The 72,089-nt window shown below is 50.1% G+C and overlaps 1 protein-coding gene across 1 annotated transcript; it reads left to right on the top strand.

Annotated features, from left to right (window-relative positions):
• The first annotated feature begins 23,307 nt into the window (after window positions 1–23,307).
• LOC120844257 (protein yop1-like) lies at window positions 23,308–54,556 on the top strand. Its single transcript, XM_040215934.2, has 4 exons — window positions 23,308–23,425; window positions 34,600–34,693; window positions 50,830–50,971; window positions 54,347–54,556. Exons 1-4 carry the CDS (start codon window positions 23,308–23,310, stop codon window positions 54,554–54,556), a joined length of 564 nt encoding a protein of 187 aa, XP_040071868.2.
• Window positions 54,557–72,089: the final 17,533 nt, after the last annotated feature.

The raw sequence follows: 72,089 nt of genomic DNA, 5'->3' as shown, positions 1-72,089 counted from the left end.
GGTCAAAGTTCCCACTCGACCAAACTGAACACCGACGTGCCAGGAGCGTCATCCGACAACAAGGTCCACAGGTACTACGACTGAACGCCTGACACGAGACTGTCGCAGAAAGAACTCGTTATGGAACCATTTACTAAGAATCAATAATTATGTAATCAAGTGGAAATAAACATATTGGATACACTAACCAGATAAACATATTTCCGCTTGCCTTCATGCCTTGAGAGTCTACACACCAAGAATTGTGTCCATTGCACGCTCTGGACCTTAAGAGGACACTCGCTTCTCTGACCCTTCAATATTAATTAAGGGGTCATACCAGACTGGCAGACTTCTTGCAAGGGGCTGCACTCGTTCAATTTTTCCTGAACATGTGGTGCATCCGAAAACCAACTCCAGTGATGTGAAAATGTTATTTATTAATTTATTCCTTCCAGGGGCCTTCGTAGGCATTGCAGAGAGGATACTTAAAACTACACACATGATAATAGCATTAAAGCACACTGCTGTAACTTGTTAATTGGAAAAACAAACACACCTCTGAGCATATAGTTTAATAGTATGTGTTGATGCATTGTTATATAGCATGACACTTCCTATATGTATGACACAATAGACGCTTTGCAGAACCTTATCAAGCAACACAACCGTCACCATTTTTTTCGGCGCAAAGCACACGAATGGGCCCCAGTTCACGTCGAACGCCAATGCAGCATTCGAGGCCAATAGGTGCTGAGCCGAATTCACAGGGATGGCGGACATAACATTCTTGTCGAACAAATACCCAAAGTATGAAAGCCTGGGGTAATTACAGTAGTAGCTACTGTAATTTGTTTCATCAGAATTTGGCAGACGACAAAGGCTACGGTCTCGGTGAGTCAATACACACATTGGAGAGAGGCACATGACAGCATATCACCAGAGTGCTCGTCTGCACAGATTTGTCACACACCTTCGCTCCGTCTCTCTGATTGGCTCGAGGGGGCTGTGGCGGTTGGCCTTTTCCAAGTTACGGTGATGCGAAGTATAGACAGCCCACACTTTTAAAAAGAGTCTATTGAAGAGACCGAAAGGAATGGTAGTCAACATTTTTCAACAAGACTGCTCTCCAGGCAAGGGATGAACACAAATATGAATAATCTTATCCGGGTAATTAGAACAATTAAATAATTGACCGACTAATACAATGCACTCTTGATGGAAAAGAGTATAGCTGCAATAAATCCTACAAAACAGAAAAAATGCGCAGTTAATCTATGCATGCACCAAAACAGTTGTTCTTATAGCAAGTCAAATAGCTTTGAAGCAGGTGCCTGCAACGATTTATTCTTCCCCATACTCAATAAAACGCCAACCTCCTAGCTGAAAATAAGGGTGCACTTCGCACTCACACACACACAAAAAAAAAAGGAAGAAAAGCGATCGAATGTAGAATCGTGGATTAGCACAAAAGGTTAAAATCGCAGGAGCTTCCTCGCTAAAAGTTGCTATGGTTGTTCGGTGACGGAGGGCTGAAACAACTTCCCTTAGGCCCTAACGCGACGTATACATTTCGCGTAGATTCTCAGATATTTCAACGTTCAAACAAAGCTAAGAGAATGCGAAAATTTCATGTTAAAAGCACTCAAAGTTCTATCGATCCTCGGACACATCCCGGAATCCAAGCACCGGTACGGCGATGCAGAGCTGATGCTGTCTCACAGGAGTTAATATCCAGATGATCCAGAGCGATCTTGCGCAAAAACGGTATAAAGTCTCATTCCTTCATATTTTCACATTATACCTGCGTCAGCGAGCACGAAGAAGCCCGAAGTCGTCGGAAAGCAGCTGCACATCACGGCTACCGCGCACCGAACAAACCCGCATCCGCCAGCTCTGGGCGCTGCCATCTTACCTGTGACGTCACGGCTCTTGGGAGGTCACGTGACGAGTGGTCACATTTGCGTAAAATATGGCGGCAACCGGGGGGGTGCCACTTCCGAACTTCCGGTTTATCACTCTAAGCCCCTCTACCTCGTTGTTCGACGCGTAGAACATTCTAAACTCGAATCAGCTAGACGGTTCTCGAATTCACCAGAACATCACATTACAGTGTCAACAAAATGCGTAGCCGCGGCCAGGAATCGAACGCTGGCCCTTCGCGTGGGAGGCAAGCGCGATAACCGTTAGGCTACGGCCGCGCTGCCTACTTGGCGCGCGGCATTACTCCCCCCTTAAAGGAGTGCATCGCCCCGATGCAACACAACACAAAACAAAGCACATAAAAAGAACGGAAAACTAAAGAGTTATTTGAAACACATAAGATCCACAGTCCTATCGAGCGTGGTACGGCTTCAGGCGTACGACGTGAACTACTTCAAGTCGTGGTGGGCGGCGTGATGATGTTCTTGTTCCGTCGGGCATCACCTCGTAGTTCAGCTCGCCGAGGCGACGAAGTACTTTGTATGGTCCAAAGTACCGTTTGAGAAGTTACTCACTGAGGCCGCGGAGACGGATGGGCGTCCACACCGACACCCTGTCTCCGGGCTGGAAGTGAACGTCCCTGCGACGAAGGTTGTAGCGGCCCGCGTCGACGCGTTGCTGGTCTTGAATCATGAGTCGGGCGAGCTGGCGGACTTCTTCGGCGCGTTTAGCAACCACCTGGGCGTCGTCGCTCTGATTGTCAGATGGCTCATGGGGCAGCATTGCGTCCAGCATGGTCGTTACCTTCCGACCATGTATTAGCTGGAAAGGGGTGAATCCAGTGGTCTCCTGAACCGCCGTATTGTAGGCGAACGTGACGTAGGGCAGCACCTCGTCCCACGTCTTGTGGTCAACGTCGACGTACATAGAGATCATGTCGGCGATTGTCTTGTTCAGTCTCTCCGTCAGCCCGTTGGTCTGCGGGTGGTACGCAGTGTTACCAAGGTTGCTGATGTGACTGAGTCGGAGGATTTCTTGGGTCAGCTGTGCCGTGAACGATGATCCGCGATCAGTAATCAAAACTTCTGGAGCGCCGTGCCGGAGGACGATGGACTCGATGAAAAACTTGGCGACTTCAACAGCCGTGCCTGCTGAAAGGGCTTTCGTCTCGGCGTACCGTGTGAGATAATCGGTGGCGACGATAATCTAGCGGTTTCCCGACGTTGACGGCGGGAAAGGGCCAAGTAAATCCATTCCGATCTGCTGGAACGGCATAGACGGGGGAGAATTCGGATGCAGAAGTCCTGACGGCTTCGTCGGCGGTTTCTTGCGTCGCTGACACTCGTGGCATGATCGAATGTATAGGTGAACGGTCTTCGGTAGCCTCGGCCGGTAGTACTTTTCTCGAATCCTGGCGAGCGTCCTGCTGTAGCCAAGGTGTCCAGCCGCTGGGTCGTCATGGCATCCTTGGAATATTTCATCTCGAAGGCTGGCAGGAACAACCAACAGCCATGCTGTGTGGTTGTTGACGAAGTTCTCCTTGTACAGCACCCCTTGCCGCATGGAGAATGTATGCAGGATTCTTAAGAAAGCACGGGGAACCGAACTCGCTTGTCCCTCTAAGTGCTCGATGAGCGCTCACACTTCAGGGTCGTCTCGTTGGAGTGCTGCCACGTCGCTGACGTCCAAAGCGCCGAGAAAACACTCATCGGCGTCTTCTTCGATACAGGCAGGTCCGGCCTCGACAGGAGCTCTTGACAGGCAGTCGGCGTCATTGTGCTTCCGGCCCGACTTGTACGCAACGATCATGTCGAACGCCTGCAGTCGTAGGCTCCACCGGGCGAGGCGTCCGGATGGGTCTTTCAGATTCGCGAGCCAGCAGAGCGAGAGGTGGTCCGTGACCACGCGAAAAGGACTTCCATACAGATATGGGCGAAACTTTGTTATTGCCCAGACGACAGCAAGGCACTCCTTTTCAGTTGTTGAGTAGTTCCTCTCCGACTTAGACAGCATCCGACTCGCGTATGCGATGACTCGCTCTGCCCCGTCCTGCCGTTGAACTAGCACCGCGCCAAGTCCGGTGTTACTGGCGTCCGTGTGGATCTCTGTATCAGCGAACTGGTCGAAATGGCCAAGAATCGGGGGCGTCTGGAGTCTTCGTTTCAGCTCATCGAATGACCTCTGGTGTTCGCCTGTCCATTCCAACTTTACGGCGTCCTTCGTGAGGTGCGTCAGCGGTGCGGACAGCTTGGCGAAGTCCCGAACAAATCGTTAGTAGTAGGCACAAAGACCGAGGAATCTTCTCACGGCCTTCTTGTCAGACGGCGGCGTAAATGCAGCTACGGCGCGGGTCTTCTCGGGGTCCGGGAGAACACCTTTGTTGCTCACGACGTGGCCAAGGAACTTAAGTTCACCATAGGCGAATCGACACTTTGTCGGCTTGAGTGACACGCCGGCGGTCTTGATGGCTTGAAGCACGGCTCGAAGTCGTCTCAGGTGCTCGTCCAAATCTCCTGAAAATACCGCGACGTCGTCGAGGTACACGAGGCAGCTCTGCCATTTCAGACCTGCCAGAACGGTGTCCATGACATGCTGGAAGGTGGCTGGAGCTGTAGAAAGCCCGAACGGCATCACTTTGAATTCGTGCAATCCGTCGGGAGTGACGAAGGCAGTTTTCTACCGGTCGCGTTCGTCGACTTCAATCTGCCAGTAGCCACTCTTCAGATCCATCAACGAAAATTATCGGGAGTGGCGCAGTCGGTCTAACGTATCATCGATGCGGAGGAGCGGATAGACGTCCTTTTTTGTCACAGCGTTCAGTCGACGATAGTCCACGCAGAACCGCAGGGTTCCGTCCTTCTTCTTTACAAGGACGACTGGGGACGCCCACGGACTTCTTGAGGGTTGAATGATGTCGTCGTCGAGCATTTCTTGGACTTGATCTTGAATCACCTTCCTTTCCTTTAAAGGAGCTGTGCAACGATATTCAATTGGAATGTTTTTCTCTCTACACGAGCTTACTGGCACACCTGGGACTCAAGGATACTCACACGCAACGCCATTGGCCAAGAAACTCCTTTGTTGTGGTGTAATTTCAAGGACAAAAGCGATCATCTTCATTCAATCTCTCCTTTGCAAAATTTGATGACGTAACTCGGGGATTGCAGTACACCCAAGTGACGATATTTGAATGCGGTTCATAGATTGGACCCGAGCATTGCGTGGGCACTCGACTTGGGCTCCTGACAATTGCTAGCTCGAGAAGCATTCGGGTAGTGACCCGTGTCCAATCGCTGCAACGACGACAACAGCCGAGCCATAACAATGCCTGGAACTCAGCGCGTGTCCTGCGCTTTGCCAACCCCGGCGCGTGGCTATGATCAACACTGGCGGCATATAATCGGCTCCAGATCACGTGGCCGCTTGTTCTGGCTGCGAGTTGAGGGGGTGAACGCTGCTCGTTTTTCTTTAATTTTTTTCTGGGACTTCTATTGCGTGGGGTGAAAAACGAACGCGTGTTTCATAGGTCATTAACGTTAGGGATCCGTTTTAAGCGGTATTTGTGCACAGTACAAAAATTGTTGCATCGCTCCTTTAAGGAGACTCGATACGGCGACTGATGGACAGGGAGCGCGTGGTCGTCGGTAATAACGCGATGTTTCGCCATTGGTGTTTGGCGAACTTTCGACGACGTGGCAAAACAGTCACTGTATTCGGCGAGGAGATCAACCGGTTGCCGGCGCTTAGGAGCTGGGAGATCGGGGTTGATGTCGATAGCCGGCGGCAGCGGCGTGCTGTTCTGTTGTGACGACGAGGTTTCTTTGGAGACTGCGGTGACCACGGCTGGCACCTGAAACTCCGGAATGTGGCCCACAGTGGTACCCTTCGTTAGGTGCTGCGGCTCCTCTCGTAAGTTTGCCACAAGAACAGTTGTACGTCCTTCTTGGAGATCCGTTACGCCTCGTGCGACGCCAATTCCTTTCTCAAGGAGCAGTTGGACGCTGCCTTCCAGAAGAGCTCCACCGTGCATGGCTGAGTCGGTTATGACGGTGACGAAAACACTCGACCGCGGCGGTAAGTTCACATGGTCGGCGATAACTCGGATCGCGGTTGACGTCGTGTTTGTCTCCACCGGCGGTAAAACAGGCTTTCGCAGCGTCAGCTGGTTTGCCCCGCGGTCGATGACGCCGCCATACTCGCAGAGAAAGTCCATTCCGAGAATAACGTCCCTCGAACAGTCTTGCAAAACGACGAACTTCTCAGGGCACGTCTCACTGTGGATCTCGACGCGAGCAGTGGATCTCCCGACTGGTGTGATGAGGTGCCCTCCGGCGGTTCGTATTTGAGGTCCATCCCACGGCGTCGTGACTTTTCGAAGGCGGCGGGAGAGCCTCCCACTCAAGACTGAGTAGTCTGCTCCGGTGTCCACGAGTGCCGATGCGTCGAGGCCGTCGATAACAACGTTTAGGTTGTTGGACACCGATGCAGGAGCGTCGTTATGATGCGTAGCGTCGGAAGGATGGGAGCGCTCCGTCGTTCTTGGAGGCTCTTTACGTCGGTCGTCCTCGTCAACTCCACCTCCAGGGGTTGCCGCGCCTAGTTTCCCCGGCGAGGAGCGAGGGGCGACAGGCTTTCACGTCGGGGTCGGTGCATTGGCGAAGCTGGACGTCGTGGCGAAGGCGATCGGAACTCTCGGCGGGACGCAGGCTCGGGGGACTGAGGTCGTCGCAGGTACTCGTCGATCTCAGCAGGGAGTTCACCATGACGGGGGCGCGGGTCGTTCGGGTGGAACCCGCGTAGCCCGAGTCGTCGGTATGGGCATCGGCGGTAGGTGTGGTCCGCTTCCCCGCAGTGGAAGCACAGAGGGCGTCGGTCGGGCGTTCGCCACACATCGGTCTTCCGGGGTGCACGGGGCTCCTGACTGGCGTACTGGAGCTGGTCGTCGCGGCGTCGGTCGTGCTGCGGCGCAGGAGAGTGACGTCGGGGCGGCGCAACATAGGCTCGAGGAGGAGGCGGTGGCCGTCGGGCCACTGCGGCGTAAGTCAACGTGGGCTCCTCGGTGGCTGCCACGGCGACGGGAGCCTCTGGTTGGATGGCTCTCTGAACTTCTTCCCGCACAACCTCGGCGATGGAGAGTTTCGCTGGTCGGTTTGCAGCTGGCAGCAACCGGCGGATTTCCTCCCGGACGACCTTCCGGATGATTTCGCGGATGTCCGTACCAGGAGCGTTTTCGCCGCTAAACAGAGCGGTTGCAGTGACGCTTGGATGCCACTGGTAGTGGGAAACGCGCGCGTGGAGGGCGCGCTCATGTTTGTTGCCTCGGTGACGAAGGCGTCGACGGTTGCCGGCGGGTTGCGGACGCGGCCTCCGAAAATGTCGTCTCTCACCCTGCGCATGAGAATTCGTAGTTTCTTCTCTTCGGTAGCCCGAGTGTCGGCGCGGGCACTCAGGCGCAGAACATCCTCTACGAAGCCGGTGACGCTCCCGTTGGGGCCCTGGGTTCTGGTTCGCATGCAGTAGGTCCTCGGATCTCTCTCTCGGCGGTGGTGGTTGCTGAACGTAGCCTTGAGATCGGTCTTGAAGATGTCCCACGACGTCAAAGAGGACTCGTGATTCTCGTGCCAGTGCTTGGCGGTACCCTCAAGCGAAAAATAGACGTTGTGCAGGCGCTGCTCGTCGGTCCAGCAATTGTGGCGGGCAAGGCGTTCATACTGGTCAATCCAGTCTTCGACGTCTTCGTATTGCTCGCCGTGGAATGGAGCAGCCGTGCGCGGTGCGACGGGCAGATAAACGACGGCTGGAGCGGCTGGGGTCTCCGACTGGTTGACCATCGTCGTCCTCCTGGTTTGCCTGGTCCTGGGTGGCAAGGGTCCTGATTCCGGGGGTAGGCCAAGGTTCCGGCGACTTAATCGGATCTCTGTCTGGTCTTCGTTGGGTTCTTGGGGGCTTGTGTTCGGACTTGCACTGCGGGAACTCGGAGGGGAGCGCTGCACGGGCGTGCGGTTACCCCGCACCTCCACCAAAATGTCACGGGTGGTGACCAATAAACAAGAAATGAACAGGAGGAAATAAACGTTTAATGTAGGGAACTTGTGCCAACATAAAAGGGTACAAAAGATAAAAAACAGAGCGTCGCGGGCGTCGAAGTCGGCGTAGCAGCAGAGTCGAACGCTGGGGCGAAACTGACTCCGGCTTGCCACGCGGAGCCTGTTTTGTACATGCGTTAGCTTCTGGAGCATTCGACGTAGAAGGTTCGACGCGTAGAACATTCTAAACTCGAATCAGCTAGACGGTTCTCGAATTCACCAGAACATCACATTACAGTGTCAACAAAATGCGCAGCCGCGGCCAGGAATCGAACCCTGGCCCTTTGCGTGGGAGGCAAGCGCGATAACCGTTAGGCTACGGCCGCGCTGCGTACTTGGCGCGCGGCAATATTATCACAAAAAGAGATTGATCATTTAGCCGCAAGTTTTCCTAATTGTTAAAAGGAATTGTTTTTGCCATTTTATTTTTTTTTATTTTTCTACTTGAAAATCATCTCAAATTAAGGTCGAAGTGAAAACTGAAGTGAATCACGTAATAGAAAGTTGTTAGTGAGCGCTGTGTGAGAGTTTTGTTCCTTGTGTTTGTGTGGAAGCTTGAATGGCAGTTTTTTAGTGCTTCAACTCGTCGACCAACATCGTATCTTTGCTGTGTTCATCTGGCAGTCCTGGTGGGAGAGTACGTCGCGATAATTTGTTTTGTCGCGTGAGTATAGGAGGGCTCTTATTATCACATGTGTTCACCAAGCAAATAGTTTCGCGCTTCATGTCCTGTACAGACTGGGGTGCCTTCATATGCGCTTCTTTAGACATTGAAGCAGCTTAGGGTGCTATGGCGGCATTTTGTTTTCGTCGATTTCTTTGTAATTTCTTCGTGAGCGCGTGCTGTCGGCATCGGGTACTACAAAGGGTGACATCACCTAGAGCCACTGTATATGGCCGGGTAGCTGCCAGAGTAGTGCCACGCTTTTCTCTGTGCGGCCTCTCACCGCGATTGGTCACACGCGGTACCATAGCAACGATATGAGCTGGCTCGGTTTCCATAGCAACCAAGTGACTATTCGTCACGTGACCTTGCAAGAGCCGTGATGTCACCGGTAAGATGACAGCACCCAGAGCTAGGGACCTATGTTGGACTTTCGAGAAACTAGAAACAGAAGTGACGTAGCGGCAGAAAGCGCGCAACCAAGCAACGGCCCACACCGCGAAACCGCCCTCTTTGACGCCGTGACGACATGGCAAGATTGGCGTCCGTCACTCACTTGAGAGGCGTCAAGAGCCAACCCCCGAAGAGTGAAAGTAGCTACGCTGTCCCCCTGCCGTACCTACGCCTTCCCGGCGATACCTATCTGGAACCTAGTCCCTACACAAGCGTCCGTTTCTCCGGCAACCGGGGGGACATTTTCTTCTTTTAGTCAAGCGATGGCAGCCAATCCCTTGCTGCGGCGACCTTCACATCGGCTCTATTTTAAAGAAACCTGTCAAACAAAAAAAATACACGTGTTCTATTGAAATGAAAAACTGATTTTGTAGCGGTTCGAGAAAATATTAGATGGAGTAAACTCGCATAAAAGGTTAGAACAACATGCGGGACACGGATGAGCGCTTCGTTCAAATCACTGGCGCTGATGGCTGCTCAAGAAACGGGAGGATGTGGCCTCTCTGGTACGCGGCGCAACTGAGCTGAGCCCGGCGCTGTCCAGAGACGACAAAGTTCGTCTCTGAACCGAGCTAACCTCCCGGCTCAACTACCTCGGGCCTCCAAGGAAGGAGCCGGAAGGTTGGAAACGCTACTGGGCCATGCGGGTGTCGAAGGCGCGGGCGCGGGCTACGGAGCTGGCGAAACAGGCGAGGTAATTTGCGTCCTCTACTCATAGTGTGGACCAAGCTATTAAATTACTTCCTTTACCCGCAGGCAAACAGGGGGCGGAGGCGCCCGGGTGCGCTCGCTGGCGTTATCATACGCACGTATTTTGACGCTGGTGGGCGAGGACTCGGCCCTGGGCGCTCCCGGGTTTTCTTTACTTGAAACCAAGAGGTCTGCACTCTAGCCACAATTTTCCACCCGCCTGAAACTGGCCACCGGGTTTGCAATTTTTCTTTTATTGCAAATAAAATGGAGATTAGGGCCACTTCGTTCATTGCAAACAGAAAAAGCGCCGAAAAAAACACAGGGACGCGGCCAAAGGGAAACAGGACAGGGTGCACTCTCAACCGAAGTTGAATTTCCAATAAACTTCAGTTGAGAGTGCATCTTGTCCTGTTTCCTTCGTCTGTGTCTCTGTGTTGTTTCTTTGTTTGTTTTCTTATATCATTGTTGATCTCAACATTCCTCTACTATGGAATCTGTCATGCTTCGATGTGTGACAAAACACAAACGAAATGGCAGTGTGCTGAATTAAGTGAAGTGTGCAATAATGTATGTGATATATCCTGGATAATGACAAAGAATTTACACGGTGTTTACTAGTCCATGCTCAATTTCACTTTAAAGAAAGTATTGTAACCTGTGTTTTCAAACATGTTTATTTTTCACGCTACGGCAATGTTATAAAAAAAAAGAAAGTACTTTCAAAGAAAAACTGCTTGTTGTCTTCTTTATGCATTCAAACGGACACAAATTCAATATCCGATTATCGAGTAATTCACCTGGCTCTGTGGTAGCCATAATAGACTGTAAAATGGAGCAGGGCAATGAAAGTGTAGAGAAAATTAATCGATGTCCAAACTGGATACAAACAATATATTGCAGTAAAAGAAGCAAAACGGGTCTCACCAGTAGCCTCATTGAGTTCTCCCTTTCCTGCAAGGGCGAGCCAGATGCCCCGTTGGCTAGCTAAATAACCATACAAAACCTTCTGTTATTGTCCCACGCATTTTATGCACCCTCCTTGCAAATTAGGAAAGGCTCTATCAACATCACCGTGATGCACCGAATAGCTTTTCGGAGGCAGTTCTACATGTCCGTAAAGGTAACACGGTGGTTGTGCAATGAACTGCGCAAAGCGTTGGAGTTGACACTGTGGAGGTTATGGACGGCCATGACTGTGGAGCAACAAGTAAAGCACATACTGCCACGGGGGGGGGGGGGGTCTTTTCTGGTGGCGAGGGCGTCAGTCGAGGTGAGGACGACGAGGGGTTCGCTGTCGCCGGTTGCGTCCCTAGTGTGCGGGAGTGCCACCGTGGCGAGGACGATGTGGGGCTCCCTGTGGCCGATGGTGTCCCTGATGGGCGGGACCTCCGTTGTGGCGGTGGACTCCTTGGCGCTGGTGGTGTCCCTGGTGGGCGCGACTGCCATCGTGGCTTGCGTGGGGCTCCGGGGAGGCACGGCTGTGGCGGGTTCGGAACTGGGCAACAAGGTGCTGCCTCTAAGCCCTGCCCCTGTCCGAGAGGCTGACCCGAGGGTGGGCAGGAGCCAGCCCCTCGTCATCCGCCACTGACTCCTCCGAGCTCGGCCCAGGCTCCAACCCTGGCTGGTCAGGGTCACCGTCTGGCTCCGGTTCTGGCTCCTTCGATGAAAGGTAGATATTCTGGAGCACTGCACACGCCGATATAATGACGGTGGCTACACTGGAATCTGCTTTTCAACAGCCCAATGCAGCGCTCCACAACGGACCTTATCGAAGAACGTGCCTTATTAAACCGGCTGCAAGCGGTGGAGGTAGCGTGGAATCCAGGGACAGGGGTGATTCCTTGTTTCATCACCGCTGTCACCTGCAGAGCCAGAGAAGGAAATGTATGATATTAACGCTGTTCTCTTTAAAAGAATACTTCAACGACAGTTGAAATATACCCGTCGTGTTCAGAAATAGGCTGAATATGATCCACAATAACCGTAAATGACAATTGCAGATTTGTATTTTGAGCCTGATGGCTGTATTTTTCGTTATAAACAGCCCACACTGGCAAGCGCTCGGGGAGCAGCCAGCTGAGAGCAGGTCACATCCGGTGCAATAGCGATGTAGTTTATCTCGGGATGAGCAAAGCTGCGGCGAGGCAGACGTCGTCAGGATGCCCTAGCTGTTCCAGCAACCAAAGTGGTCGAAGCATGCCAGCGATCGGGCCACCGCAACTAACCCCAAAGCTGCTTTTGTGTGAATTTTGAGTGACGGGTTAATCTTCTATCATCTTGGGACACACAAAAGAGAGTCCCATTGAGTGTGGAGTTTCTCCCGCCCCTTTTCTCTTCTGCTGGCCGTAGAGCTGTCGGAATGACGTCAGGTTCAAAGCATGTATAGTTCTTGGCGAATCAGCTATCGTCACTACCTGTCGAGGTTCCTAGACGGGCATTACAAACAGCTTTAGTGACATCTAGAAAATGCTCTTTGCTAATCGCCTAATTTTTTTTAAATACTTTTTTGTGCCTTTTTTAACAAGATATGGATGTGTCCGATGGGATACTGCTCTTTTGAACACGTAACAACCAAACAATAAGCACCGAACTTTCGTTGCAGTATTCCTTTAAAATTGTTGACAACTAAGCAGATAAAACTGCTGTTTGCAACCTTTCCCCCCTGTAGTTGACAGCTACGCCAGTGCGCATGCCAGTTAGTTATTCATGTTCGGAACAGTATATGTGATATTGTAGCTTATAAGTGGTGCAGAGCCATCATGTACACAATCAACAAATGGAGTATGCTTACCGAGCAGGGGCCTGCCATCGTCTATCAGCCGGCCTTGCTCGAAGTTGCTCCGGAGCCACGAGTAGCGCCACGCGAAGGAGTCGTGCACCGACCCAGGATACCGTGGGTCGATGCTCATCACCTGGCAGTCGGCGTCACACACCTGCAATAGTGAGACATGTCGACATTAATTCAACTGAATCCACAAACAGTTGATTGCACTCACTGTCATGGGGCCCTGTCAAACACTATTTACATGCTGACCAACACACCACCATAAATTATGTGGTTTACAAATTTAAAATATTAAAACAGCGCAAAAAAACAACAAAAAACGACGGACTGAATGAAGGAGGACACAGACAGAGTGTTGTCTGTGTTACAAAGATTAAAATTATATAATAAATAGCCACTACCTTTGATTCACGTAATAGTTTAGGCAAATTTGCTTTTTTCTTCAAAGGAGAGTTTACACTTTATCATGCAGGACAGGAACTATTGCTTAAAAGCTTAACACGACATGAAAACAACCCTCCCTCCGTCCGTCGAACAAAAGCTTGTGCGGAGGATGAACGAGCACTAACAACCCATAACTTTAATTTATAAAATGGCATATCCACACCGTATTAGCGTTACACTCCTTTTCAAACCCATTCAGAACGGGCATTGACCTATAGCTAAAAGCGCGAGCTAGCTGCTTTGGATAAAGCCCCGGCGGCTGCACGAGCGCTCGTGCAGCGAGTGCTCCAGTTAAGCCGTTCGCGCTTGCACAGTCTTCTTAGCTCATGCTAAGGTGAGACGTAGTATATATGTGATCGTACATACCCCCATCACGTTCAGAGCGTAGAATTGTTTGCGGCACCAATACGCCGCCTTCGTGACGGTGGGGTCGTTCTGTGACGGGCCGACAATGGCGATCATTGTCTCGTCGACGCAACCGATGACGCCGGGTATCCTGCCGAGTCGTTGGAAGTCCCTCTCGATGTCGTCCCTCTTGCCGGTTGTCTAGGAAAAGTCGATCCAGCCGCACCGGATCCTCAGACGCTGCACAATAGCGAGGGACAGAGCCCACACAACGATGCCGACTGTAGCCTGATTCCTCGCTATGTGCTCGTTGCTCGCCACCATGCCCTGAAAGCTCCCCGCACGGTTTGCTCCCCGTGGCGTAAAAGCGAAGTGCGCACAACACTTGCTGTTCCACAGACGTCACCGTCCACGAACATCGCAGGCTCAACTCTGGCTCCTCGCGCAGTTCGTCGCACAATCAACGGACCACATTCTTGGTGAGACGGTACTGCCTCCGAAAAGCTTCCTCCGGTAGTTCAAAGGCATCGCGGCCTCGCGGTGCTGCAGGTAGAGCCTTTCCGGAGGGAAAAAAAGAGTTTAACAATAGAAAGACTGTCGCTCTGCCTCCGAGACGCCGTGTTTCCAATTTCGCTACCTCGAGGAGACCATCGACAGACTCGTTCCCTTTTCAGACGAAACACCGAGGAAACGATACGTCAAAGTGTTGTCACTTCCGGTGGGGGCGGTTCGCCGTCTCCGCTTACATTTTCATAGGGAACTTTCGTCATTCGAGCCTCAACCAATCAAACGCGATGTCGTCACATCCGTTTCTTTTAGGAGAAAGGAAACATTTGTCCAACATAGGTCCCCTGGTGGATGCAAGTTTGTTCGGTGCGCGGAGTCGTGATGTGCCACAACTTTCCGACGATTTTGGGCTCCTTTGTGCTCTCTGACGTAGGTATAACGTGACGATCTGAAAGAATGATACTTTATACCTTTTCGGTGCAAGATCGCTCTGCATATTAGCACCCGTGCCACAGCATCAGTCATATCGCCGTATAGCAGTGCTCGGATTCCCGGATGTGTTCGAGAATCGATAAGACTTTTAGCATGGAATTTTCGCATAGCCTTAGCTTTTCTTCAATGTTGGAGCGTCTGAGAATCGATGCGAAATCTATGCGTCGCATGTTGGGCCTTGGGGGAGTTGTTTCACCCCCAGGTAACCGCATGATCACAAACTTTTAGCGAGGAAGCTCCTGGAATATCTACGTTTTGTACTAATCAACGATTTTACGATATAGTTTTTAGAATAAAAAATTCGCATTTTTCTAGCTTCCTTTGAAGGTTTGAATTTCTCAGAATCGAAACAAAACGTATGCGTCGCGTGTAGGGCCCAGCGGAAGTTGTTTCAACCCTGGGTCACCGAATAATCGCAGCAACGTTTAGCGAGAAAGCTCTTGCGATCATTAATGTTTTGTATTCATCCCCGATTTTACAAATTGGCAGTTCTGAAGATTTATATAACATGCTTTTGCTGCAATAGCTTGCATTTCACCCTAGTGTTTTTTGGTTCGTGCTTCCAAGTGACAAGCTGGCGTTTGCTCAAAGGACGTATATGAAATGTTCTGCTGTATAACAATGCATCAACACATACTATTAAACTTAGATGCTCAGAGGTGTGTTCGTCTTTATAATTAACAAGTTACGGACATAATTATTACTTACGAGTGTAATATTTATTTTCTGTGACTGGGCCTGATTTGTGCTCCTTAATGTCAGTGTGCTATGATGTTACCATCATGTGTGTATGGTTCTAAATATCCTCTTTGCAATGCCTAAAAAGGCCAAAATGCCGTCCGCCGTTCCCCAACTCACGCATTGAACACGAAAACTGCGTCACTCGGACGTAAGCGCTCGTCAACCAATATTTGAATTCGCGTTCGTGGCCAATGAGTGCCCTGACGGAACTTATCATCACTTTCGAATGCCAAGTACTATGGTGTGCTTAAAAAGCACGCTGCAAGCTTGGGGACATCGCACCGGTGCCCTAGCATGTCATGACCGCATGATTTAACAGTTCGCTTTTGAATTGAGAATTACAGCTAAGAAAGAAGAAGTTAAAACATCATTTCATGGCCCGTTTAACACGCATACATGTGCTACGCCAGATAAAAATATTGACTTTTTGATTGCCGGTACACTTCCGGACGACCACTTACCTATCGCCAAGAACACCTCATATCCGGCGTCCGTCTCTTTTGATGGCGTTAATAATCCTCTGGAGACCACTAAGCTGTCCTACTTGGTTGAACCCCGCCGGCCGTTCATCGCCCGAACGAGGGTGAGACCGTCGTCGACGTCGCTCCTCGCCAATGGGTGTGAAAAGTTTATCTTGAATGGGTGATTTGGTCTAGAAGAAGTAGGATGCTAAGCATACATTCGCTTACTATGGGGTAAGCCGAGCAGCAGTTGTCCTGTCGTGGCCGGCGTAATCGGATTTTGTTTCATCGGAGCGAAGTCCGAAAGTATAAGGACGGTACGTACGTCCCTCGAAGCGGCCACCATCCAGGCAACGCGGAAAACCATTCGCCTTGTCCGTGCACAAACGATACCTACCAGCTCTTGTCGCCGGACAGTCCCAGGCTCCAAATCGTCTCACTTCCCAGAAGAAACAGGCACCGTTCCTCCAGAAGCCCGTGGCGTACCGCCATGCCAATTAAACCTCTTTTATCATTTCTAAATGAACGAACGGAGATATCAACTAGACTAAAAAGTTACCGCCCGGCGTCGCTAGCAGTACGGTTACCATGGAAACCTCGCAGGCCCAAAATGGAGATCATTATCGGCAATTCTGACGTCGTGCATCTAGATAATTTTGCGTCCTGTCGCTACTCCGGCAGCTACGCTGCCATATACAGTGGATCTAGGATCACCCTAAACAAAAGGACATTGAGGCCAACGTCCTTAGATTTCGGTCAGTCGACAAGCTTCGGGAAACGGCTGTCGCCTTTTTGCGGCACGTCCGCTCGGTGGCGCTTGCTACACTATCAGCATAATATGAGCCTAGGGTGCCTCCATCTGACGGCCGCTTCCGCTGAGCGGAAGCGGCCGGCAAATCGACGCACCAATCAGCCCGCCCTATGGACAGACGCGGTGAAACCGGAGGAATGTCGGATACGCAATACCTGAGGTAGAAAGAGATTTTATTGCGGTTTTTAGAGTAAACATGAGGTTTGCGCCATACTTGACGCAAAAAGAGCGACGTTAAAAAGATTTCCTTCACCGTTGCCCGTGCAGGCGTTGACTCTGGTGGCGCTAGGTATGCTATCCGCCCTTATCTGCTCGCCTGCCGGCACAAAAAGGAACCGTTTTGGAACGCCGCTTTTTCGTGGAGCTTGACAACTGATAGATCTAAAGACGTTGATTGAGGCACCCTAGTAGAGACCAAAGTAATCCTTCTCTTCGCGCTATCAGTCAGACAAGACTGCCAGAGCAAATTCCTTCTTTTCTTTTTTCCTTGTATGGTCACCAATAGAGTCACTAAATAAGCGCAGGCACTATAGTCACCAATAAATAAGCGTAGTTTATTTAGTGGCACTAGTCACCATGTAGAATTGGTAGTTTTCTGAGCGAAGTGGTAGACACCTGCAGTTTTTTGTCTGTCCCTTTCTGTATGGAATATTTGCCCACTGTCACGCGCAAGCGTTTATTGCGTGACATTAGAGAGTTTTAGTAGATCGTGTTTTCGGGTCACGCTATTTGTAGCGGGAGCTCGCGGTGCCGCTCTGATGCGTGCTCTGAAGCGCGCGCCCGTAGCGGTAGCGGGCCTTTGAAAACGATCTACTAAAACTCCCTACTATTAAAAGTGTTTTTATGAACCAGTGTTCCATAGAGGCCCATGACAGGACGTTTTGTGCAGGTTTAAAAAGATTGCTATCCAGCCTTTCATAAAAATATTTTCTTTTCAGCTACCCACAAACATGCTTTTCAGTAAAAATTTGTCTTGATCAAAAAAATATTTTTTTACCATGCGGAGTTCACTCCTTTCATGCAAAAATCTTTCAGCCTTTCCACTCTGGTGAAGAAGGAAGACCAGCGAAGCTATACTAAGGTGGGAATAAAGTAATGGCCGGCCGCAAGTCGGCAAGCCAGAGTGGAAAGGCTCAAAAGGTTGCCGCCATTGCTCATAGATGGCGGTAGCTGTCAAAAGTTTCGTGTCATCATTTGTTTGCTGACGGACATGATCCTTGGGAAACTAGCCGTTGACCGCTCCGCTGTAAAATCCTGTAATTCTGGAACATCCCAAGTGAAAATTTTTGCAATGAACCAGTGTTTCATAAACTACTTGCAAGTGGTTTATTGAACAGACACCACTAGCAAGTGGTACCACTTGCTAGTGGTACTACTTGCTGCTGGTACCACTTCCAAATGGTACCTGTTCAATAAACCACTTGCAAGTGGTAGCACTTGTGGAACCACTTGCTAGTGGTACCGCTTGCTAGTAATGCCACTTGCAAACAGTACATTGCCATATAGATGCACAAGAGCAAGGCCAGATGTTAGTCTGTCTTACTTTTATTTTGCAGTTGAGTGCTTGTAAAGCAGAATTGTAGAGCAGTGGACTGAACTCCAGCCTTGAACTGCTCCCTAATGTTTTTGTCCTTTTGAGGACCGAAGTTGGTCGGAACTGCAAAGCCCCGTAGGGCAGTCAAATAATCTGACAATGATTCTTCGGGCTGTTGATAACGCTGGCGGAACTGGTGACGCTCCAGGTAGATGTTGCACCACTTTTTGAAGTGCGCGCTGAGGGTGTCGACAGCCTCTTATATTGATAGACGTCTCTCGTCAGAGTTCTAGAAGCGGCTGCCGCTGACGTCGTTGATGGCGATAGCACAGCGACAGCGCGGAAGGAAGGCAGCGTGTGGAAGACCCGTTGACCCTCCACTCCGAGGCAGTGGCGGAGCAGGTATCGTCGACATTCCGAGAGCAGTGCCTGAGCACCCCATGCCCCCGTGAAATATCCGAAGAGCGAAATCCATCACTCCCAGGGAATTTCAGACTTCCCTGGGTTACTCAAGAAGACTTGAGGAGGTTTGATGCCGAATCCTCCGTCCATCCCGTCGTCAAAAGAATGTGGAGTCCTCGGTGGCCTCGGCAGGTCGGGAAGGAACGTCCAGTCAACAGTTGTGCTCTCATGGGACTTTTAATTAAAATCATGATGATGATGAAGAAGAAGGAAGTGAATGAACACATAGCATAGAAGAAGACAAAGTTATCCGAGTATATGAAAATATAACAATGAAGACACAACACTCCCGACGGGTACACACAGTACGCTTGGCAAATAACGGCTTAAGAACCGCAGGGCGTGACTCGTTATCTTCCTGGTTCGTGATTGGCTCTCCGACGGTCGTGTCGGCTAATATTGCATTCTCATTGACTGTGAAGGGTTGACGAGACTATCAAGACTCGCCCTGCGTTTCTTGAGCGCGAGCTCAAAAAATGCTACTGATTTGTTGTTTCAGATTTGTGGATTTTTCGTAGACCTTTTTGTAGATTGAACTTGGAGCAACAGCTTTAACATATTTTATTAGTAATATATGTGAGTATGCAAACTAGTGCCATTTTCAACCCAAGTGGTACCACTTGAAGCTCATGTGGTACCATTTGCAACCCAAGTGGTACCACTTGAGGTCCAGGTGGCACCACTTGAAGCCCAAGTGGTGCCACTTGGCTTGCAAGTGGCACCAGTTGACTTGCAAGTAGTACCACTTGACTTGCAAGTGGTACCACTTGAAGTTTAAATGCTACCACTTGACTTCCAAGTGGTACCACTTGACTTCCAAGCGGTACCACATGACTTGCAAGTGGTACCACTTCAAAGCAAGTGGTACCACTTTAAATACCACTTCATATTTTCACCTGGAATATATGTACCTTTAGACTGCTGGGATGCCTGTCTTTTTTTAGATGCTCCCCAGCGAACTCGTAAAAAAGATTTCGCTTTATTGCCAGATGGCATTAGGTTCCTCCCTCTAGAAAAACATAATGATATCCCTGTTGATTTGGTCAAGTTCTTGGGCCTGCATACAATATGGCAGAGCAGAATGGCTACGCGGCACGCTGATGTTAACGCACCCCCTGTACGGTCGTATTTTATAGAAAGTGTCCACAGACTAAAATTTATGTACGCCACGATGGTCTGCCCTCCTGTTTGGGCGCACAATCTTAATGTTCTCGAGAATGCGAAGAAATTTTAAAATTTCATGCCCGCGCACCACGCGTCGTGCATGCGATTCTGACATTGTGATTGGTTTTGTATTTTCTTCTGCAAGCGAACAATAAAAAATAAATAAAAGCCTTCGTGGTCGAATGGTAATCGTGCTTGGCTCCTACGCAAAGGGCTCGAGGTTCAGTGCCTGGGAGCGGACGCCCCTTTTTTTTTTTGTTTCTGTAGATGTTGAGTTCTGGTACATTCGACAGCCCGGTTGCTTATTCGAGGTTAGAATGTTGTACGCGGCGAACCTTCTACGCGCATTTTTCCAGAAGCCCACGCATGTACAGGGTGTCACAAAAGAAAATTTACACTGTCTTTTTTACCGCAAAAATAAACTAGCCATCGCCGTACGCTCATTCTCCGGCCAAAGGTAGCGCTAGAGATCACAACCAGATGCCAAAGTTTCAGCCCGATCCGATATCTTAATCAAAAGTTATAAGTGATTTTCTGAAAATTTCAATGGGTTTTGCCAGTTTTGCCCGTTTTCGGTTTCTGGCGCCATAGAGCCCCATGTGTTTGAAAATTCCGTCGGCAGCCATTTTCCCACTGAAATGTTGAGGAAATCACTTATAACTTTTGATTAAGTTATCGGATCGGACTGAAACTTTGGCATCTGGTTGTGACCTCTAGCGCTACCTTTGGGTGGAGAATAAGCGTTCGGCAATGCCTAGTTTATTTTTCCGGTAAAAAAGACCGTGTAAATTGTCTTCTGTGACACGCTGTACATAAGGGGCTCCTCGTGGCGAGCGGGACTCAGTCTCGCCCCAGCGTTATATTCTGCTGTCTCGCTGCCATCGACGCCTGCGACGCTAGCCTTTATCTATTTTGTTTTGGGCACAAGTTCGCCCCATTGAACGTTTAGTTTGCTTCAGGTTTCGTGGCCTCATCAATTGTCATTTGTGACAATATTAACCATTAGCTCAAGGGTCCGGCAGTGAATATAGGTGATAGCGACAAGACTAAAAATGGATATCTCGCTGTAAGATTTGCCCTTGCCCAACGGAGGACAGTGTGGCCTTCTCACTGCGGGATGCCTCAACGGCATGCCGGCTGCCGGAGTCCTGTTACGGCAGGTTTGCCGCAAGTGTTACCGTGCATTTAGATCGCTGATCAACGCTCACCTTGATCTGGATGTACATCATACAGGCCCGTGTTTGTGTAATCCCTACTAAGGGACACTGCACTGAAGAACTGCATGATCGTCAGCAGAGTCATGATGCACCCATTGAGGCAGACTCTCATCCCGCGGCCCAAATATGCCATTAAGGCAAAATAATGTTGCGTGAATGTTTATACAGCCAGAAGTTAGTCAGCCACAGTGGGTGTCTGGCGTCTCAGCTGTAGATGAAATATTGAACCAGTTCAGTACAGCCACTAGCCTGAGGTCATTAACGCGCATCACGCAGTAGTTATACATGGCCGCACGTCGGTACGATGCTCATTCATATCGCAACGGTCAGGGGTGGGGTTTTAACTCAGGATCCATGGGTTATCAAAGGGGTACTTAGAAGGCTCAAAGCAATTTCTTGAATGTGCCCGACGTTTCAAAGCCGGCTCGGCTTATTGTTCACTGGTTTCTGTATGTGGGCCCAAAGTTTGCAATACACATACAGTCACCCGTGATCAAGGAGCCGATCCAGATTTGAAACGTCGGGCACGAAGAAGAAATTGGTTAGAGTCTACTAGGTAACCCTTTGATAGTGCTTACGTAACCAGGTGGCGTTCCGCCGAAAAGTGTACTATACTTCGTTTCAGCTTAAGTTGTACCGCAGCGAAGGCTAGAAGCGCGAGCTCATAGCCTTGGCAGCCGTTCTTAAGTCACGAGAGCTTGTGCCGCCGAGATGTGCCCCAGAGCAAGGAGCTCGCGCTTGCAGCCTGTCCTGCGGTACATCATAAGGTGAAACAGAGTATAGAGTGATTTCATGCGCACGCGTGCTTTTCCTTGAGAGGTGACATCTCAGCCATTTTTCCACTCAATCGTTTTTTTTTTATGCATTTTGAAGTGCGCGCGATCTGGTGGCACTCAGCTCGAGCGCGTAGCTTTGGCTAATGCATAGACGCCATTTTACCGCAAAAGTCACGCACCGAGTGCGCCAGAGCTTCACTCGCTGGCACATTCAGGGCAACAATGGATGACTTCACCCTGAGACAGACAGACATGTAGGCACCCTAATGTTCAGATTTAAGGTCTGTTCACACGATGCATCTTTTAGGCGCGGAACAGTTTCGCGACACTCAAGTTTCGCGAAATGTGCTCGTTCACACGTACCGCTTCACGTGCAACAACGATGACGTTTAGACTCGCGAAAATAGTTTGGGTGTTGACCATAAAGTGGCGCTTCAGTTGAAAGCCAACATCATCATCATCACCATTAGCCATTCAGCGTCGTGTTCTCCATCTCCCGCCACATTCTAAGAGTCAAAACGCAGGCGAGCTGGTGAGCAATCATAATTAATGAATAAAACCTTAAGACAAGGAAACAAAAAGGGACATACACACCACCGTCTTAAAACCAGCTCAGCATACAGCTGTCATTTACTTCCATTTACCTAATTTACTCTTAAATTGTCATTTACTAGTTGTTGAATTGTCATTTACTGCCATTTACTTTATTTACTGTTGAATAGGTATAATTTGGATAGAGGTTGACAAAGAAGAAGACTGTTCTGGAAGTAAATGAGAGCTGTGCGCTGTGCTGGTTTTAAGACGGTACTGTGTACGTCCCTTTTTGTTTCCTTGTCTCAAGGTTTTATTTCTTAATTATGACTAAAAATAGACGCGAATTGTCATCATAACCAATTACGTCTTCGTCCATCGCTGGATTTTTTTCCGATATGCTACTCACTTTTTCTTCAGTGGTGCTTGACGTGCTTGCGGAAGCGCCGGCAGTATCCATCGTTCGTGATTTCGGTTTTTTTCGGATTTGGCTCGGCTACGACACCGGCAATGAAGTGGTCTTCTCAAACAGCTCGCTCCCTTCTCAAAGGCCACGTGAGAGCGTTTCTGAGCGGCCATTGGCGGCGCCCTCAGAATGATTGACAGGACTCGGCAAAGTTTCAGCAAAAGCTCGCTCCAAAAGCGAGGTGTGCGCGCAACTTTTTTTAGATGCGCGCGTCCTTTTCGAACTCGTTCAGACGGCGCAACCATTTCGCGAAACTACGTTTCGCGACACTAGATGCGCGAGAAAAATGCATCGTGTGAACGGGCCTTGACAGGACACGGCAAAGTTTCAGCAAAAGCTCGCTCCAGAAGCGAGGTGTGCGCGCAACTTTTTTTAGATGCGCGCGTCCTTTTCGGACTCGCGCATCATCTAGTGTCGCGCAACTATGTTTCGCGACACTAGATGCGCGAGAAAAATGCATCGTGTGAACGGGCCTTTAGATCCCTGGATGCCTACATTCTGCAGCGCGAGCTTTCGTCCCATGTGCTACGAGCTGATGTGCGCGGGCCCATTAGGCCACCGATCCCCCTTCTTCACTCAAGCATAATTTTCAATAAAGGCATTCTAACCTTAGCAGAAGAAGAAGTAGAACAAAGTGACGCTCGAACTCCCAGCGTGCACCGACCGCCGGTCACGCGCCGCAGCAGTTCCAAAATTTCGGCCACCAGCGTCGGACGTTTCCACCGGCGGCTCCAGCGAAGCTGCCCCCCGCGAGTCCAACCCAGCCCGTCGACATGGCCCAGGAGATTGGCGAGGCGCTGGCCAGGTTGCTGCGGGAGCGGGGTCCCATCGGCAGCGCGCTCGACAAGTTCGAGCGCAGCTCCAGGCTTAGGAGAGAGTACATCGTTTACGGTGAGCTTGCGCCGCCTGCTCGGCACGTTTTCTCTTGGCAGAGAGTTTCCAAATATCCCAAATCTTTAAAGGGGTTGCGCAACAATATTGCGTAGGAACGTTTCTTAATTTACAGAAGCGTACTGCTACTAGGGGGAAACAAGTATAATCGCACGTAATGCCACTGACCGAGGAGCTTCTTTGTTGCCGAGTAAATTTAACGATAAAGGCGGAAGTTCTATTTCAGTCGCTAGTTCAAACTTGATGACGTAGTTGTGGGTATTGCTTTGCTGTCATTGTCCACGATGCAATGTCCCGGATTTTATCGTCAACTTTTGAGATCCCCGCGGTGAAGATACTTAAATGCGCATCATACAATGGACACGAAAACTGCGTCACCATTCGATCTCGGCTGGTTACAATAAATGCCTCGCATTGGGGGTAATGATTCGTGCACAATTGCTGTGATTAGGAGAATAGCCGAGACCCTTCAATCTCTGCAACTCAGGTGAAGCCTTGTGCTTTGCTAATGCGAGCACCTGTCTCTGTTAAATATTGTCGTCATGCAATCGGCTCTAGATCACGTGGCAACTTCTGACTGCGAGATGAGGGGGTGTATCCCGCTTGTTGTCATGGACTTTTTTTTTTTGTGGCTGTCATTCCGCGGAAAAAAAAATCAACGCGCTTTTATTAGGTTTTGAATGTCAAGAATAACTCTAATTGGTATTCACTGAAACACAGGACATGTGGCATGCCAACACCGCGAGACTTGCATTTGAACGGCTAGACGTAGTTGTTTCTAAGCTTACATAATTTGAAGCTGGAATAAAGCTGGCAGTATTTTGGTTGGGCGTGAAGAGGTCATACTTTCAAAGGGGTCTAGTGTCGTTTAATAATTATTTCCACATGCTTGTTCTTTTTGTGTGTGTGTGTGTGTGTGTGTTATAGTCAAGTGCTTTGACATTTGCTACGCATTAAAAAATGAACGTCAGTACAAGTTTGCGGTAATATAGAGTATTACCAAATCGTTTTAATGCCCGATGCTTCTCAAGGTGGATGCTTTGAAGAATGATTCGAAGCGTGCTTCGAAGAGACATCACGACCACCCGATCCATGATCATCCTAAAATAACAATGTTTCTTCAGACCTGAGCACTTGCTGACTTCGAACCCTCATATAGACATTCAGCACAGCGCCATTGAAACGCTATATTTCGAAACATGCGTATTTTATAGAATATGCTTAAGTTACCATAAAAACCTCCCCCCCCCCCCCCCCACACTAAAAAAAAAACTAACATAAACCCGGTTTTGCGTCGGACAACCGAACGCGAGTTGGGGGGGGGGGGGGGGGGGGGGAGAAGGGGATACTGCTTGTGGAGAAGCCTCTATGGGAAATTCCCTAATTGAGCTAATCTAATAACGTTGAGGTTGTTTAAAACCTCTGCGCTGATTGCGTCCAGTGCAACCAAAACAGCAGAAACGACCAGGACACCGGAACAATGAGACACAAGGTTGCTTCACGAATTCAATTCTTGTATTGCTTGCCACATTCTGTACGGGGTAGAGGCCCGATGCCCGTTTCGTTGCTCTCTTTTTGGTGACCTCTCGTGACGTCATTACCTTTGTAAGAACAAGTTCTATGGTATTTGTAATGAGCATAATGGAAGCTTGAAATCACTGAGTTCTCCAAAGCAACACTGCCAACACCGTCAAAAATAAAGTTCTTACATTCCTCTTATTTCCTTCGATGAGAAATCCTTTGCTCACCTCATAACCAGCATTCAGTCAATAGACCCTTTTCAAAAGTCAGAGTCCTCTTGTGGCAGTCCAAAAAGCTCCAATATTGCCGCTCTAATGGTGGTGATAGGAGATCATGCGCGGCTAAATCAAGCACCCTCGATTTCGTGCATCAAAGGTGACGTGAGACGACCAACATCTTTTCCTTTTTCTGCTCTTTGCTTTCGGAGACGCTCGATTTTTCTGGTGTGGAGAAACAGTGTAGTTCCGCCATTAGAGCGTCGGGTCCGGCTCTGCACAAGGTGGGTAGACTGACTTTCGTAAAGGGTCTATTGTGGCAGGCCGACCACAGCGACACTTTCGATTGCGCACGTCGCCAATAGTTAACAATGATGTCAATGCTGCTGCTTGAGCGTGCTTTTATCTCGCATTTCTTCTCAACGCGCTCGCTCGTGCCAGCAGTCTTGAGAGCTTTGTAAACTTTCACTTTAAAGGGGTACGGAAACGAAATGTTTGCAATTCTTTTTCACTTGCGGTCTATGTTATGCCGGCAGCCCAGAAACAGTAGCCTAGACTAGTGCATCTGAGGTGCAGGCACGGTTGTCAAGAAAAATAATCTTAAAACGAATGAACGCATTTCAAAATTGTGTCTGGTGGCAGTCTGAGAAGATCCGCTGGAATGCCACATCGTCATGAGTTCCTAAGCAGCAGCGCCAGTTCTCGGCAGGATGGCTCGCTCGTGGAGTTACTTAGTCCTGAATGTGACTCGGAGGAGAACACTAACCCGTTTACTGTAATCCGTTCACCCATAAGCTGAGACTGCAGCCATAGCTACAAGCGTGAGCTTCCCGCACTCCCGGCTCTGAAACATGCATTTCTAGCGCGAGCGCTCCTTCCATGGAAGGAGGCTTCAAAGCAGCGACCTCGAGCAGCGACCCTCTGCACCGTACATTCCACACCATCGAGTCATTCCTCATGAAGAGCGCAAAAAAGAACGTCTCATCCGCATCCTTGTCTTTATCAAAAAGTACAGTGAAGTTTCTCAGGCCGGAACTGGAAAGAATGTGCAACTGTTCGTAGAAATTTGACAGTCATGGAACACCGTGGAAATCGAACGGTCACAAATCCTCCATCCTTGCCCTCTAGTTCACCCCCTTTTGATTCTCCGGTTTCCTTCCCCCTTTGGCCTCCTCTTTAAAGCCCCCTTATCACGGTGATCCCGGGAAAGAGCGGGATTTTTTGTTTCCATATTTAGACTTCGTTGGTAAAGGAAAAAGTTGGGCTGTCTCGTCCACGTCCTTCTTGTTTTTATTCTTTCAATTTTAAGTATTGACGTTTCAGCACGCTCATCTTAATCAGTTCAAAAAGAGACAACTCTATAGAGCGCACATTATATGGTCTTAAACATAAGTTAACCACATCATCAGACCCAATAAATTCTTCGCTTACCTTGTCCGGTTTTCGTTGTGTTCCCTGTCCTTTTTGCACTATTTTATACGTTTCACTACGGTGAACCAACCACCGCAGCAGCGTACCTTACTAAAGTAATACAACGCTTCAGAGGTTCATTGCCCACTACCACGTGGAACAAGCGAGTACGATCACGGAATGGCGCCACTGCGTAGGGCCCAAAAATTGGTGTTTAGCGGACGAATTTTCAACTTCCTTCAACTTTCTGAATTGATTTTATAACTACAATTCACAAAAAAAAAAAGAAAACATAAGTTAATGAATATGTCTTCAATATTAAATTTTACGCTGCAAGGCTGTAAAACCATTTTGATTTATTTGTTTATTTACTTTCTGCGACAAATTAAGTTAAAAGCTCGAAAAACATTTTTCTTTTCGTTCTGCAAATTAGAATTCCAAAAGAAAAACGAACGCGATGTAAAAAAAAAAAAAGAATTACCTTTCGCCAAACTGTTAAACCTTTTTTTTTCTTTCTTTCGAATACAGCCACCCCGAGGCTACCAGCTCGTCTAGTTAGCAAAAAAAAAAAAAAAAAAACACAATATTTTCTATGGGGACTGCACAAACTGTCGGAGCTGTAATATCCTCTCAGACGGATTCACCCGCTCGTCACTCAATTAGCAAATTTAATTACAAACCCGAGTTTGAAGAATGCACGAGAGTATTGATTTTTGGAGGTTCATTAAAGGAACCTAGGAAAGGTGGTACAGTACTGAAGTTTTCCCTGGAGTGCCCAGGGGACTTGTAACAAAATTCCGAAATATTACATCGTGGAGCGTTTTAAGCGAAATTCAGACAATTTTAATGTATAAATTAAGTAAAAAAACAAAGTGACAAAACATACGGTACTATGTACCAAGGGGTGTTTCCAACTTTCGTTTCAAGGTAATGACTAAAATATTAAATGTTACGGTATTCGTGTCAAAGACAGGACAGTTTTCGCTGGATTTATTTTCAATAAGTTGAAAACGATTGCGACACAAGCATTAAATGTCCCAAGCCAGAGCCTTTTGAAAAGTCCGCGCCAGCGCCTTTCCGCCATTGCTTGCTCATATACTCTGATGCATGGGACACGAGGACTGCGTCAGCGTTTGCAGTCTACTCGGCTCAGCTCTTCTGCGGAGAGCAAGTCGTCTGTTTTTTTTGCAGGGGTTGCGGCTACGTCAGAACAACGCAGAGCTATAAATGGCTCTGATCGAAAGATAGTGGGTAGACCTCAAAGCAATCTTCCTTAAGGTCTACCCACTACCCTTCAAGCAGAGCCATTCAGAGCTCTGCGTCTCTCTGACGTCACAGCAACCCCTGTAAAAGAGGCAGACGAACTTGCGCTCCGGATTGAAAACGAGCGGTGTGTCGGCGTTGGACGAAGACTCGGATTCAAGGAGGCGCTATATGAGCAAGCAATGGCGATCACCAATGTTGCTTGAAAGACTTTTGAAAATGTTATCTAGTTTTGCTGTTGTCTTCTCGAGCTTACAAGTACGAAGGCTTGCGACGCCGCCGAGATCAGTGTTTTCCCGAGAACGGTCTGCTTTCGACTTATGTCTACTGAACCGCACAAAACATAGGACCAATAAGAGGCGACGGATGTAGGACAGAGTGATGCCATGGCATAGTGCACTTTTTCAGCCCGATCCATTCGCGTCTACTTTCTAATGTAGAGTGAGCGCGGCCAATGCCACGACCTATGCCGCCAATCCATCGATATGAACGTGCTGTTTGACCTTGCAAAGCTCGAGTTTCTAAGTCAAAGTAAAATCAATGGATCTTGGAAAAGTGGTGCCATTGCTTTCCCTACCTTCTAGCCGGACAGAAATAGAGACTAGCATACAGACGACCAAACCTAGCTAGGTGATTGGCTAATTGAGCCTAGTTGTCACGAAGATCGCCCATTCCGTTCATTTAAAACTTCCAAGATTAGAAAGGGTCGTTCTGAACCTGTCGCGCGAAGATCGCTATGGAGCGTTGTCGAACTGAAAGCGCTCCTCGCCAATATAGGCGTTTTTGGCGCTTTGCGTGCGATCAACTTATTAATCGTGCTTTTCTCCTCGAATATCTTACACTAGTATTGCTGTTCTTGCGTGCTTTAAAAAATGGAAACTATTTTTTACTGCCCCCATGCACCGACGCCGCTTGTGGTTGTGGTGTGTTTGTTTCTCCGGTCTGTGGATAACAAAATCTCGGCTCCCAAGAAATGTTCTTATGAAGCAAACTAAGACCGGTAAATTGTGTCGGCTCAAAAAAATGGAGAGGTGAAGGAGAAACTGCAGATTCTACGAACCAAAATGGCGAACATACGCGAGCTTTGCGCTACGTCTCAAGGATCTACTGACTTTAGGTCAAACCGAGGAGTCACCATGTTCTCAATAAAACCATTTAATGTTTTTCTTTCCTTTTTTCTTTACAAAAAGCATCAAGTAATTAAGTTTACCAATGCGCGAGTTCTGTGTCTATACTTCGTTTCAGCTTCGGTCCAGACGCAGGCAAAGCTACAAGCGCGAGCTCCTGGCTTTCAGCATCCCTGCCAAGCACGCGCGCTCGTGCAGTGCAAGCACTGTTCTGGGCCACATGCTCGCGCTTGTAGCATCGGCTGCGTCTGGACCGAAGCTGAAACGAAGTATAGTGCGAGTCTTAAAAGAAAATGCGGTGCAGCACTGAAAAGAGCGGCTATGAAGCGGCCCCTGAAAGCAAAGTGCGGTGCGGCACTCGCTCGTGGTTTTGTGGTACGTGTCTCGCGAGTTCGCCAACAGGTTCTGGGTACGTCTGAAATGTGAATGGTGAAATTTATCTAGGGACTTGAGGCTGACAGCGCTGGTTGGCTTCGCTAGCTTTTATTAGCGACGTCCGGGAACACCAGCGTCGATGTAATCGGCTTTACGCAGTTAGCCTAGTTATATAGTTAAGAGCGTTGTCACACGGACAGCTTTGTGGTTAAGGTTTCAGAGCACGATGACTCCTAGTTTCCACCGTGTTTCTAATGCGAAAAAATTAGCTTTCCCCTGGAGTGAACCAACGTCATCAGCTTTGAAACCATGCCAAACGTTGGCCGGACGGCACATAAAATCCCCTTTCCCACTTTCCCAAGTGAAGGCAATTTCTGAGGGATTATCCTCCCACTGGCTGCCGCGCGTCAAGGCACAAGGCTTACATTGGCTCTCGTGCGACGTAATTCCAAGAAAAGTCACCAGAGAAGCCCTCTCCAAGGGGGCGCAGCGCACGCAGCGGCGCGGCCGCCAATAAGAGGAGAATGCGCTGGCGGCAAAGCCAACAGAGACCGTTGTTGCGAAAGGCCCCAGGAGACGACCTTGCCGTTCCATACCGACCGGCACGGGTAAACGCCCTGGAGCATCATCGCCAGGTGGCTACGGTCAGCTGCGCCCGGAGACAGAGCAAGAGGCGCCCTGGAGTCGTCAACGCTAGAGTTCCTGTATATGCTACCTACGGTAGCAGAGTTGCGCATTCAGCCTCGGCGCGTGGCCGTAGCGCCGGCTTTCCCGCACGAGCTGGATGCTTTGCTCCTCACGTGACTAAATTTGGTGAATAGCGGCGCCGCGCGCGCCGCCGCGCATGGAAAACAGGAGAGAAGGAAAAGGAGGCGGAAAGCAGGGAAACATACGCCGGGGCAAGAGAAGCGTCGGCGGAGCGACCGTAAAGGTGGCTTTCTTGCACGCCAACGGATGCTTTGCTCCTCACGTGATGGATCTCGGCGAATAGCGGCGTGGCGGCGCGGGAAAAACAAATGCGCAACTCTGGCTACCGTAGGGAGCCTATACAGGAACTCTAGTCAACGCACCTTGGTTTGCGGGGACGACGTGACCTTCTCCGAAGGATCATCGGGTTGACCCATGCCAGTGTCATCTAGCCGACTTTGCCGTCCGGTCCCTCCCCTTTCTTCTCCTGCCTGACCTCGACGCACGGCGACCCAACAGCCTTGGGACGTCCTCGATAAGGGAGGGGGCTTTACTTTATTTCCCCGGCAGCTTTGATCGCCCATGGGATTATCCCATAGCACACGGAAGCCAGGACGCCTGCAATTATGGACGTCTTCCACCTTCCTCGACTTCGATGGCACCATTGTCCGCCGACACTGACCGGCGACACCGCGGCCAAGGATGTCTGGCCCTTCCGTGTGTGTGCTGCGTGTGGCTGAGTGCGAGGGAGAGGGAAACGGCGTGCCTGGACGTTACGAACAATGAACGATAGGGATTTTCTACTAGGGATGTGGAGAAAAGTGACGTTATAAAAGTAGCAGCCAGCGGCTGCCACTGTGTGTTCTCTTGTGTTCTCAACTGTGTTCTCTGGTGTTCTCAAGTGTTCTTGAGTTGATGTAACCTGTTCATATGTATGTATAAAGAGTTATATTATTTAAGAGACACCCCTCTTGCTCCCTGTTCCTTCGCGATTCCGGCCTCCACATGAGTTCCTGCCCTGGCTCGGTTCCCTGCCGTCCCCAGGGTCCCCGGACAACCACGCGTTCAAACACCGTCCGGGTACACTCCAGAGAGGCCGCACAGCCGAGCTCAGCGGGGCGCGGCCACTTTACGAAAGCACGCGCTCGGCCGTCGGCCGGCGAAACGAGGCCGTCCACGCCACTAGGCCGCAGACGAACTAAGGGAGTGGAAGAACGACATTCATGCTTTCGCGTTCACAACTAGTAAAAAGTGCTTAGATGTCCTCGGTCTTTTTTTTTTTTTTTTTTTTTACAGAAACACTATCAAACTTGGAGCAACAGAAATGTAGCCGAAAATACAGCTCTTGACGCGAGGCACATCCTGGTAGTGAAGTCAAGGATAAAAGTCATAACAGGGCTCCATCGAATTAGCTAGGCGCTAAAAACCCATAAGAGTGGTAATTTGGACAAGTTGGTGATGCATTACAATAAAACAAAAACTCGAAAATTAGACGAAGGACGAGTGAGAGGAATCTAACATGACAAGCGCTGACTTACAACTGAATTTTAATCAGAAACATAAAAGCGTGGAACCACCAAAACACAAAAACACCGCCAATCTTATCAATGTGATTACAAACTTTCTTCGTAACGACAATGCAAGCGATCTCGCTTTCAAACAAGGCAATGGACGGCGAACTGACACACATACACTCCTCGCACCGTGACATGACAAAAGCCACCCTAATCTCTCTTGTTCTTTGGTTAGTGTGCCGCGTCACAATGACAGTGCGAGTAAAAAGTGGGGTACACCCGCACCTGGCACAGTGTACCGCCGAGTGGCCGGAGGGAGAGGGTTTTATGGCCAGATCATGCTTCCCTAATATATCATTAATGCATCTGCCAGAGTGCTCGAGATATACTTTTGCACACGACAACGGAATCTTATATACTATCCCGACTTCAAAGTTCACAAATTATTAATCTTCCCTCGTCTTCCCTCCCCCGCCCCGGTCAGAGCTTTTCCAGTTTAGTAGGGTACGTAGTTGGGCTAGTTGGGTTCATCTTAGTTAAACATAAAAAATAGCGCAAAAACGACAAGGACAAAAAGTTTACGGGACAAGCGCTAGAAGTATACAGGACAAGCACACTAGCACTTGTCCTGTATACTTCTTGTCGTTGTCTTTTTTGCGCTATTTTATATCTTTAACTTTTCCAGCTTCCTAGGAGCGGAAAACAACACTGGAAACTGGTGTTTGCTCGCCCCTTCTTTAATTCCATAACTGACCTTATGAAGACAGGGAAGCACTACCGGTCTAACGCTGGGTCTTAATCTGCCTGGACCTGCAGCACTGATCCGGAGTCTTTTCTAGGAGGGTCTCCACCACTCCCACTTCTTCTGGGAGTGGTGGAGATTTTCCGAAAAAGACTCCGGAATTCTAGAAGCCAGACGCTCCTTTTATTTATTCTTTAAATTTAGCCTTCTCGCAAGTTCGCGACCTTTGTCGTCTGATCTAGGTCCGAATGTTCTACGCGCAGAACATTCTACGCCGAATGCTCCAGAAACCCACGCGGGTACAAATAGTGCTCCGCGTGGCGGTCCGGGGGCAGTCTCGCTCTTGCGCTCAATCGTGACACTCCGCCGACCTTTGACGCCTGCGACGCTAGCCATCTTCTATTTTGCTTTGGGCACAAGTTCGGTCAAATAATTGCTTAGTTTCTGTTCACCCGTGGTCTCCTCATCTGTCATTTGGGAGTATATGGTGCTCACCAAACACGATCGAACGGTTCGAACTGTGGTTCGAACTTCGCAATCAGTCGGAAATTAAAGTCAGCTTTATATCACTGGCTCGTGTCCTACGGTGAATACTAGCCGAGTTCGATTTACTTGCACCTCTTGCACCGGTGGAGAAAAGTGTAGGACAGAGTACTTCCGGAATGTGCATGGAGATATGACCGGAAGTACACCACCCTATATTATTGTGCGCCGGTGCAGGAGGTACAGCTAAATCGAATCTAGCTCAACTAAATCTGCGGCGAACAGTCCCTTGGTAGGAGTCAACCCCGAGTACCCGAGTTGCATACGCAGCTTCGAGAAACTTGTTTACTGACGAAACAGTCAGTGAAGTTGACTGCGAAAAGGCCACAAATACAGGGCGGGTGATTTCCCCTTAACCATTTTAACTGGGCGCCCCTGCCGACTCCCTAGCGTGCTTTTTGCGGCGACTGAGCGGAATGGTTTGCCATAACATCACTCTACACCCGTGAAGCTTTTTAGTATTGAGCCTTATCTAATTCGTATATGCCACTCAAGATATAAAATATTGCAGTTTTCTATAAGCCAAGAAAATTACGACTGGACCATTCTCAATATTTTATGTATTGATGGTAAATGGGTTCGGTAAACGTGCGCTAGTTACACGTGTTGCTTTGCAGTAGTTTTATTGATATTGTTAGAATGGCGAAGAAGACGACGGGGCAGTGGCGCGCACGACCATATCGCTCCAGGCCCCACTGGCCGGCTCGGCCTCCTTAAAATCATCCTGTCTTCTGTCTGTCATCACCCGTCCTATCCTCTATGCTGGCGACAGCATCATTCTAACAAATGGTGAAGTGTGCAGAGTCATTCTCATCCCCGACATTGAACACTTTCCCCACTATCATCCTTCCTCTCGCCTCGCTGAGGCAGTCATCCGCAGCAGCAGGTCCATCCATCCAGAGCCTTACAACATCATCAATAACCTAGATGAGCGAGGCAGAATATTTTCCCGATTGATATAAAAATAAATTTTACGAAATGCTACATGCCTCATGTACCTGTTACAATGTTATATAAGAGTAAAGCTCATGAATATTCCTAGCTCTGTAACCAATAGGGAGTATTCACTGGGCGCCATATTTGTGGATGCTGTTTAGAGCGCATGCTCAGAACGAGCTCACATCAATAGGCTGCTAAGACAGGCACTCTTGATGGTGCGGAATGCACGTGGCAAAAGAACTGTGGAAGCTCGCCATCAGCACGCGCTCAGCAGTCGCGCACACAGCTATGGCCGCCAGTGAATACTTCCTATACTCTATTTCACCTTATGATGTATCCCAGGAAACGCTACAAGCGCGAGTTCCTTGCTCTATGGCCCATCTCGGCGGCACAAGCTCTCGTGCATTAAGAGCAGCTGCCAACGCTATGAGCTCGCGCTTCTAGCCTTCGCTGCGGTACAATATGAGGTGAAACGAAGTATAGCTCAAAGCCTGGTTCAGACAATTGCGTTTGACTGCGTTGCGGCTGCGAGAAACCAGGACATCCCTGCTGCTTATATCGCGTGCCACAGTGATTCCTTGAATTGGATTCCATGCTTCATACGAAGCACAGATGTGCCGGTGACTCGCTTTCGGTTCTCGACGCAACGCAGTCAAACGTACTCAAACGCAAGTGTCTGAACCGGCCTTAAGTTGTATAAGCTTTCTGCGGAGTTTCTTTTTTTATGATACATTTTATTCGACTTGAGATTTGTAGCCCTGCTTGTTTTTAACTTACTGGTTTGATTAGACTGTGCTGGCGCCTTAAACGTTCTTTTGCACTTTTTTTGTTTCTCTAGGCATCGGCGGCATTGTCCTTTTTATGTTCACTATGAACGTGATGGGAGCTTTTCTGACGCAACTAATCACGACAACCTGGGGCATGCTTGGGAGGTAAGAATTCCATGCATAAGCGCGTTTTCCTACGCGCGGAGACTGATAGATATTCTGATGTTAGCCTGAGACTGAGGCAGGAAAAGAGGAAGTTTCAAAGTAGAAGAAAAAAAGGAACAGTCGAGGATACGTATCCTCGAGACGTATCCTCGACTGTTCCTTTTTTTCTTCTACTTTGAAACTTCCTCTTTTCCTACCTCAGTCTCAGGCTAACATCAGAATGGTTAATTTCCACCAGCTCGCCTGCGCACTCACTACAATATCACTGATAGATATGTTTTACACAAGAGCTGTTATCTGTTCCGGCTGTTGTCTTACGAAAACACATCCGCACACAGCGAGCCGCGTCGCCCTGGGTTTTTGCTTTTCGCCGATGCTCGCAGTTTTGTAAGCGTAACAAAATCGGACTCAGTGTAATATTTGGAGAAGGATATCGCGGTGCCGATAATTTTACAAACTGAGACAGTTTTGGGTGAAAAAAATATCCAATGGTCGCCGGAACAGTTGGCGCATCACCAGTGCACGTTCCTGGAAAACGGTCGCTCTAAAGTTCCTTCAACTTGCGCGCACCCTTTTCACGTATAGTTAAAAGGAATGAACTCCAAGCAAACTGTAGAGGGAGCTAATGTGGTGACTGAATTGTATCTAAATTGTGGCGCCCCTTTGGGTGATGATTGTTTTCATGAACGCCGTGCGTAATGAACGAGGGGCTCTTCTTCGACTGGCACAGTTGGCTCAAATACTTTATTAGGGGAAATACATTCCACTCTGCTAATTTGCATTAGACAGAACGCCTAAAGCGCCGAATCCAGCCCTGACGGAGTGGAGGTCCGCGTCAGTACACGCGGAAGTGCACATGGATGTTCGCGGCGGCCGCGGCGGTGTGTCCGTTGGTGTCGTCTCCGATTCCACCTAAAGCCCCTTCATGTTTCAAAAGTAGCGGAAAATGCACGAGGCACGTGCAACGTGCAACCCTTGGGAAGGTCATGGCCAAAGTAACGGTTGTTATGGCGGCACAGCGCAGCAAAGTATTTAGCGCACCACGGAGCTAGACTTTAGACGCCATGTTATTCTTAGAAGTGGCGCGCGGCAGGTGTTTCGCGCATTTCCACAACAATGAATTTGGTATGTAGAACAACCATCATCAATATCATCATTTACCGCCCGATAGCCGAGACCTCCCCGACGATAGATGGCTCTTGCCAAGCCCAGAAAACCTGCCCACGCCGAGGCTATTGTATTTGAGAGGAGTGGAATGCAGAGCCGTATATGTAGAGATTTTGGCCAATCGTAGGGAAGTATAGGAGACAAATGAGGAGGCGCCATTGGCCGAAAAAGGGCTGGGCGTGTTCCAGGGCGACTTCAGAAATTCTAATGCGACCAACCGGAAGCCGGAAATAATACCCTGGCGGTGGTTGCGAGAAACAAACCTGATAACTGCATTAGAGTAACTCTCGATGACTGAAAATATGGTACACGTGATGTTTCAATCACGCTCATCCAAAATGATGGTGGAAGAGTGCGACTAGCGGAACGATCGGCATAATCCGTACGCCAAGCGCCGAGGGCCGGGAGTCTACCGTCCGAGCGGTCACACACTGTCCGCGCAAAACAGAGTTGAGCGGCGCATTTGTTTCTTACATCTTTCTGCATGATCATGATCAAAACAACACGTGCACCCCATTTTCAACCACAAAGAGTTACTGGACTTCACTCTTACGCGCTTATTAAAACCATATACAAACATAGACCTTTGATCAGAACTGTTTGTGGCTACCACCGCTAGGGGATTCTTTTCGGCTTCTGGTTGGTCAAGAAAGCATGCCAAGCCCTCTTTCCGAGTCTGCCGCACGCCCTGGCTTTGCCCGCGCCTCCCATTGACCAAACTCTTTACATATAGAGGATTGCAAGCTGGGCGACTGGCCGCCGCCATGTCTCTGCTCGAGCAGGCACGCCCGTGCGATTACGAGCTTGCCAAAGCTACGTTCACCCGCGCGTTGCACGCGCTTGCACGCATGGGGCACCACTTGTGGCGCCATGCTTGCAATTGTCTATACGGCTCTGATGGAATGTATTCCCCCTAGCAAAGTATATGGTTGGATGGCGGTTCTCCTCACTCTCGGCCGCCCTGCCCTCTCGCGCGTGAGCCTCGCGCTCTCGGGCCTCGCGCCTCGCTTCTAAGCGACCACTTCATGGTGTAAGGAGCACGGACAGCAGGGACTCCCCAATGCCGGATGCCCTGGAAACTCCCGCTGTTTCGCCGCTCTTGCCAGCAGCCGCTGCCTTCTCGCTCCTGGCTCCGCCGCCGTTCACTTTCGACGAAGCTAGCCAGTGGCCTGCTTGGCTCCAGCAATTTCAAGATTACTTCTTTGCATCGGCCTGTCCACCACGCCCAAAGAAACCAAGGTGCGAACCCTCCTATACTGCAAAGGTCTCCAAGCTCGCGTGGTCCATTCGTCCATCATGCCAGACGACGAGGCCTACCGCTCGTACACCGACGCCGCAGCAAAGCTCACGGGCTACTTCGTGCTCTAAGTCAACGATGTGCACGAGCCGAGTCTCTTCCACAAGCACACGCGGTTGACGGTCGAGACCGTCGATGTGTTCTTCACGGCGTTGCATAACCGTGTCAAGAAGTGCAACTATACGGCACCGACGGTGCCGTATAGTTGCACTTTTTTACGATGCCGGCATCGTACGAGACCGGTTCGTCGTTGGGCTGCTAGACTCTCGCGTGTCCCACCAACTTTGCCAAAATCCCAAGCTGACGCTCCATGGCGCTCACGGTGGCTCGACAGCAAGAGGACGCGGAAAACGAGAAAATACGCCAAAGAACGGCTTCGCAGTCAAGTCGCCTCAACGTTAACGCTACCTCAAGCAATCCAACTAAGATGGCGCCCGCCTACAGAGTTCGAGAACCTTATTGAAGTTGGCGACACGGCCGGGACAGCCAGCCTCGTTGGTTTGAAGGCGCCATGCTGCTACTGCGGCAACGAACCGCACTCACGTTCCGATTATCCAGCCAGGAGGGCTACGTGTAAGCATTGCCGAAAAAAAGAGACATTTCGCGTTAATTCGCCTTTCCAAAACGAAGCGTCTCGGCTGGCTGTACTCCGTGGAAGTGTCGTAAGAGCCCGGCCCGTACGTCGTTGCACACGTCATCGGCTGCCCCCTCCAGTTCAAAGTGAACTCCGACGCGGACGTGTCTGTCGTCTTCCGCTCTTTTCCAGGATGCCGTGCCTCGTTGGACAAACCCATGGGCGAGCAACTCGTCGGTCCGGGACGCTGCCGTCTCAAGCGTCTCGGGACGTTCCCGGTTACCCTGGCATGGCGAGGTAAGACAGTATACCAGAATCTGTGCGTCGGTGGCGGTGTAGACACTCCTCCGCTAGGCTACGCTGCGATAGTCGCTCCCGGGGTCATCCACTTTGTCGACTCCGCAACCGATGGCGACCTGCCGAAAACGTCTCCGTCGCCACCCGCTCCTACACGGCCTGCTGCTGCCGCTCCGCTCTTCAAGGGACTCAATACGATGCCGGACGTGTACTACATCCGCATCAAACCAGGGGCTGTGCTCGTCTCATTGAGCGTGCCCAGACGGATTTCTATCTCTCTCCGAGGAGTGATAAAAGAAAAACTTGACAAAATGGAGAGAGGAGGCGTCATCGGGCGTGTTGAGACACCAATAGCCTAGGGCGCCGGCCTCGTCGTGGTTCCCAAGTCTGCGGGTGGCTATCGACTCTGCGTCGATCTAACCAAGTTCAACCAGGTCGTTACTAGAGAGAGGCACCTGATGACGACCATTGATCAGGATCTGGGACTACTAGAAAGCACACCAGCATTTTCGAAAATCGAGGCGACGACCGGATTTCAACAAGTGCTACTTTACGATTGAAGCAAAGAATACACAATAGGTCTGTTCGATTCGACCAGAAAGTTCTGAACCAGTTCTGTCCGAGTTCAGAGGAGTGCAGGAGTCGTGCAGCGGCGGTGCAGAACCAGTGCAGCCGCCGCGCTAGGACTGGCGCTGTGATCGCCTTTCCGAGCGGAAACGCAGGGTGTCGTCTGCATCTGTTGGCTCTTGTTTCTCCACGCCACGTTGTATGCTACATTTAATTAGTTGCGGTTTGATGAGACCGTTCGTGTTGCTTTTAAAGTATTATAACCGAATCTTTTCTGTGAATATTTTTTTCGAGTGTACTAAAAACGTTTTCTGCGCGAAATGTGTTTCTGTCTGCATTTTTAACGGCCGTTCGGTTCCTGTCGTTTCCCTAAGCGTTCGTGTCCTTCACATTCATTTAGCAATAGTAGAGTCACTCCAAGTCTTTCGAGTTTCGCATTTCGACGATAGGTTCGCGGCATCAGGATGATTTTCCGTCGGGAGTCAGTGGTGGCGGTCAGGGCCGTACACAGAAAAAAATTTCGGGGAGGGTTTTCGGGGACAACGGCGGCCATTTTGAAAGTGTCTGTTGTCTTATTTTCGCCTATGAATCATGTGCATCGGTGGCATATAATGGAGAGTTACAGCAAACCGGAGAACCGGTCCCGGTTTCGTACCCGGTAGCCGACCGGCGCCACTGCGCGTGCGCAGAGGTGGAGATTAAAATCGGCTGGCTGCCAGTGCACCGACCAGGGCCGTACCCAGAAAAAACATTTCGGGGGGGGGGGGGGGGGGTCAGAACCCCCTATCCACCCCCTGGTTACGGCCCTGGTGGCGGTCACCTCGAAGACGAAGGCCTGACGATAGCGTTTTGGCCAAAACAGTTATCGACCGTAACTTTGGCGTCAAGCTGAAGCATTTATTCTGATTCTCAAGAAAGACCCGCGTGGAACTACCAAGCCAATTCCGATTCCCGGCGTTTTTCTCATGCCCGTTAGTGGGCGTCCAATACCAGCGGACAAAGCATGCAGTATTATGCTCAGCTACGGGGCATGCGAGGGCCATTGTACTAAATCCCAGACATCTACAATGTATCGGAGTCGTCAGTATGCATCCAAGAGCAACTGAAGTCTGGGACGATCAAGAGTGCAATACCTTTCCCGTGTCTGTAAGGAAGAATATCAACACTTTGGATCCCCACATAGCATCAAAAAGAAACAATTTACGTGAGCCAACATTTCAACACTTACCATCGGGAGCCAAACCTACACGAGCAGGTGCCTAAGACGCTTTCAGAATATCATAATCAATCAAATTCCTGCCCTCGGTTATAATCTCAATTCCGCGTCCACTGCGGGTACGTTACTATCATAAATGAGAGGAAACGCAACCTCCGTATCGGCGTTATTCTTACACATCGCAGACATTTGAGCAAGAGCTGCGAAAAAATGGCACCGCGAGCAGAGACGGACGAGGAATGTCGTCTGCTATCGCCGTCTGCTCTTGTCGTCTGCTTCTGCACGGACGCTGAACTGACTCCGGAGCCGGTGCAAGATTTTGAGGAACTGGGTCTGAACTCGTTCAGAACTGGGATGAATCGAACGCGCCAGTGCAGCGGCCGTACAACTTCCGGTTGAATCGAATGCACCAGTTCCTGCACTGCTGAACTAGTTCAGCCGGTTCAGGCGAATCGAAAAGACCTAGTGTTTATCACGCCCCTTGAGCGTTACTGCTACAGACGCCTTCCCTTCGGCTTCGCCTTAGCCCCAGAGGTGTTCCAACACCAGATGTCACGCATCCTCGAGGACCTCGACGGGTGTGTCAACATGGTGGACGCCATCCTCGTTTTCGGCAGGGACAGATCGCAGCACGATGCTGGACTCGTAGCCATCCTGAAGAGACTACCGGAAGCGGGCGTTTACATTTAAAGCCTCTGTTTGGCGTGTCGTCCGCCAAGTTCCTGGGTGTGGTTTCCAGCGCCAAGGGCATCCTACTGGACCCAGACAAGGTCACCGCCATCAGAAGCATGCGACATCCAACGGATGTGCACCGGGCGCGACGCCTCTTGGGCCTTTTAAACCACTTTGGACGATTCTTGCCGAACTTGTCTGCCACGACTGCGCCGATCAGGCTCCATTTGAATAAGGACATGGTTTGGACTTGGGAACCTTTGAGTCACTGAAGCGGATGGTGGCATCTAGCTCTTGCGTCACCCGCTGCAACCCAGAGTACCCCACAACCGTATCCGCAGACGCCAGCTCATAAGGCCTGACCGCCGTACCCCTACAGGAGCGATTATCAGGGGAACACCGAGCGATCGCTTTCGCGTCGTCTGACTTGACTACTGCCGAAGAGCGATATAGTCAGATTGCAAAGGAAGTGCTAGGAGTCTCGCAGGCAGTTCAGCGCTTTGAAAAGTTTTTGTGCGGCCTCAGCTTCGTTGTGGAGACTGACCACCAGCCCTTGGTCAGTTTGCTGGGCATCGCCGATCTCGACCTCTTGCCTCCCGGCATTTAACGTTTCCGCATCAGACTTCTGCTTTACAAGTTTTCGGTACAGCACGTCCCGGTGAGGTACCTCGTCAGTGCCGACATGCTGTCAAGAAATCCCAAAGGCCTCGCTCGAGCTGCCTCTGCCACTGACAGCGTCGAGCTCTTTGTGTCGGAAGTCGTGACAGCCCTTCATTCGACTCTGGCACTGCGCCTCCATGACTTCAGAGGGCATCAAGCTTCAGATGCTGAGTGCTCCGGCTTGAAGGTCTACTGTACCAGAGGTTGGCCAAAACGACATCAGCTCCCCCTGAACATGACACGCTGCTGGGACCACCGTGGCGACTTCCCTATTTGCGAAGATCTGCTGCTCCTGAGTGGACGTCTCGTCGTTCCTTCACTGCTGCGCACGGACATTGTGGGCCTACTTCACGACGGGCACCAAGGTGTGAACCGGAGTCTGGCTCTAGCCAAAGACTTTGTGTGGTGGCCGGACTTCAAGAGCAAGTTGAAGACTGCCGATGGGAACTGCACGGCGTGTACAAGCATCCGAGTTATGCGCTACGACCCCATGCTCGCCACCAAAACCCCTTTCATGCCGTAGGAGCGGGTTGCCGCTGATTTGTGTTAACTGGAAGGCCAGGACCTTGTTCTCGTTATCGACTACCGTTCTAGGTACCCCGAGGTCATAACGCTCCGCTCAACGTCCGCTGATGCCATCATTTGTGCCATTAAGAGTATCTTCTCCCGGCACACAATTCCACAGACGTTCTTCAACGACAATGGCCCGCAGTTTGCCAGCGAAGCGTTCCGGGACTTGGCAAAATGCAACGGAATCACGCACATCACGAGTAGCTCACGCTACTCCCAGCGAACGGCGGAGCCGAGAGGATGATCGGCACAATCAAAGACCAGGGGGGCCAAGCTCGCCTTCGGCGGGAATCTCTCCGATGCGACATCACGAGGGAGGGGAGGAGCTTCTATTGACTCCGCCCCGGCGAGTTTCCCACTCCTCCTCTTACATTTCCGACCGCCCCGGCGGCGGCGAGTTCCCCAGCGTAGCTCCGATTTGTCCCTACGCTCCGTTCCTGGGTTCAATCCTCACCCCTGCCCCTTTGGATCTTGATGATCATCGCACCGGCGTGCGGTCGTGTATCACTCACTACTGCGTGGTGCACGTCAAAGACCCCAGGCTAGCGGTTGTACTGCACTGGCTAAATTTCTCATCTACAGCTGGGAGACAAGTCGCACATTGAGGCAGACCAAATTTTAGGCTCTAAACACAGACACAGAACCCAATTTTTTTTATTTAAATCGTAAATGACATAAGAATCGGTAACAGCACGGATCCTAATTATACAAATATTGCTTGGATATGGGTAGGGTGTGCATTTTCCGGTTGTAACCGAAAAACACCGATAAACATCCGTCGGTGACGAAAATATGAAATCGGTTAAAATCGAAAAACACCGGTGGTTGGATATTTTCGCCCTGGTTAAAACCGAAAAACACCGGTCGTTGCTAGTTTCCGACCTAGCGAAACCCTTTCCCCGTATAAGTTCGTCAAACGTGTTATCTCGCGGATCCTGCATTCTTCCAGCGTTTATACATGGCTTGCAGGTGCCGTCAGTCCGCCCTCCTTTCTGGGGGTCAAAAGCGTCTAGTGAACTCAGTGGAAGCTAAGCTCTCACACGCCTTTCCCCTATTGTGTCTCCCATTGCCCCCTTTTGTGAAAAAATTAACGCAGTGGAGGGTAGGCTCTCACGCGTGCCTTTTCCTCATTGTGTCTGGCCAAGTGATGTCGGTGCAAGCCATGTATTCAGAGGTTGCTGTGGTTCCTGGAAGACACTGCCAACGTCCGTGTCGTACAGGAGAGTGCGTTTTCATAATTACGGGTTGCGAACCGCAAGGAACGTGCTGCCATGACGGCAGCACGTTCCTTGCGTGTAGATGCAAGCATGAAAGTATGCTTGCATCTACTATAATAACCAAGTGTGAGAAATAGTTGCTTCCTAGAGAAGAAGTGCATGAGCCATGTGAATAAAATTGGAACTCTCTGCCTGTGATCAATCGCTTTTTTTTTTCACCGATATTCACCGATTTTAGCCTCGTCGTGAGATGTTCCACCGAAATACACCGGTGTTTTGAAAATAAATAAACACCGAAAAACATCCGCCGATTTTTCTCACAAATAAACACCGGAAAGTACACACCCTAGATATGGGCTAGATGGTTAGACATTGTGATGGTTTGCTGCGCTGCGTAGGTGCAAGAAAAACGCACTTGATAAAGATTTAAACTAAAGCAGAGAATAGGCGAAAAACAACATACAGGAATGGCGCAGAGTAACAACTGTGTAATTTCTTTCTCATATTTCACCCCCCACGTCGCCACACACCCACATTATGTTTTTTTCAGAAAAGGGTGCACGTGGAGCGAAAGCTCGCGCTGCAGAACCCAGGGTCCTGGGTTCAATCCCCACCCCTGCCCGTTTCGATCTGGATGAGCATCGTACCGGCGTGCGGTTGTGTATCACTACTGCGTGGTGCATGTTAAAGACCCCAGGCTAGCGGTTTTACCGCACTGGCTAAATCGCTTATCTATAGGCAACAATGTCGCCATGTTCTGGCATGTTCTGGCGTATAAACAACTAACGACCGATTTCTTCGTCAAAATACGCTGTGGAGGGAGAAAGATGAGAAATAAATTACACAGTTGTTAGTCTGCGCCTGTAGGTAATGAGAAATTGCGTTCCTGGTTGCAGATTGCCGTAAAAACACATTGTTTGTAGGATTCACTTCGTAGAATTTGTAGGTTTTACGACGGGGACGACGGTTCATTCACGACTCCATCGCCTCAAGCCCAGTTCGCCACGCAGTTCATCGCACAGCCACCTTACCACCTATTTCGAGAGGCGATAGTGTTGTTGAAAATCAACGTCGTCTATGTCAAACACAGTGGCGTGGCTTAAATACCTACACCGACGGCGAAACACGCACAAAAACGCTGCCATTTTGGACGCGCCTCCCTCATCTCGCACCTAACTCGCCCAAACTCGCCTAGGTCGGAGCCGGCAAGCTTTTCCTAGCCGCGGCGGCTTCTGCCACGTCAGAATGACGTCACAGCATCTCGCCGCGAGTTCCGAATATGCCACTCTCCGACCGCCTCAAACCCTCCGTTCTGACGTCGCGATCTAAGGAGTGACGGCGCGTGTCGTCATGCACGGCGCCGACCAATCGCGGCGAGCGGCGAGTTCTTGGAGGGAGAGTCTTGGAGGGGCGAACACTTCGCCCCTCCAAGACCTCCCTACGACGCCGGGACGCCGTTTGTACAGGCTCAGTCCACCGTCGCTGCCCACGCCGACCCTCGCGGTCCCCATACCACCCGACAGCGACTATTCACGGTCACCGACCCCCCTACCCGCAGGGACATCGCGGAGGCTTTCATTTTCGTACAACAAGTTGCAAGACATTCCCAACACATCGGGAGAAGAGAGATCCAGGAGCTTCAGCTCCTGGAGCTCTTCGTCGACATTTGGGACTGCAGGTGTATTGGACTTCCCCCCCCCCCCCCCCCCCCCCGCAGTAAGCTCCGCGTCTTTGACCGGGTGCGGCTCGTCTACCACGTTGCCTTGTCCGGGTGGGGAGCCGCACTCGACGTCTATGCTGATCCCTCAGCCACCTTTTTGTTGGGACCGCCCGCACCACGAAGAGTGGCCACCCACCGTAGTGGTTCCCCTGACCGCTCCGTTAGTCCTCCCCGAGGAACACGTCCCAACACCCGGTCTCAGCCCCAGCCTCCCAAGTCTCCCCGCAAGAACCCTCCCAAGAAAAAGTGAAGGTTCGACGCTACCCCCCGACTTCCAGCCTCCCCAAGAGTGCCTGGATCTCCTCGACGCGGTCGACGCACTCCCGACGGGCCTTCCCCGTCCCCTCGACCTCGTGCTTGGAGAGGCCCAGACGATCGCCGTAGTCGTCGATGGTGTCCCGACTTTGGGACTCCTCCAGGACATCCTCTTACCGGAGGATCTCCTGGCGCAAGCGTTACGTGAAGCCGGCGATCCCGGCTCCGCAACCCCTTCGGACCCTGCTGGTTGGCCTTCCCTCCCAGCCGTGCCCGACACTGCTCCTGCTCCTTTGTCCGGGGCCTTCCCCCGGCCGGCATCGCCCTCAACGACGGCCTCCTCCGCTTCGGAGCTAACCACCGATTCTGAGGTGGCCGAGGACCTCCCCGAGGACGATAGCCTGGCAGATGCGGCCCTTCGAATCCTTCAATGGCTTCAGCGCCATCAGCCGCATCCACCACCCGACCAGGACCAACAAGACGACGACAACGACAGTCGGCGGCCTGCGGCCTTCCCGCTCCTGCCGCCCTACCCGCCTGTGCGACCGAGTGAACCAGTTCCCAAAGTCAGGTGGGACATTGTCGCAGAACCTTTCGGGTATAACCCCCCGTTTGACCCAGCCCAGCTTCAGTTTTTTGCCAGAAAGTCCTCTGTTTTTAACGCTCGCTCCCCCCATCCGGACCAACTTCCTGTGCTCCGGCTGGCTGTAGCGTCCATGCTTTCTGCCGGCATAATTGAGGAGACTACTCGCGGCCCCTTTTTGTCTCCCATCCACTTGTACCACTACGTCCACCGCGTCCAGGTTCGTCCTCGACTGTTCACACTTGACCGCCTCTTTGCCAAGTCCGAAGTTTCGCCTGCCCCCTCTTCCTCAGGCCCTTAAAGCTTGTCCTTTGCCGGCGAGGCCGTTTTTTGTCAAGTTTGATTTGCGAGACGCGTTTTACCATTTCGGTCTGGCACCCGCCACACGCGCCCTTACCACCTTCCGGTTGGACGGCCGCTACTATCGTTACAATGTTTTGCCCTTCGGCATCAGGCCCGCTCCTTTTTTTATCCAATCTTTGGCAACGGCCCTCACTCGTGAGGCACGCGCCCGTGGTTTGTGGGCTTGGTCGCACCTAGACAATTTTTTATTTGCGCACCCCAACCCGGACTTTTTGAAGAAAGAACTTGATCTTTTTCTTGACCAGCTCCTTGAAGCTGGCATTCGTTTATACCCTAGCGACTCAATGTTCTCCCCGTCCACCCAGGGTAAGTTCCTCGGCTTTTTTCTTAATGGAACAACGGGGACCATTGGGCATACGCCTTCGAGGCGTCAAGACCTCCTCCTTGTGCTTCGCGCACTCCACTACCCCCAGACACGCAAAGTTTACCAGCGAGCAGCTGGCTTTTGGGGATTTTATTTTTCACTTTACGCATCTCATTTTCATGCCTTACGGCCCCTCCACGTCGCGGCCGCCACTGGCGCCCCCCCTTCCAGTCCTTGGCTCCATCTTTTTGAGTATGTGGTTCAGTGTTTGCCCGTTGCCGTGCCCTTTAACATTGTGCCCGTCGAACGTGACGTCTCCGCGGACGCCAGCTCTTCAGGCATCGGGATCTGCTTACCCGAGGGCAACATCGCCATCATAGCGTCCCGACCAGCCCCCATCTACCTCCGGGAACTCTGGGCCGTCCTGCTGGCCCTACTTCTAGCGCCGCCACGAACCAGAGTTGTGACGGACAACCGGGCCGTTTATCAAGCCCTCACAAGGGGACACGGACACACCCTCACGCGACCAGAAGCTCTAGCAGCAACTGTACTCATGCTCAATAAAGCGGGATGGGTTGGGTGGGTGCCCACTGACCAGAACCCGGCCGACGGCCCCTCTCGCCTCCACCGCACTCTTACCGTGGGGACGAGCGGGGTCGCCGCCAGGGGGCCGGAGCCTATATATTAGGGTGTCGTGCCCCTATCGGGTCAGTCGCTGGGTTCCCACCTCACCAGGACCCAGCGAAGCAGGGCTCGTCCCCACGGTAAGAGTGCGGTGGAGGCGAGAGGGGCCGTCGGCCGGGTTCTGGTCAGTGGGCACCCACCCAACCCATCCCGCTTTATTGAGCATGAGTACAGTTGCTGCTAGAGCTTCTGGTCGCGTGAGGGTGTGTCCGTGTCCCCTTGTGAGGGCTTGATAAACGGCCCGGTTGTCGGTCACAACTCTGGTTCGTGGCGGCGCTAGAAGTAGGGCCAGCAGGACGGCCCAGAGTTCCCGGAGGTAGATGGGGGCTGGTCGGGACGCTATGATGGCGATGTTGCCCTCGGGTAAGCAGATCCCGATGCCTGAAGAGCTGGCGTCCGCGGAGACGTCACGTTCGACGGGCACAATGTTAAAGGGCACGGCAACGGGCAAACACTGAACCACATACTCAAAAAGATGGAGCCAAGGACTGGAAGGGGGGGCGCCAGTGGCGGCCGCGACGTGGAGGGGCCGTAAGGCATGAAAATGAGATGCGTAAAGTGAAAAATAAAATCCCCAAAAGCCAGCTGCTCGCTGGTAAACTTTGCGTGTCTGGGGGTAGTGGAGTGCGCGAAGCACAAGGAGGAGGTCTTGACGCCTCGAAGGCGTATGCCCAATGGTCCCCGTTGTTCCATTAAGAAAAAAGCCGAGGAACTTACCCTGGGTGGACGGGGAGAACATTGAGTCGCTAGGGTATAAACGAATGCCAGCTTCAAGGAGCTGGTCAAGAAAAATATCAAGTTCTTTCTTCAAAAAGTCCGGGTTGGTGTGCGCAAATAAAAAATTGTCTAGGTGCGACCAAGCCCACAAACCACGGGCGCGTGCCTCACGAGTGAGGGCCGTTGCCAAAGATTGCATAAAAAAAGGAGCGGGCCTGATGCCGAAGGGCAAAACTTTGTAACGATAGTAGCGGCCGTCCAACCGGACGGTGGTAAGGGCCCGTGTGGCGGGTGCCAGACCGAAATGCTAAAACGCGTCTCGCAAATCAAACTTGACAAAAACTTGGCAAAGAGGCGGTCAAGTGTGAACAGTCGAGGACGAACCTCGACGCGGTGGACGTTTTTGGTACAAGCTGGATGGGAGACAAAAAGGGGCCGCGAGTAGTCTCCTCAATTATGCAGGCAGAAAGCATGGACGCTACCACCAGCCGGAGCACAGGAAGTTGGTCCGGATGAGGGGAGCGAGCGTTAAAAACAGAGGACTTTCTGGCAAAAAACTGAAGCTGGGCTGGGTCAAACGGGGGGTTATACCCAAAAGTTTCTGTGGCAATGTCCCACCTGACTTTGGGAACTGGTTCACTCCGGAAAACAGAGAAACCTTTCCTGGCACTGCTAGTACACCAGAAAACTCCCGGCGTGTCGGGCTCCAGCCCGGCCCAGCTCCTTATGGGATACGCTCTACGACGTGTCTACCCGTCACCACCACGAGGCAAGTTCCGGATATCCATCAAGTCCAGGACTTCAACGAACGCGACGCCACCAAGCGCCGTAATCAGCAAAGGGAGTTCAATTCTCGCCACGCTACAAGAGATCTTGGCCCTCTCCAAGTCGGAGAGGAAGTGTGGGTGGAAGACCCAGCCAACCGACAGGTTCTGAGCCCCGCTCAGAGGCCACCTTCCTACGTCGTCCAGACGCCCAGTGATGTTCTCGTGCGAAACCGCAAGCACCTCGTCCCCTGCAGCAGTGCACCGTCGTCATCTTCTGTGACTCCTGAAACGACCGACGGTCCGGCAGCCCTGCAGCAGCAGTCTTCAAGGGACGGAGACAGCAGTAGGCCACCTCCAGTGTTTACAAGTGCCCCTCCAGCGTCTCCTAGGACACTACAGTCGCGCTACTTCTGTTACAGACGGCGTGTGGTTACCCCAAAACGAATGAACTTGTAGTGCATGCTTTTCTCCTCTGCCATGCGTAAGGTGTAAGGCACATTGTGTCTCTTTTTGGGTTATGGTGCATAGCGACTCTACCAAAGTATTCATTTTAAGGCAAAGCTACAGTGCATAGTTTACCCGAGTTTGGCTTCCTTCTAACCTTCTTGATCTTCTGAGCAAAGTTCTCCTGAAGAGGGGGTGTATGGGGGGCTAATGTAGCGACTGAATTGTATCTGGATTGTGGCGCCCCATTTGGGGGATAATTGTATTTATGAACGCCGTGTGTAATAACCGGGATGGTTTTGTTTGTTTTTTTACTGGCACACTTGGCTGGCGGGCCTTATGGCTAAATGTCCCATAATGCATCGCGCGACCCCCCCCCCCCCGAGGTCACGTGACCCACCCGAGGTCACGAAATCCCCCCAGGTCACGTGACCCCTCCCCCCCCCCCCGAGGTCACGTGACCTCACCCCCCAGAAGAGATTGAAGAATGAGAGGAGGAGGACGAGGTGCATACCTTCCCCTCAGTACCCTTCCAACCTCCTCCTCAAGAGCTGCGCTCTAATTCGGCGTTACAGGTAGTTCGAAACGGCTTTCACTTTTTAGAGCGCAGCTCTTAGGGGCCCGTTTCCGGCTTGAGCGGCGTCGGCGTCGCCCTCGCCGTCGGCGTAACCGCGAGGTCACTTGACCCCCCGAGGTCACGTGACCCACCCAGGTCACGTGACACCCCTAGGTCACGTGACCCCCTTAGGTCACGTGACCTCCTGAAGTCACGTGACTTCATGGGGTCACGTGACCTAAGGGGGTCATGTGACCCCCTGAGGTCACGTGACCCCCTGAGGTCACGTGACCCCCTGAGGTCACGTGACCCCCTGAGGTCACGTGACCCCCAAAGGTCACGTGAGCCCCTGAGGTCACGTGACCCCCTGAGGTCACGTGACCCCCTGAGGTCACGTGACCTCAAGGAGTCACCTATCTCTCAGTACGCTTCCAGCTTCCTCCTCAAGAGCTGCGCTCTAACCGGCGTTACAGGGAGTTGTAAACGGCTTTCATTTTAGAGCGCAGCTCTTAGGGGCCCGTTTCCAGCCTGAGTGGCGTCGGCGTCGGCGTCGGCGTAACCTGGGGGGTCACGTGACCCCCGAGGTTACGTGACCCGCCCCCCCGAGGTCACGTGACCCCCCCAAGGTCACGTGACCCCCTGAGGTCACGTGACCTGGGTGGTCACGTGACCGCAGCTCGAGGAGGAAGATGGAAGCGTACTGAGGGATGGGTGACTCCTTGAGGTCACGTGACCTCAAGGGGGTCACGTGACTTCATGGGGTCACGTGACTTCAGGGGGTCACGTGACCTTAGAGGGTCACGTGACTTCTGGGGTCACGTGACCTCAGGGGGTCACGTGGCCCCCCTAAGGTCATGTGACCCCTTCAGGTCACGTGAGCCCCGAGGTTAAGTGACCTCAAGTGCTGCGCTCTAACCGGCGTTACAGGGAATTGTAAACGGCTTTCATTTTTTATTAGATTTCTTTAAGTGCCAGGCATAAACGCGAAGAAACGGCCTACGCGTTGTATGAATTCCACCAGCGGAATTTAGGGGTTGATGGTGTTGTAAAACGTTCATTATATCGCGTGTTGTATCACAGCCTCTTAGCTTTTCTATGGGTCCTCTACGGACCGACAATCTCGGACTCCTGAACGGGCTCTTGATAGCGTCGGACGGTTAGTCGGTCACGAGTATCGTCTTAGCAAGAAAAAAAAGGAGTGACACATGTAATATATTGTACGAGCAAAGAGGCCATATAAAATATTTAGAACCACCCGTCTCATGCAGATGATGATTATTTTCTTCATCATGCTCGGATACGTCTTTGAGTGTTCAAGTATCTAAACAAACAATTTTTCTGGCAAATACTAAGTTGTTTGTCACAAAAGAAAACAAAACACCCGAGTGCGTCCCCTTTCGTATAGTTCCCCCTTTTTGCATTTCTGGGCATGGGTAGTTACTGTCTCCTTTGTTTCGCCTTCTAAATAATAATTGAATCTCAACCTTGATTTCTTGCGGTGTGCAGCATTCGAGCCCTCGAGAAGCGGGAGCCTGCGAGCATGCAAAAGTGGACGTCTTACTGGCTCATCTTCGCTATTCTCAACGTGTTCCTCGGTGGCATCACAAATCTTCTTGGGCAATACTTTCAAAAAATATACTTCCTGAAGGCGAGCATATCTTCCTTTATATTCTCTTTTGATAGAACACAAGGGTTAAATTATCCTTTAGCGTAATGCCGAACATTAAACGACATCGTCCACCCAGCGTAGAAACACGTTTTAAGTAGTTCTTCTTACTTCAAACATTTAAGGTTCATTTTGAGGGGTCATATTTTGATCAGACTAGCTGCGTTATATAGTTATCGCGAGCATGGTCCGAAGCACTTACATGCAAAGCAATGACGATCTCCGAATTGTTCCGTTCATGTTGAAACCATGTTTGAGAAAAATGCAGGGCACCAGTCGTTCTGTTGTGAGACAGTCACCTGAGGGAAAAATGGTCAAAAATGTATATTGCACGTTCGTGTTATGCCCTTGCGACCCTGTGTATTTAAATTTCATTTCCAAAAGCACCAACAGAGGCTTCTTAAAGCTGTCAAAACATTTTCATGGTCTATTTAAGCGACTTAAAATCACGTGATATACAAAAGGAGAAAATACTTTATCGGTTATGCCCAGGGCCGGTTTGCAGGTAGTATCTTAACCGGCCGTTAAAATAGTCGAAAGTTTGATTTTGTGAAGTCACTGGGTTCACGGAAAGTAGCCCCATTGCCTTACTTGACTGCTAGCCGGACCCTAACAGATACTAATATACCGACAACAAAAACCTCGCAAGACGACTGGCAGATCGGCCTCCGTTGCCATGACACTCACAATTGTTTCATTCAAATCTTGCAAGATTCAAGAGCGCCGTTCTAAACCCGTCGCACCAAAATTGCCATGGAGCAGCATCATATTGAACGAGTTCCTCCTCAATATAAGCGTCTATAGTGCCATGCATGCAATCAACTTATCAATCATGCTGATTTTTACAGATTTCTTAAAATGATCCTTACCGAGACGCTGTTTACGTGCCATGTAACAAGCTTCTAGTAGTGCCATGTGAAAAAATAACGCCCACGTTACCTTTATTGACAAAATACATGGGAAATATATTCCCAGCCTGCTTTCGTTACCTTCAATCTCCAGTTCTGGCGAGAAGGTAACGCGGCATCGATCACTTTTACGTCCGCTTGGTCGGCTTCCACAGCAACCTGCCATTTTTCGATGTCTTACCACAAAAAAAAAAAAAAAAGATAAACAAAACAACCGGAAGTTTATATAGAAGGCGCCTACTACATCCGGAGCTGTTTCAAAAGTCACTTTAGTAGTGATTCCGACGGAGCCCCTACTAAAGATTTGAGATCTGTGCTGGCCGGCGCAAGCGCCGTGGTACCGGCGATGAACACACGGCTACGCTTGCACGGCGATTGACACTGACACACAGCGAAGGACAAATGGCGATAGACATACGCTGTAAAATGTACCCCCTGAAATAAACTACTGATAATTGCCGGCGTAAAAAAAAATTCCGCGGAAAAGCACAAATATAAACCAAAGGACAGCCACGTTATGTTCTAACGATCTACGTGTCAAATCAACTATATGACGTCACGCTGAGGCGGTGGCACTGCTGTCGGTACGTCCCGTTAAAGACCCTGTATTACGGAGAGTTTCCAGTCGCTTGATCGGAGTCACGTGGTTTGTGAACCGTGTCTGCAATACGCGCTGCGAGGAAATGCCGAAAGCGCTGAGCGCCTGCTCTCCTTGCCGCACGAAAATGGAGCCCATGCGCAGTTGCAAGCAATTTCTGCAGGAGGAGTCCGTCATTAATTTCCGAACCTCCCCGAGGTTCGAGAGTGACCCTATTCGAAGATCTCCACGGCACATGCGCGAATGTTTCGCCTATGTTTTCCCACACCCGGCCAGGACAAACATAGGCTTGCTCGTATCATTGCGCGATCTCACGTAGAAACACCCAAAAAAGAAAAAAAATGGGCCAATGAACATGATTCTTGAACGACGAAGCAATCTCGTGGACGGTTTTAAAGAGCGCTTTAGTGTATCAATTGACCCCGTAAGTGATGACGTCACAACAGGGCGTCTGGGTCCAAACAAACCGTTCCTAGGGGCGTTGCTATGGACTAATGCACGGAGACTCCACATGAGGCTAGATTTTTGCTTATAAGTAAGTAAATAATTTTTAGTAAGCAACCTAACTTCTTGATATCTAATTATGAAGATGTCCTTGTCATCTCAGCGTCGTATTGCAACGTTGAAAGCCATTTCTGAAGTATTCCACTCCCCTTTGCTTCGGTAGCAGACGACACGATAGATTTGCTGCATGCAAGTGCATCGCCAAGGCCACAGAGGCCTTCGCAATGTGCGTTTTTTTTCTGTGAAGAACCCAGCTTTGTTCAGAGGGGCGAAAATTCCGTAAAATCAACCCGCGTCATGCAGATCATTTATGACGACGATCTGAAGTGCATTACCGGCGGCGTAGTGCAGGCCAGCATGAGAAACAAATCGTACACCGTCGAGGTAATATTGAGGTTGTCAGGTTATTAAAATATTGCATGTCTATCGCAATTGCGCATTCTTTTTTTTTTGTATACATTAAATTTCGTGGATGTGCTCTTTCGGTGAAGATCTCCATCGATGTAGGTAGATGGTTGAGCGTGTTGTTTTTTTAATTTACGATAAGGAAAGAGGAACATTTAATATATGTTTGTCTTAAATGTTCCTCTTTCCTTATCGCAAATCTCCATTGAACCCGCGATGAGAGTACAATCTGTTAAACTCAGCTTATGTTTATCCAATTCTTTCGCGCTTTGGGGTCTTGCGGAAATCTGAAGAAACTGCAAGAATCTTTCTCCACGCGATGGTTACAACCAGGTACGAAACATCCTCCCGTAGCGCGAGTCCGCAAACAAAATTTGGGATCTCAGCCGATCACCTGAAGTGCTCTTCTAACGGGAGCAATGCGATCTTTTAGCAGACGATCATCTCGATCGACGCCCGGACTTTCGATAAACCATATTTTGCATAGCACCCCAGTATGAATTCTTATAAGTGTCTGAAACTTATTGTATTTCAACCAAATGCAATATCAGAATATCGTCTTCATTCACCCGATTCAGACGCCGGCGCCGGCTTGGTCGGCGGGCGTGTGTCAGACGGCATTCTTGCATTCGTCGTCTGCTGCAGGCATCTTGAGGACCGGAAGTTGCAGTCGTAAATATTTCAAAAACAAGCGATTACCGGCACACTTCTGTTGAAACATATATGACATACAAGCTTTCTATATCTGTGATTTTTAGAAGTTTAAACCCTACTCCCGATTTTTGAACGGTCGGGTTTTAGTAGCGAAACCTAGCCACATGCATTTGTCCATAACAACGACCCTAGCAGCGGTTTGTTTGGACCCATGACGTCACACTTACGGAGTCAATGTGAGGGTGCATGTGTGAGTCTGCGCCCTGTGACTGGCTCGTGCGTTCCCAGTTCCTGCTGCTGTGCTGGTGCGCGTGCCCCCTGGAGAGCAACGGCGCCGACTACCTGTACGGCTGGATCCTCGCGCACCGGCTCTTCCGGCCGCTCGTGCACAACATGGGGCCGCCCAAGAAGGCGCACGCGCCCCCCTCGCAGGGTGACGAGAAGTCCGGCGACGTCGGACGCGCCCTGCCCCCGCGCATCGAGAAGGCGCGCAAGTGAGCCACAGCCAGATGTGCCCGAGGATAAAGGTGAAGGTAGAAAAACAGTCAAAAAGCAAATGTGCAAAAAAAGAAATACGCCAAGGTGTGTTTCTGAATTGGTATACAAGTTCACCCTCTCGTGTTTTAAAGTGCATGTTGGACACACGGGGAGGTGCTTAAATGATAGGCTCAGGGAGCACAGCTACTCTCGAGCGGGGCATTCCGTTTCATTTCAAATCGCACAGCTGTAGCAACAAAAATGCATCCTTACGGAGATCGTCCTTTTGCTGCATTTGCTATTCTCGGAGAATAGTGAAGAGAAACTTAGGCAAGCGGCAGCCTTCCTCCCCCTCTCCGCTGGAGGGAAAGAATAAAGTTGAATGAAAGTGGCAAGTAATCTCAAGGTGAATGCCGCATGATCCTGCGTTTTTGTTGCGCGGGAATGGCTTAGCCGGTGATGGGAAGCGCATAGACGCAAGCGCCGTCAGGATGCACTTTGGACGCTCCTTTATTGATTGGGACCCTGAAACAGACGACGCTCTTCTGCGCAAAGCTATCTGCGTCGGGTGCTGCGAAAATGTCACTGGGGTTGGCATTGCCCATTACGCTCACCATAAGTGTTCATTTGGTTTAATATTCGGTGGGTATTTATGATACGTGTGTATTTAGGACAGGTTGTTTTCAACAAACTTTCTCTCGAGAGTTTGGCCTCCGTTGTCTGTCAATGTACGGCAGCCGAGGACTCGTCAAGGTGCGACTTAGCAGCTTTTTCCCTCGCTCCCCACCATCAATGACGGGATATCTTCTTCTTCTTCTTCTTCTTGTTAATATTACTATTATTTATCGACTGAAATCAGAACAGTGTCATGACTGTCAACTTGGACGGAGCTGATTGAAGAATGCAAAGATTCCAATTGTTCATCGTACTCTTTACACACACCTTCAAACTTGTAGCTCGCAACTTCTGATAAGTATCCAGGATTACAACTTGTGATCTCATGGCTAGCTAAATCCTGGTCATGACGTACCAGACAAAAACCCTTAACGACGCATTCACAACAGAAGCTGAACCGCGTTTCCAAAGCGGTTGCGAACGCCGTTGTTTAAAAATCCAATGCGGAGTGCCAATTCGTCGTCTTCCTGTACAAAAAAAAAAAAAAAACTGGACTCAGGGCAATTAGCACTGAGGTCTACCCTCTATCCTTTCAATCAAAGCCAATGAGAACTCGGCGTTGCTCTGACTTCGTCGAAAATCCTGTGCAAGAAGTACACGACTTCCTCTACACATAGAATTTTAGGCGCGTTTAATGACGAACACAAAAGGATCCGTTTCACGTTTGCGATACGAACGCCAGTGTGAGTGCAGCTCCAGAAGGCGCCACTGAAACATCTTGGAGCTACTATGTGGCTTGCATCAACATAAAAACGGCCAATGTGGCGTCAATAGGACGCGTCGGCACGTCGAAGCTCTTGAATGAACCTTAATGGCGTGTTCATACTGCAAAAGGATCTGAATACCCGAAGTGGATTCGCTCGTTCTCAACCACAAAGCGGCTGGGACCGAGCGGTTAGAGTGCGCTTTCGCCAACCGCTTCGGCAAAGATTTGCCCTAACCGCTCTGGCGAACCGCGAAGCGGCGACTAATCGCAACTCGACGCTGACGTGACGTCGGTAGCTCTCGAAACAAGATGGCCTCTGTCGCTGGGGAGGCGTCCAAGGCGCTGTAGTCCTGGCGCTGCAGCAGACAAATCAGCGAGGAAACGTGGAGTTCGCGTCTGTCACTCGAATCCGTAGCGACACCAGTTGACTCGCAATACTAACGCGCTTCGCTCCGGTGATTTGGTTCGGGTTTGTTTATTATTCGTGGTGCCAAAGCCCGTCGCTCGCTGGCTGGTTAGTTTTTGCCCATAGAAAGTTGAAACCCGTTTCTGATTGACCAAAATGGCAGCTTCTGAACCCACTAAAACAGTCACGTGATCTACTGAAAGCTTTCGACACCGTGCATGACCACTACGAAGGCCAACAGAGACGTCGTGATCCTAACTGCGTAGCCAACACACTACCACGAAGCTGGCAGAGTACCTGCGCTAGGTCCACCTTAACGTTTACTACTACCGAAAGTAATAAAGGGAACCTACTCAAGAAATAAAGTGTACGTACCAGAGGGTGCACAGGTAACGCAAACGCTGTTTATTTGAGCTTAATGTCAAACAAACAGTAGACTCGAGTTTCACTGAGCACCAGTGAACCTCACTACTCCGGAAATAATAAAAGCGCTTACTGATTACCAGCTGAACGTTAGGAAAGCGACGAAGAGAGAAAGAAACACACTGCTGGACTATCAACCCTTTTTTTATATACACTTCCTTTTCCTCAACCCAATCCTTAAAAGGGTAGCTTCTTCTTCTTCTTTCAAAGCTTATACTTAAACTTCCTTTTTCTTCTCACGGACCGTGGTATTCTCCACCTCTTCGACTTTCCCCATCCCAAAAGGGTAGCTTCTACTACTTCAGTCAGAGCTTAGATAGAAACTTCCTTTTTTTCTCACGATCCGTGGAGTTTAATAATCAGTAAGCATGGATAACCAACCGGCTCAGCTACAGGCCATCACTAATAAAAGCGACCGACGAGGCGGAGAAATTGACACTCTATCCCGAAAACAATGTCATCTATTCATGCGAGAAGGGTCCCCTTCAAAGAAGACGTAGGGGACATCCTCTTCTTAGTCAAGCAAGGAGCGCCTAATTAAGCTTTGGTTGTGGGCGAAGTCCAGGGATTCGCGGGCGGGTTGTCCGGGTCCATGTCTCTTCTTCCGCTGCCTGAACTCATGCTGCGTACGAAGAGCCTGAAGAAAAATCTTCTGAGTGCCAAAATAAATAAATTTTGGTTTTTGGATTAAACAGGATTTTGGATTGTAAAACAGGGTTGCCAAACCCAAGTATCAAAAGGTCACGAGTGATCACCGAAAAACCGCCAACCACGTCTTGGTGTGTCTGAACAGGGTTGCTCGCGAACCGCATCCCCAACCGCTTCGCAAACGCAGCTCAAACGCCAGTGCGAATGCGCCATATACGTTTTCTTTATAACGCCTTCTTCTGGGCACTTCAAGTCGTTGATTGCTCTCGAAAGACTTGGGCGCATACTTGAGATTCTTTAAGAAGCTCTCCCGGTAGTTCCTGGTCATAATGTTGTTTAGAGTTACAAAATTAGGAAACTTAAACAATTTAAACAAGTTGTCTTCTGCAAGAAATTATTTTTGTTCTGGGCTGGCTAATGTCTACAAACTTGGACAAAGGAGGACGATACTCACACACGAAAGGCGCAGAACAAAAATTATGAAAAACCAACTAGCCCAAACCCAAGCAAGCTTTATTGCTCTGCCAGAATCTCCGAGCTCTAAGCTACGCTTTTTAGCATACCTTTCACGACACCATCCTGTATTGCCATCGCCTAGGACTGTATTTAAATAATGTCATACCTTAGAATGCTGCATCCCAACGTCTCCATAATAAGTATCTCAATCGTCATCAGGACAAACACCTTAATAGAATACAACAGACAGGATACTCTTATGATTTTTTGGGAAAAATTTACCATTTACGTGTTCCAGGATAAATCAGAATCGAACACAATTCCCATGTGCATAACATCACAAACATGTTCAACAGGAACTCAGGTACAATCTTCACAACGTGATGTATGCACAATGAAGGGCCTATCTAGGCGAACACTCCTTGACAGGTTTGAAAAAGAGAAGTTTTGTTTTTGAGCAATTGATAATAATAACACTCGACGCAAACAAGTCCAACAGGTGTATAGCGGAATCCTACAACATAACTATCCCAGTACTCTATTGCACATTGTCACGAATGACGACGTGACGAACAAGGAATAACTGAGGAAACTAAAACGTTTAATGGGGCGAACATGTGCCCAAAATATAAAGGAAACAGAAGATAACAGCACAGCGTCGCGAGCGTCGAAGTCGGCGTAACAGCAAAGCCGAACACGCTGGGGCGAGACTGACTCCGGCTTGCCACGCGGAGCCCCTTTTGTACACGCGTGGTCTTCTGGAACCATCTGTGCAGAAGGTTCGCCGTGTAAAACATTCTAACCTCGAAGTAGCCCAACATGGTTCTCGAATTCACCAAAACATCACAATTAGAGTCAACAAAAATGCGTAACCGCGGCCCGGAATCGAACCCTGGCTTCCTGCGTAGATAGCCGTTAGGCCACGAGTGCGGTGCCTACTTCGTCAGCGGCGCGCGCGGCAATATGACGAGATAAAAGCAGTGTGTCATCAACGTACTGATAAAGGGTACACTTCTGAATACAAGATTGCACGTCGTTAATATAAATGTTAAATAATAGAGGTGACAAAATAGAACACTGCGGTTCTCCCGCTCTCAGCCAAGCTATAGCATTTCTTTTCACCAACCAAAGTCATCTGAGACAGTTTTGTTAAATAGTAATATTAATAATAATAAATATATTCACAAATGCACCGATCTACAAGTTGATTATCGAGTCAGGTCAAAGTCAGTAGGGGATTCTGGGACCAGACTCAGCATTAGAAATAATCAGAATTATTATAAATTTACAAAGCAAGTACTTCAAAATAATTTCGGGAAAAAAAAGCCGAACTTTTTCCATTTGATGCATTTTGGCTAAGTTTGGGAAAGTTCTTACATGTGACCTACATGAAGTTTTTTTAACAAACTTGATGTCACCACAAAGATCAAGCGTACTTTTTTAGTGCCTTTTAATTAAATAATTTATTGCAGGTTGCATGATCGAGAAGGTACGCTCCTCCGTTCATGTAAACGATTTGCGTGCACTTTTACCCCGAGTGTAAACGATAAGAAGGTCAGAATGGCATTGCCTAGGCAGTCTCGCTCTAACTCTTTCCCAGACATTCTAGGTCGAAAATTCGATATGCGAGCATAGTAGATAAGGAGCCGAGTGCCGTATTGCCGATTCTGTTACGCCGACGCTCCGTCGCACGCTGCTGCCGCCGTCGACGCTCGCTGCTGCTTTCTCAGCGTGTGTTCTCCGTTTTCGTTTCTGGCAAAAGTTCGCCCCCCATTAAATATTTAGTTTATTTCATTTTCACCTGCCCCATCGTCTGTCATTCGTGACAATAGGGAGTTTTAGCGGGTCGTTTCCACACGTACGGTTCGTCCTCGAACGCATCGGCGACGCCACTGCGCATGCGTGCGCGGGTCGTTCGGGGCGTCGGGAGGCTCTTCTCGTTCGTTTCTCCCATTCCGGCCGCTGGAGTAGTCACCGCAACGCAGCTGGCGCAGCCAGTACCGTTCAGAACTCGGGTAAAAAAAAAAAAAAAGATGGCGGTCGGTTCGGTGATTGACTTCGCCAACTCAGCCGAGTGTTAGGCTTAGGAGAGCGGAAGGCGATTTGCCATCCTGCTAGTGTGCTTCATTTGACAGGTTGAACCAAATCATTTCGAGGACTGCTGACAATGGTAAGCGATCGTGAATGTTGTAAACTGCACATGCTAGTAAAGTTTTGCGATCTGCGGGCAGACTAGCTGCCGTGGTGACCGCGAGCAGAGGAAATGATTTGGTTCGACGGCACACAACGTGAACGATTGATGAAGTTCAAGATGACTGAGACACGGCATATACCTTTACGGTCGTTCAGATGCGTTTTACTCTATCTAGCTTCGGAGTTCTTCAAATTCTGACCTGCAAATGTTACGTCGGCCGTGCTGTTTTCATGAGTCGTACGCCGGACACACGAGCCGCCACGGATTTACACGTTGCAGAATGTTTCACATCTTTACTAGAAGATGGCGCCACCGGTCAAACAAATCATCATCATCGTTTACATGGTCGTGCAAGTTTCACGATTCGCTAAAATATGTCAAATTTCACGTACGGTTTCACGGAACGGACCAGCTGCAGCGTTCGTGATTTCGGAACCGTGTGCTCGAAAAACGATACAATAGTAAGGGTGCAGGCGAGCTGGTGGATGTTAACCATGTTGAATATACCTGAGACTGGGGTAGAAAAAACATAAAAGTCGAAGAAACAGAACGGGACAGGACGATGTCTCAAACTCAGCTCAAACTCAGCTGAGTTTAAGACGTCGTCCTGTCCCGTTCTGTTTCTTCGACTTTTATGTTTTTTCTACCCCAGTCTCAGGGGTACTTAACATCGAAAAACGACTCGCTAAAACTCCCTAGTAGAGAGTTTTAGAAATCCGTTTTGCGCACTGGATAGGGTACGGTGGGCCCACCAGTACAAACTGCGCATGCGCTACCGCAGAATACTCGCGTACGCGCAGTTCCTGCAGGAGGGCCCAGAGTACCGTAGCGCATGATCAAAAATTTTTCCCTAAAACTTTTTTTATTATGTACAAAGTAAAATACGCTATATTGCCATACGCGTCGACGACGAGCCCGTGCCTGGCCAAATGGTTACCGTGCTCGGCTGTCGCGCGGAGGATCCCGGTTGGATTCCAGGAAGCGGAATGTTCTTTTATTTATTCTATCTACTTGGCGTGATCATAAGTTCGATAACCTTCCCGTCTGATCAAGTTACGAATGTTCTACGCGCCGAATGTTCTACGCCGAATGTTCCAGAAACCCACGCGAGGAAATGAGGCGCTCTCCGTGGCGAGCCGGAGTCAGTCTCGCTCCAGTGCTCAATCGTGCTGTCACGGCGCTATCGACGCCTGCGATGGTAGCCATTCTCTGTTTTGTTTTCGACACAAGTTCGCCTCATTAAATATTAGGTGTGTTTCAATTTTCCTCGCCTCGTCAATTGTCATTCGTGACATTTTGGTGGAGGTTCGGGGTAACGCAGCCCGTGAAGCGCACCCCTCCAAGGTCTCGCAGCGCAAGCCCAATCCCCCGCTCAAAAGGATCATCTGCAGAGACTACCGACACCCGAGGAAGCCGCCGCACCCAAGGCCCGGTGTTCGAACGTTTGCCACTCAAGACCAAAGAGCCAACGAGGCCGACGATGGACAACCAGTCGCCGCAGACCCCGGCCGTCGCCACCGTCGTATACCCGCCAGTCGCACCGCGGACTCCAACGACTTGCTACGGTGAGGTGCACGAGGACATTTAGGATTGGCTGTAGCACTATTAACGTGCAGCCCGCCACAACGGTGGACGCCTGAGCAGTGCCTCCACAACCTCTACTTCTCGCTTGAAAGCACTGCGAGACACTGGTTTGAAAACCAGGAAGCCTCCTTCACTAAGTGGGAGTCCTGCGACGCCGAATTGAAAGGGACGTTCATTAACCACCATCGTCGGCAGCGAGCGGAGGACCTTTTCCAAAAAGGGGTGCTGGTACCCAACGAAAGCGTGACCAGCTTCGTTGAAAATGTCGTGCACCGAAGTGCCCCAGCCGATCCGGAGGCCGTCAAGGCGAAGAAACTTTACGTCCTCATGCGCGGCATGAAGGGTAAAATTTTAGGAGGCTTGTCCGAAATCCCCCGAAAAACCGTTAACGGTTTTGTGACTGAAGCCACCAGCACTGAGCGCGCACTGTCGGCCCGAGCAAGCCATTACACCACCGATTCGCCGGCGTGCCTGCTCCTCCAACCGTCGTATCTTCCCGACTGGACCTGAGCACCGCCGGTGTTGACGACTTTGGGGCGATCATCAGCCACATCGTCCGCGAAGAGCTTCGCAAGATGCTACCCGCTGCTGATCGCCCATCCTCGCTCTCACTCGCCAATTCGTCCGAGAGGAGGTTCACTAAGCCTTCCAGCCTGAGGCTCCTGTCACCATATCAGCACCGGAGGAGCTTTGTCTAAGTTACGCCTCAATGGTACGAGGAACACTACTAGCCCCGCGTCTGTACATGGCGGCCTCCAAACGTGAACCTCCCACGCCGCAGTATCCCCGACGCCAAGAAGATCTGCCGCACGTCCGCCAAGAACAAGCTGCGTCAAGAAAGACCGACCTGTGGCGAACGACCAACCGACCCCCGCTCTGCCACCACTCGTGGGTTTTACCCGAACGAGCCACGCCCGAGGTATGGCGAAAGCCCTCATGACATCGAGAAGTACCTCCGACGTTCGACATCCTTAGCACCACCTTTTCACCGTGAATCCCGCTCACCATCGCAAGATGTTCAGAGTCTCCAGAGCCACTGCCCCGCCGATAGAGCATGTCTCCCCTGCGTCGGTGGGAAAACTAACTGCGGCCACGCCTGGGGGTGACGTTGTAGAAGAAGACCGATAAAAGGAGCCTTCAAAAACGCCGCAGGCCTTCCACTCAACCGACGATGCGCATCGGAGCGACCCTTCTACAATGGTGCCCAACAGTCACAACGTGACCACCGACGGCCGCGACGCGTCGGCACGCGTGGTCACCGAAGCAGACTACTCCGTTTTGAGTGGGAGGCCTTCACGCTGTATTCGGAAAGTAGCAACGCCGTGGGAAGGCCCTCAAATTCGAACCGCCAGTGGACACGTCATCACACCTGTCGGTAGATACAGTGCTCGCGTTGAGATCCACGTTAAGACGTTCCCTGTGAAGTTCGTCGTTCTGCAAGACTGTGCGATGGACATTATCCTCAGAATGGGCTTTCTCAGCGAGTATGGCGGCGTCATCGAGCTTGTAACAAACCGGCTGATGCTACGAAAACCTGTTCCAGCACCGGAGGACCCCAAAGCGACGCGATCAGTGGTCCGAGCACTCGCATACCCCGTGAACTTAGCACCGTGGTTGAGTGTTGTTGTACCCGTCGTCATCGATAAAACTTCCTGCAGCGAAGTGCTGCTCGAGGGAAGCCTCTAGTTGCCTCTAGAGAAAGTAGGTGTCGTACGACGAGTAATAAAACTTAAAGAGGGTGCGTCATGGTCCTGGTTACAAATTTCCGAGAAGAACCGCAGCACCTTAAGAAAGGTATCTCAATGGTGAACTCGAATTTAGCCGCAATCACTGCAATTTCGGAAGGGCCGACTTCATGGCATCACGAGAGAACGCTGCGCTCGGAACGTGGCATCTACCCGAAGATTCCAGCAACTGAACGAGGACGGCTGCTTAACCAGCTGAGCGAATTTCGCGAGTGTTTCGCAAAAACATCAAAGGTGCGATAGACAAGGGTACCGAAGCACCGTAACATTACTGACAACGACGCGCTCCCTGTCCACCAGTCACCGTATCGAGTCTCCTTAAAGGAAAAGAACACGATTCAAGATCAGGTGCTGGAAATGCTCAACGACGACATCACTCAACCCTCAAGAAGTCCGTGGGTGTCCCCAGTCGTCCTTGTAAAGATGACGGAGCCCTCAGGTTCTGCGTGGACTGTCTCGACTGAACGCTGTGACTAAAGAGGACATTTATCCGCTTCGCCGAATCGAGCATACGCTAGACCGACTGCGCCACTCCCCATATTTTTCGTTGATGGACCTGAAGAGTGGCTACTGGCAGATTGAGGTCAACGAACGCGACCGCGAGAAAACTGCTTTTGTCACTCCCGACGGACTGTACGAGTTCAAAACGATGCCGTTCAAATTTTGTTCAGCACCAGCGTGTCATGAACACCCTGCTGGCAGGTCTGAAATGGGAGAGATGCCTCGTTTACCTGGATGATGTCGTATTTTCACGGGATTTCGTCAAACACCTGAGACGACTTCCAGCGGTACTTCAAGCCATCAACACAGCCGGCCTGTCACTCAAGCCAACAGTGTCAGTTTGCCTATGTTAAAATAAAGTTCCTGGACCACGTCGTGAACAACAAAGGTGGCCTTCCTCACCCCGAGATGACCCACGCCGCAACCGGATTTACGCCGCCGTCTGACAAGAAGGCCGTGAGAAGAATTCCCGGACCCTTTGTCTACTACTGGCACTTTGTTTGGGACTTCGCCAGGCTGTCCGCACGGCTGTCGCACCTAACGAAGGACGCCGTAAAGTTAGAGTGGACAAAAAAAACACCAGCGGTCTTTCGACGAACTCAAACGAGGACTCCAAACGCCCCAGATTTTTGGCCATTTTGACCAGTTCGCTGAAACAGAGAACCATACCGACGCCAATACACCGGTCTGGGTGCAGTACTAGTTCAAAGGCAGAATGGGGCAGAGCGAGTCATTGCATAAGCACGTCGGGCGCTGTCTAACGTTGAGAGAAGGTACTGAACGACCGAAAAGGGGTGCCTTGCTGTCGTCTGGGAAATAACAAAGTTACACCCATATTTGTATGAAAGTCCTCTTCGCGCGGTCACAGACCACCACTCGCTCTGCGGGCTCGCGAATCTGAAGGATACCTCCGGACGACTCGCCCGGTACAGCCTAATACGGCAGGAGTTCGGCACGACTGTGACGTACAAGTGATGCCAAAAGCACAATGACGACGACTGCCTCTCAAGGGCCCCCGCCGAGGCCGGTCCTGCGTGAACAGAAGAGTACGACGATGAGTGTTTTCTCGGCGCTCTGGATGACAGCGACACGGCAGCCGTCTAACAGGATCACCCTGAACTGCAAGCACTCATCGAGCACCTAGACGGACAAGGAAGTGCTGTTCCCTGCGTATTCATACAAAAACTGCCAAATTTTTCCGCCCAACAAGGTGTGCTCTACATGGAGAACTTCAGGGACAACAACATGGCGTGGCTGTTGATGATTCCTTCCATTCTTCGAGAAGAAATATTTTAAGCCTGCCGCGATGACCCGACATCGTAACACCTTGGCTAAAGCAAGACTCCTACCACGAAACGCGAAAAGTAACACTGGCCTAAGCTTGCGAAGACAGTCCACCACTACACACATCTTGCCACGAGTGGCAACGACGGAAGAAACCACCGGTGAGACCGGTAGGACTTCTTCGGCCTATCGTGCAACCATCTGCCCAATTCCAGCAAATCGGAATGGATTTATTTTGACCGTTCCCACCGTCGCCGCAAGGAAACCGATGGACAATCGTCGCAACCGATTTTCTCATGCGGTACGTCGAGACGAAAACCCTTCAATCAGATACGGCTGTTGAAGTTGCCAAGTTATCCATCGAGTCCATTGTCTTCCGGCACGGCGCCCCCGAAGTCCTCATTTCAAACCGTGGATCATCCTTCATGGCTCAGCTGACGCACGAAATCATTTGGGTAAGTAGAACCTGCCACCGTCGAGCCATTGCGTACCATCCGCAGACAAATGGACCAACGGAAAGTCTAAACAAACTATCGCGGACATCGTCTCCATGTATGTCGACGTCTTCTCCTAGACGTGGGACGATGTATTACCCTACGTGTCGTTTACTTACAACACGGCGGTGCAAGAGCCCACAGGAGTAACACCGTTTCAGCTGGTACATGGCCGTAAAGTAACGACCCTGCTCGACGCGATGCTGCTCCACGAACCAACTGAAAATGGGAGTCAAGACGCCCAGCCTGTTGCTCAATGAGCTGAAGAAGTTCGCCAGCTCGCCCGACTCCGGATTCAAGATCAACAACGTGCCGACGCCACCCCGTTTGCTTCAAGCCCTGAGGCCGCGTGTGGGTCTGGGTTCGAAGCGCTACTTCCAAAACAGACCCACTCTGTAGGGTTCGAAGCGCTACTTCGAACCCTACAGAGTGCTTCGTCAACTCGGGGATCTGAACTATGAGGTCATGCCCGACGGAACACGGACTTCATCACGCCGCACTCCACCAGCGGAAGTCGTCCATGACGCGCTCCTCAAGCCGTACTCCGATCAATAGGACTGTGTTTCACAAGCTTTGTAGTTTCCCGTTATTTTGTTTGTTTCCTGCTTCATTTTTCGGCAAGTTGCATCCAGGCATTGCTCTTTTTAAGGGGGGGGGGGGGGGGGGGGGGGAGTAATTCCACACGCGTCGGGCGAGCGAGTGCGTGCGTGGCCGATTAGATACCGTGCTTGGCTGTCGCGGGGAGGATTCAGGTTCCAATGCAGGGAGCGGAATGCTGTTTTATTTCTTATTTTTACTTGGCGTTCTCCTAAGTTCGAGACCCCTCCCGACTAATCGAGTCACAAATTTCTTACGCGCCGGACGTTCTACACTGAACGTTGCAGAAAACCACGCTGGTACATAAGATGCACCGCGCAGCGAGCCGGAGTCAGTCTCGCCCCAGTGCTCGATCCTGCTGTCACACCGCTATCGACGCCTGCGCCGCTACCCATTCTCTATATTTTTGGGGCACAAGTTTGTCATTAAACGTTTAGTTTGTTGCAGTTTTCCTCGCCTCATTAATTGTCATTTGTAACACTACACCTGCTTTCCCAAAAAAGTTAACAAAATCTCTGAGTTTATTTTTTTTTCCGCAAAAATGAATTTCCTTAAACACCGGAACAAGTACAAACAAGTATCTACCAACACGCTCGTTTTTAATGTGAATTTCCTATTTCCGAATGCTCATTTTCCCTCAAATGTTGGGGTAGCGGTCCGTACCAGATGCCAAGTTCTCAGTACTTACCGTTAATTTATTCTACAACTCTGGATTTAATTAAATTTCGAATGGACAAATGCCGGCCGACGGAGCTGTCGAATACATCTTGTGGCGCGAGTTTCCGAAAAGGCGAAAACATTTTCCCATTGACAGTTTCAGAAAATGATCTATTACTTCTGAATGAGGTAACGGTTAGTTCTGAAACTTTCGCATCTAATTTAGACCGCTAGCGCTATATTCTGGCGGAGAATAAACGTCCGGCGATGCGTAGTTCATTTTCGCGGTGAAAATAAGTAAATATTTTGGAGAGAAGATGCCGTATATTTGAATAAGCAAACGTTTCAAAAACCTAGCAAATTTAAAACTCTTTTTCTCAAAAAAACATCCTTTTTATTTGCTTTGTGTTTTTCTAGTAGCAACGTATGGTTGTTTTTTATCAGCAAATAAAAATGAAAAACATTGCATTTTGTTTGTGTGACTGCAGTTGAAATTTGAAACTTATCAGTAGTGCTCTGTAGCAACGTTCTGGGATAGCTGATATTTTGGGCAATATTGCTGCAGTAATATAACTAATTACTTAAAAAATGGTTAACACGTGTACTTAACATGCTTCGAACTGTGTGCAATTAAAGATAAAATTTATTGTAATCCGCCACAAAGCTTTCCGTTTTCCAACGCGCGTTTCAAAAGATTCAAGTTTTATTTACGGTTATATAGTGGACATAAAATATTTTATTTACATTTAGTTGTGGACCACGATAATACTTTGGTAAATGAAGCAAATCTATATACGTCATCTTCATATGTCTATACAATTTTTAAATTGTTTTAAATAAAGAAAAACTTTATTTGATATTTCTGGTGATATTAACATAATTAATACTTCCGAAGATCGCTAACAGAGATTGTTAGACATTTTATTTTATTGTTTGAAAATACAATATTTTATATTTATTTTATTTACCATTTTGAAATCTATTTCCCAAGTCTCAGGGGAGAGTCTTAGTGCATTGCTTGAGAAGTGACGAAATAGCGAGCGGTCAAACTTGTGATCCCCGACAAGTCGAAGAAACGTTCGTTCTGGTCTCGGCTGCTTCGATGGTAAATAACATGAAAAGGAAAAAAAAGGGCGTCCCTTCATTATAAATGTGTGCGTTTCAGGGCTTAAGGTGTCTTGCATAAAAAAGTGAAAGCCGTTTACAACTCCCTGTAATGCCGAATTGGAGCGCAGCTCTTGAGGAGGGGGAGGGAAGGTTACTGAGGGGAGGGTAGACCCCTCCTTGTCCTCCTCCTCCTCCTTCTCCTCTTCTTCGCCTCATTCTTTAATATGCTTCGGGGGTCACCTGACCTCGGGGGGGGGGGGGGGGGGTGTTGCGTGATTTGGGGGAGGGGGGTCACGTGACCTCGGGGAGGGGGCCATGTGACCTTGGGAGGGGTCACGTGACCTCGGGGGTCACGTGAACTTGGGGGGTCACATGACCTGGGGGTCACCTGACTTTGGGGTGACCTTGGGAGAGGTCACGTTACCTCGGGGGGTCGCGTGACCTTGGGGGCACGTGACCTGAGGGGTCACGTGACCTTGGGGTGAACTTGGGGGTCATGTGGGGGTCGTCTTGGGGGGTCACGTGACCTTGAGGTGACCGCGGGAGGGGTCACGTGACCTTGGGGTGACTTTGGGAGGGGTCACGTGACCTTGGGGTCACATGGCCTTGGGGTGACCTTGGGGGGTCACGTGACCTTGGGGTGGCCTTGGTTACGCCGACGGCGACGGCAACGCCGCTCAAGCCGGAAACGGGCGCCTAAGAGCTGCACTCTAAAAGTGAAAGCCGTTTACAACTCCCTGTAACACCGAATTCGAGCGCAGCTCTTGAGGAGGAGGGAAGGGTACTGGGGGGGGGGGGGGCTCAAGTGACCTGGGGGGGGTCAGTGACCTTGGGGGATCACCTGACGATGCTGATGATGCCATCAGTGACGTGACTGATGACGTCATCAGTGACGATGACGATGCGGATGCCGGTGACGTCATCAGTGACGTCACTGATGACGTCATCCGTGATGATGACGATGCGGATGCCGGTGTCGTCATCAGTGACGTCACCGATGACGTCATCAGTGATGATGGCGACGACGATGCGGATGCCGGGGACGTCATCAGTGATGATGATGATGACGATGCGGATGCCGGTGACGTCATCAGTGACGATGACGTCATTGGGGAGGTCACGTGACCTCGGGGGGGGGGTGTCACGTGACTTGGGGGTTCACGTAACCTTGAAGGAGGGGGTCACGTGACCTCGGTGGGAGGGGTCACGTGACCTTGGGGTGACCTTGGTTACGCCGACGCCAACGGCGACGCCGACGCCGCTCAAGCCGGGAACGGGCCCCTAAGAGCTGCGCTCTAATACAATTTCCAACGAGGTAGAGGGGCTTAGAGTGATAAACCGGAAGTTCGGAAGTGGCACCCCCCCGGTTGCCGCCATATTTTACGCAAATGTGACCACTCGTCACGTGACCTCCCAAGAGCCGTGACGTCACAGGTAAGATGGCAGCGCCCAGAGCTGGCGGATGCGAGTTTGTTCGGTGCGCGGTAGCCGTGATGTGCAGCTGCTTTCCGACGACTTCGGGCTTCTTCGTGCTCGCTGACGCAGGTATAATGTGAAAATATGAAGGAATGAGACTTTATACCGTTTTTGCGCAAGATCGCTCTGGATCATCTGGATATTAACGCCTGTGAGACAGCATCAGCTCTGCATCGCCGTACCGGTGCTCGGATTGCGGGATGTGTCCGAGGACCGATAGAACTTTGAGTGCTTTTAACATGAAATTTTTGCATTCTCTTAGCTTTGTTTGAACGTTGAAATATCTGAGAATCTACGCGAAATGTATACGTCGCGTTAGGGCCTAAGGGAAGTTGTTTCAGCCCTCCGTCACCGAACAACCATAGCAACTTTTAGCGAGGAAGCTCCTGCGATTTTAACCTTTTGTGCTAATCCACGATTGTACATTCGATCGCTTTTCTTCCTTTTTTTTTTGTGTGTGTGTGTGAGTGCGAAGTGCAGCCTTATTTTCAGCTACGAGGATGGCGTTTTATTGAGTATGGGGAAGAATAAATCGTTGCAGGCACCTGCTTCAAAGCTATTCGACTTGCTATAAGAACAACTGTTTTGGTGCATGCATAGATTAACTGCGCATTTTTTCTGTTTTGTAGGATTTATTGCAGCTATACTCTTTTCCATCAAGAGTGCGTTGTATTAGTCGGTCAATTATTTAATTGTTCTAATTACCTGGATAAGATGATTCATATTTGTGTTCATCCCTTGCCTGGAGAGCAGTCTTGTTGAAAAATGTTGACTACCATTCCTTTCGGTCTCTTCAATACATCACCGTAACTTGGAAAAGGCCAACTGCCACAGCCCCCTCGAGCAAATCAGAGACACGGAGCGAAGGTGTGTGATAAATCTGTGCAGACGAGCACTCTGGTGATATGTTGTCATGTGTCTCTCTCCAATGTGCGTACTGACTCACCGAGACCGTAGCCTTTGCCGTCTGCCAAATTCTGATAAAACAAATTACAGTAGCTACTACTGTAATTACCCTAGGCTTTCATACTTTAGGCATTTGTTCGACAAGAATGTTATGTCTGCCATCCCTGTGAATTCGGCTCAGCACCTATTGGACTCGAATGCTGCATTAGCGTTCGACGTGAACTGGGGCCCATTTGTGTGCTTTACGCCGAAAAAAATGGTGACAGTTGTGTTGCTTGATGGGGTTCTGCAAAGGGTCTATTGTGTCATACGTATAGGAAGCGTCCTGCTATATAACAATGCATCAACACATACTATTAAACTATATGCTCAGAGCGGTCTTTGTTTTTCCAATTAACAAGTTGTGTGTGCTTTAATGTTATTATCATGTGTGTAGTTTTAAGTATCCTCTCTGGAATGCCTACAAAGGCCCCTGGAGGGAATAAATTATTAAATAACATTTTCACATCACTGGAGTTGGTTTTCGGATGCACCACATGTTCAGGAAAGGTTGAACGAGTGCAGCCCCATGCTACAAGTCTGCCAGTCTGGTATGTCCCATTAATTAATATTGAAGGGTCAGAGATGCGAGTGTCCTCGTAAGGTCCAGAGCGTGCAGTGAACACAATTCTCGGTGTGTAGACTCTCAAGGCATGAAGGCAAGCGGAAATATGTTTACCTGGTTAGTGTATCAAATATGTTTATTTCCACTTGATTACAAAATTATTGATTCTTAGTAAATGGTTCCATAACGAGTTCTTTCTGCGACAGTCTCGTGTCAGGCGTTCAGTCGTAGTACCTGTGGACCTTGTTGTCGGATGACGCTCCTGGCACGTCGGTGTTCAGTTTGGTCGAGTGGCAACTTTGGCCGACTGATGCTGTCTTGTAATCATACGTCATGTGCACTGAAGCTGCAGGGCTGGCTTCTAATCCGAAAATTTTCCTGGTAGTTTTCGGCATCAATGTAGCAAGTTCGGGCATGTATTGCTTACGTGGCTGTGCCTTTTGCTGTACCGTTGACTTGAAAGCTGGCAACAATTTTTGTTTGCTATCCAAGTCTGGTGATGCTTGCAGTTCACTTTTGAGAGCAACCAACCATTCTATTCCTTCAAGTCACTCAGGGGCATTCTCCCTCAAAGTTGGAAATTGTGTGCTTCGTGGAGTGGACACAGAAAATTGGTGTCAGCAAATTTTTAGGTACTGTCCTTGGACGACAACCGACACCAAATCCACTGTCACTGCATTGCCGCTCACCTGCTTTGTCGTGCTTACCTCTTGTTGAGGTGATCGACATGAGGAACTTTGGGGTAATCAGGGATTCAGAATCTTCGATTCAGCACCTTCGGCATCAGGGACAAAGGTCGCCGAAGGTAATCCTTAATCTCCCGTGGTCGCTCCTCGAGACGTAATCGAGGGTCGTTTGGCACGAACCCTCGCCAACCAATTCATTGGTACGGGCTGCTTTGGTAGACATGGTAGGCTTCATGCAGTGGTAGCAAAGTGGTTTTCGGTCGCACCCTCGCATCACCTACGTTTTCCTCGGTGTACATTGTTGAGCACAGTCCTACACACAATGTCGGGAATGCTTCAGCGTTAGAGTGTCTCATTGAATTGGCATTGAATACTAAGGGGCAGCCGGTGGCGGTCGTCGTGCCA

The sequence above is a fragment of the Ixodes scapularis genome, unplaced genomic scaffold (genome assembly GCF_016920785.2).
Source record: "Ixodes scapularis isolate PalLabHiFi unplaced genomic scaffold, ASM1692078v2 PGA_scaffold0__279_contigs__length_252992795, whole genome shotgun sequence".
Classification (NCBI taxonomy): Eukaryota; Metazoa; Arthropoda; class Arachnida; order Ixodida; family Ixodidae; genus Ixodes; species Ixodes scapularis.
This window is presented reverse-complemented; position numbering and strand designations above follow the sequence as displayed.

Coding starts and splice junctions, on each gene's coding strand:
- LOC120844257 (XM_040215934.2), top strand. CDS start 23,308: ATGGCCCAGGAGATTGGCGAGGCGCTGGCCAGGTTGCTGCGGGAGCGG. Junction 23,426..34,599: donor GAGAGAGTACATCGTTTACG/GTGAGCTTGCGC, acceptor TTGTTTCTCTAG/GCATCGGCGGCATTGTCCTT. Junction 34,694..50,829: donor ACCTGGGGCATGCTTGGGAG/GTAAGAATTCCA, acceptor TGCGGTGTGCAG/CATTCGAGCCCTCGAGAAGC.